Here is a 59,726-nt window from a genome sequence, read left to right as displayed (position 1 = left end):
GCTTGTGTTATAAAACATCATGGTGAAAGAATTTTGGGGTTTTGAACCATATCAGGAAGTGATCAGATGAAGTAAACTGTTGTCATTGGATACACGTGGATTTAACAAAATTCACATTTTTTCACCTTTTTGGCGATTTCCGAGACGTCTTTACATAATTGCTCCTAAAACGGATTGTATGCTCAAAATTCCAAACACTTAAAATCGTGTATCGCTTAATTTTGCTCACTTTTTGATGTTTACTTTCGAAAATAGGTTATAACTGGATTGAAATAGCTATTCAAAGTTTAAATAGTTTAAAAGTTTCTTTTGTACTAGTCAATATTATGAACAATATCAACAAGTAATTCTTCATGCTTGAAATGATCAGTTTTTGTATGTTATTTGATAGAACAATATTTGAACTTTGGACTTTCCATATTTTACATATCTAAAACAAAGTCAACCGCCCAAGATGAATCTTCTGTACACGCTAAGCATCACCTCTGCGTTTTGGTTAATTTCTTGATGCAAAGTCATTCGTTTTCTGTATAATGTTTTGTTGACTGGTATTTGTTTTCCAGTAACTTTCGTTCGGTAAATGTGATATCTGTTTACCTTTATTTGCGGGTTTGGAATGCTCTATGTTATATTCCCCTTAATTACTAACTCATATCGAAATATCTTCTGGTGCGATTCAGATCTTGACATTTGGAAACGACTCTATTCCTTCATTGAAAACTAAATAGTAATCATCAATATGTATCTTTTTATACAATTTGTTTGACGTGTTTATGAATTATACATAAAATCTTAAATTTTTTAAATAAAACTCTTATAAGGAAAACAAATCAGACAGCACAACCCTACTTGGAATTTATTCTATTAACAATGTATATACACCCGTTAGAAGCTAATGCTTCATATAAGAGATGTTTTCTAAGCTAATCGAAAGCGTATTTGTATATTAATGAAGTTTATATATAACTTTAATTATGGAAATTTCGTTAAAGATATGGCAGATACTGATGAGAAAGAAAAGGAGAACTACCTAAGGTTGCTGACATTTTTACTTGGACCTGCTACGAAAACACTGCATCTTTATTTTGAAATGAAAGTATTGAATTCTCTAGAATTTTACATGTTCTTGGACAAACATAAACATATTTTGTTTCATGAGTTATATCCAACCATACCGTGTTGCGAGTGCATGAATAAGTGTATCGAATCTCCGGGGAAACGAAGCCATCTTAATTTTACGCAGTTTGATTTATTATTCGAAATCGTCAAGGAACAAGAAAATTCAGAACATCAAAAGAAACAAGGAGAACGTATAACACAATACTGCTTATGCAACTTATCATCAAAGCGATAGGTAAAAGAAGATGACATGGATATAACACTTATTTATATTGTAGTAAGAACGTGTTGTCCACCTGGAACCGTTTCCGGTAATCCAAAATGGATAAAAGATATCAAAAATGCAAGAAATGAGCTTGCGCATTGTTCGAATCCAAAAGTCACAGAGACAGAATTCAAAAACATATTCGATCGTTCTGAACAGTGTGTTTTGAATATTGCAAATGTAGTGGGTCGTCAAGTCTTGAAGATGATAAAAGATCAAATATCCTTTTTTAAAAGAAGTGATATATCAACTGTTCAAGAGTTCATCAAAAGCAGCAACGATACGTTCATACAGGTATTTCAGTTTGAATGAAAAACGACAAAAAAAAACAATCAACAGTCCACAAAACACAAAAACATAAAGATTGATCAATGCGAACCTAAAAACCGAAGATGAACTAATTTGGTTCGGAAGAGTAAGCAGGTACTGCTTCGCCAGTAATATCCGTCCAGTTCTTTTTTTTTTTTACATTAAAAAGTTTATTTTATATTCTAGACCACTTTATAATTAAATTGGTCTTCTGAATTGTTTTCAGTTGTGCATTGTATCGATTTAACATAAGGAGAGAATAATTTTCTATTTTACAGTTAAAAACAATGTTATCTTTGATAACTTACTACTGTATATATACATACCGTTCCCAATTTATAATGGCCACGGGTCAATTAATTTCTTGAGAATTATTTAGAGTATTATTACGATTCATTGATATTGTTTGTATTTCTAGTGAGCCAAATAGTTTCACTTTTAATGAACCAGACAAGACAGCTATTTCTAAAAAAGGAATTTGTCGGTTTGAAAGGTGTTTTCAAATCAAGGATTGTCACTGTCGGAAATCTTTTAGCAGTGGCATCTCTCCAGTGGTTGTTAAAACTAATCAAAGATACCAGGCTTTTGTTCGCCAGATGCGCCTTTCGTCTACATAAAATTCATCAATGGCGCTCGAAGAAACAAAGTTGCACTGCCAAATCTCAAATATACGACGTTTAAGAGTATTTTATACTTGTGTGGTTTTGGATTGTAGTAATAACGCCTTGTGTGTGACCTTTTTAGAAAACCATCCTTAACAAATTAGAATATTTATTCACCCTAATTACCATTGTTGTACATTTTTATATGTATTATTTTAAATAGCTATTTTTGTATAGGACAAAGTATTTTTGTCGACATTATTTATTATAAATTGCATTTTGTTTATGTATTGAAGTTAACTGGTAATCTTAACGTTCCAATGTTTATTAAACAGCAAACTTAAAAAGCTGACTTAATTGTATCTATGGTATATTTTATTTCGAGTTCAATAGGATCGTTTCGATCAACATAGTTACTAAACATATATATTCAAATATTCAGTATGATGTACTCAATGGCGACAGGGTTTTGCGGTCTTAGATCTTCCAATACCTGAAAAGTCGTCTGATCTGTAAACATACCAATTCTGTCCTATAACCGATTAAGACATTTTTACTGCGTGTGGATTCGCACCGGCCTCGTTTTTTTAGGGTTCATATTTTTTTGTTTTATCCTTGATTATATTATTAATTTTAAAGTATCAAATAAATAAAACATTTTGGCAAAACGATGGGTTGTCTTCATCCGGTGCAATATTTCATAAGATAGAGAAAACCGTAGATTTTGTGTCATACCGTAGCATTAAAAATATATTTTTTTTGGCAACTGGTGATTGATTTATTGATTTATTGCTGTGGTTTGCATAACGTCCTTTGGCAGATATGACTGTGGATATAAGACTGAAAGTCATTTTGCGCATTTGATTTATGCCTCATGTGGCTATTAAATGTATTTTTCTATATGTCTTTATTTAATTTTAATTGCAACGAGTGTGTAATCTTTTTGAAATGTAAAGTGTGATAGAAGAAAATATTTATGACAACAAATTCATATAACGACTTTATTCAATTTATTGTAGATATTTTGACTTAAAAAATAAATGTTCAAATGTCTATTTTAGTCAATTTTAAGGAAAACGTCTTTCTTAAAATGCCACTTTTATATGTTTTTACAATAATAACAGCGCAAGTGCTATTTATATAAACTGATACTATAGTATATTTGGATTCTCTCAAGTGATTGACATGAGAAAAGGTCATGAAACAAATCAGTTTAATTGTAAATATTATGTTTTGCCACGGTTCTTAGGAAGAAAGAAAAAAGTTACCAGTATCCTCTCTAACTTTACTTTCCGCTATATAGATGATTTTCTCTCACTAAATAATTCAAAATTTGGTGACTATGTTGAACGCATCTATCTCATCGAACTTGAGATAAAGGATACAACAGATACAGTTAAGTCTGCCTCATATATTGACTTACATCTAGAAATTGACAATGATGATCAGTTGAAAACAAAACTTTACGACAAAAGAGATGATTTCAGCTCCCAATTGTGAACTTTCCATTTCTATTTAGCAACATTCCAGCATCGCCTGCACTCCGAGTTGATACGATATCCCAAGGCTTGTATTCCCTATCATGATTTCTTTGATAGAGGGTTGCTGCTCACAAGGATGCTATCAAACCAAGAGTTCCAAGTGGTGAAGTTGAAATCATCACTTCGTAAATTTTATCATGAGTTGGTTGACCGTTATGGAATATCCGTTTCACAGATGATAGCAGATATGTTCCAAATGTCTTAACTACAATCTCGTCCCCTTTCCCGAATGTGACCTACGGAATTAGACTTATTACCGGATTTGTACTAACAATAGCAACACGACGGGTGCCACATGTGAAGCAGGATCTGCTTACCCTCCGGAGCACCTGAGATCACCCCAGTGTTTAGTGTGGTTCGTGTTGCTCAGTCTTTAGTTTTCTATGTTGTGTTTTGTGTACTATTGTTTGTCTGTTGGTCTTTTTCTTTTTTAGTCCTGATGTTGTCAATAGAAATAAGAAGATGTGGTATGAGTGACAATGAGACAACTCTCTATCCAAGTCACAATGTGTAAAAAGGAAACAATTGTAGGTCAAAGTACGGCCTTCAACACGGAGCCTTAGCTAGGTCACATTACGGAGCTTTAGGTCAAAGTACGGCCTTCAACCTGGAGCCTTGGCTCAAACCGAACAGCAAGCTACAAAGGGCTCCAACATGACTAGTGTAAAACAATATAAACAGGAAAACCAACGGGCTAATCTATATAAAAAACGAGAAACGAGAAACAGTTCATTTTTTCCCCTTGAGTTTGAATGTCCCTTTGGTATCTTTCGCCTCTCTTTTTATTACCGTCTCAGTTCATCATAGTGAAAAATCTACTTTATCAAAGTATCGGACTTAACAGAGATCATGATAATGTATTCGTGCTAAACGATGCAACATACTTTAAATGAATTTTACTTCACTTTACAAGAAACAAATATGCTACATGTATGTCTTCTGTTTCCGTGCCTAGGAGCCCTTGATATTATTAGCTAAACAAATCATCGGACTGGTACGAACATGAAAATTGAAAAATGTTTTGACCAGTTCATTCTTTTATTTACATTTTTGTTTTGCCTAGCAAACTTATAAATTTTCTTTTCTTGTAGATTCTTGAAAATATCACGAAGGATCAAACACAAAATTTAACAGAAAATACCGACACAATGAAAAGTGAAATAATAGATCAACTTAAAAAACACAAAGGTAATTTTAAAAACAAGAAAGAAAGTCTGTATACAAGTCAATCAGGCAACATCCAAATGACAAATAACCGTTAAGACATCCTGCAGTTAAACATAATGTCTACAGAAATGAAAGAAGACTAGTCAATATGTCAACCTTTAAATCACAACATGTCTAAACAGAGGCTACCATAAATCAGCCATCAACATAAAATTCCACACCACGAACTACTGACAAAGTTCCTGAGTTGGCATAAACACATTTCACAACCGTAAAGAGTCTGATTTGACTGGTATAATTTTTATGTCTACTGTCATTAAATAAACTTTTCTGTCCTCCGTATTTTATAACGATAATAATTTTAAAAAATGAACGAATTATTCGAATGTGTTGTGAATTATCAGCTTGGTATCTTTGATGAATTTTAATAATTTGTCAAAATAAAAAAAAATAAAAAATGAATGCGGATACATATATAATAAATTGGTGATAATTTTAAATAACTTTTATCAAAAATATAGGGATTTATAGGGAGCGAGAAGAGGTGTGTCGACAAACTAAGGCCGACACGATATACCAAGTTAAAACTTAAGGGAAAATTGGTTAAATCAATTTTTCTGATAATAAAGGCAAATTGTTTAAAACAATGTTTAGGATAATAAGGGCAAATTTGTAGACATATGGATGCGGAATGCATTGTAAAAAAAAAGATAATGTTGGATTTCTGATTTTCGACTTCTTTGGTAAAGAACACTGCTATGGTTTAGCTTTAGATAACTCGTAAGTGAATGCATCTGTTTATTAAACTCAAATCAAATACTAAGTCAGACATGAACATTTTTTTTAAATCGTTTCACCAGGAGGTGGTATTTAAAGCTACCATTCAAATATTCTTATAATTATCTAAAAAATATTTTTTGTCTTGAAGAAGAATTTTGTGTAGACATAAGGAATATCATATTTGAGATCAAGACGGTAGTAAAGGGTGAACTAGCATCGGCTGCAACGATGTCGTCTAAAATACAATCACCTCAAGGTAAGTTTAATCATGTACAGGTAACTTAAGTCCAAATTCTGGAAAAATTATTACTTCTAATATTAATTTTTTGTTCTTTCTTTAAGGTTAATGAAAGCTGAATTCAGAAATTATTGCAAGCATTTATTCTTGCGATTTTGACGTGACCAACCAAATTCGAAATGAATTATTGCGATTTCATAAAAAAAAAAAACTGCAAACATATGTATGTATCATATTTTAGAATGCGAGTTGATATTATTGAGATAATCATCCACTCGCATTATTATCATTGATAAAACCTAAATAATTTCTGAATTTACAGTATATACGGCAGTACGTCACATTAGACCCAACTGTCCAGATTACTAGATGTAGAGCTAATAATCGTTTTGTTTATTTCACCACCTTAGATCGTAATTAAATGACATTTGATTCCATTTTCCACTTTTAACTTTTTAACCCGTTACTTCTTTCCACAATTACTGTGACTTGATTATAGGTGTTGATGTTTACCTTTAACTATTATTCGACTAGATTGTAAAATTGACAACACAATTGGGACATTTAAATTGACCAGTTGCCAGATTTAAATCTCACTGAACCAGTAAGTATCTACCTTGATGGATTTACCTATGAAAGGTCAATGAAGTGACTTCACCTGTTCAGTGGTTATATTTTGTTCAAACTTTAAACTGACTATTGTTTATTTATAGATGAAAACAGCAAATTTTCAGGAAAATATCATTTGATATTTTAAAAAAGATCCAGGATAATTAATCACCCAGTTCATTTATAAGATTTTAGATTGGGTCAACTAAATTTATACAATGTATTTGGTTTACACTTTGATTTAGAAGAAATACCGACATAGCTTGATAATACAATTAATTATCTAATTACTACCACACTTTCATATGAATAAGTATTGTAATTTTCATAGTTGTTAATACATGTTATATCAGTATTACAAACCTAATCTTGAATCAATCCTGTTTTTTGGAAATTTATAGAAATTTAAATGTGACGTCACATTCTGCGTCGATTTCTTCGGCTAACATATAATACGTTGTTCAGCTGTGCCTTTTTAATGCGCTGATTTAGGTTGTTTTATATATTCGTTTTTATTCTGTAGTTAGTCACCACATCGGTGTTAACATGTATATCTATTATATAGTCATTTTTATAAATTTGCTGTTTACAAAAGTATGAATTATTCTAAATACTAAGGATTTTCTTATCCCAGGCATATAACCTTAGCCGTATTTGGCACAACTTTTTGGAAATTTTGGTCCTCAATGCTCTTCAACTTTGTACTTGTTTTGGCTTTCGAACTTTTTTTTGTTCTGAGTGTCACTGATGGGTCTTATGTAGACGAAACGCGCGTCTGGCGTATTTAATTATAAGCCTTGTACATTTCGATAGCTATTATTTGTTGCCTTTATCTATTCCAATAACAATAATAATGATAACAACAATAATAATGTAAAGCTGTTATTAGGAAATGAAATTAAATAGTACATGATCAATTAAGAAATTTATTAATCTGACCCATTTGAAATTATAAGAACAGTGCTCATTTCAGTAAATAACATAGCATGCCTACAGTTTAAATTAGCATACACTGTATATGGTATGAAAAAAGCTTGAGTATGGCCACAATATGCAAATGATTCCATGTTCAAGTTTTTGCTAAAAACTGCTGATTTGTTTTTTTAATTTCATTTCCTAATGTTTTTCTTTAAAGAATCCAAAAATAAGTAAAGGAAATATACATTGAAATTACAGTCATTTTTTCAATGAAATGAATGTATCCGTAAATGGCCATACAATTGCCAAAGAAACAATTTTACATTTAGAAGATATACGAGAGATTTTTACTTTATGTCATTTTCAAATTTAAGGAGTAAGCAAGCCAGAACAAGAATATATAATTTTTTTTTTTCTAGAAGGGTATTTAATTGCATGTCATATAATGCACTACGTTTCCTCTTAATTTTTTCATAGCCAAATACTATGAGTGCTTGGATTTCTTTTATATCGTTGAAAAGTCCTCTTTCATCTCTTTGACTTTTTCAAATAGGAGATAACTCAAAATATTTTTTTTAGTTCTTGTGTAAATCTTAGTTATTTTTTAATTTCCATAATTTTCCAGGATTAATAAAAACCAGAACAAATGTGTACATTCTTTCATTTAAACATTTGTTTAATACTTATTGACATGAGCCTTGTACAAAGTGTTTATGCATAGTGAAATATAAAAAATAATAGTTATGAATAAACTGTTTATTTATTTATTTATTGACACAGATTTTTTATATTCCATCCAGTATTCCAGTTTCATTATTTGAAGTAATTTTGAAATATTTTCCTAAATCTATTAATTTTTTGGAATATTTTCTTACATTTTTCACTATATCACTAGATTTTTTTTCTTTATCCAAAGTATTCACTTTAATTTCCCATGATATATATCCCAATTAAACAGGTGCAGAGTCTTTATATTAGATCCAGAATTTTATTTTTGATTATTTCCAATATCACATTACAATTTTTTGGGATATTTTATTCATATTTTCCCCTAAATCACTTGATTTTACTATATCCACATTATTCAGTTTTTATTGTATTTTCCATGATATATATCCGAATTAAACAATATCAGATCCAGAGTTTTATAAAGATTATTTCCAATGTCACATTCAAATTTGTTATCCTCATGTTATGAATTTTTTGGGAATATTTTATTATTCACTTTATCACTAGATTTGACTATATCCACTGTTTTCACATTTTATTTCATTTCCATGATATATATCCAAAATTAAACAGGTGAATCATCTTCATATTAAATCCAGAATTTAATAATGATTATTTTTAAAATCACATTTAACATTTAAAGCCACAGAAACATGTTGGTTGAACTTATTTCTCCTACTTGCATTCCAGTTTTGATTTTTTTTTTACATTTTAGATTAACTAAATACCATCTTTTAAAAAGTGAATTCCCTTTAGTGAACACAGTAATTTTATGCACAAAAATCCTAATAGATTTCAAAGAAAAATACTGCAAGCTATACTCCAAAATTAGTTTGGCTTTTACATGTACATCATCATGTAAAACCCATACAAAACATTTTGAATGAATTATTTACTCCTTGATACATTTATGATAATCCAGTCAAAGTCACATTTTAAGAAGCAAAATTAAATGGCATCTAAGAAGTGAATTCAAATAAAATAAATCCCAATTTTTTATGCACATTAATTCAAATAGATTTCAAACACTGCGAATGATAATCCTAAATGAAAGATTTGAAGGGATATATGAAGAGATGCGAACTGTTCATCTGATAACTGAAACTGAAAACACCTGAATAGCTATTTCTTGTTTCACTGACAACTGGACAATACTATGTATAAGGGTTAACAATTTAAAGATTCGTTTATTATTTAAAAACAGTTTTAATTGTCACACATATTTTCATGCTGTAAAGAAAATCTTTGACTGATTTAAATTTTGGGTCAAAATTCGATTTATCATCCATATTGGAGACTTAAAACAATGAAAATTAATAATATTGTCTTCCCTATCAATTTTATAATAGAATAACCCAAGCTGAAGATAAAAATCCAGGAAAAATGCATGCTGTAAGGTTGGGTTAGGTGAATAAAAAACTGTACAGGTAGCATCAAGGTAGACTCAACTCTAACAATACCAACTGGTCAATTTAAATGTCCCAATTGTATTGTCAATTTTAAGATCTGGTTGAACAGTAGGTAAAGGTAAACAGCAACACCTATAGTCAAGTCACAGTAATTTGTTTGTAATCATCGATAAAGATTGCGTGTTATCTGTAATGATTGAAATACATCTGTTTACATTGATTTTCGTTGCTTCATACAAGTGTTGTTGTGTGGAACTCGCAGAAACGTTATACATGTAAGTTTTCATTCTTTTAACAATTTGATTTGATTTGGCTAGAAAAGCATTTTTGAGAAAACAAAACGAAAAAAAAACCAAAATAATAATGTCCAAATACAGCTTTGTAACATGTCGGCAAATTGTATACGAAGTACAAACTTACGTTGCATATTTTCTAACATTTTGTTCGATTAAATTTTCGATTAAGAGTTTATCATATTCTATGCATGTGAGCATATATGTAAAGCTCAAAGTGCATGCACAAAGTTCTAAAGTATATGGTATATGAAAAAAGCAATATAACTTTAACTTTTTAAGCATAATATAATATTATTACTAACTGGTTAAAAAAATGTTTTCCTTTAATTTACTAGCACTGGGTCCATACATACATCGAATATATAATATAATAGTATTACTTACTGGTTATTGATAATGCTTTCTTTCTTATTTACTAGCAGTGGGTCCATACATCGGATAGGGGACTGTTAGTCTTCGAGGGTTTCATGAGCTCAGTAGTCAGAGCTTCGGTATTGACATGATTTATAACATGCATTTCAAAAATTCACATGTTGATAAATTAAGTACCTAGTAACAAACTAAGGATCCAACTCCCTCATGCAATGTTGACCTAAGGTAAATTTGCTATTTTTTATAGGTCCCTTTTGGTCATATTGTTCCTAGCCTTTCTACGTATATTTTATATCATTGGTTTAGGTTTGAGCATTCCTGTTGAAGGCAAATCCAGAAATCACTTCGGACACACAAAATTTATAAAGTGTTATTTTCATGTGTTGTTAACCGATGGGTTTTGTTAAGGTTCAGCATAACACTTGGGTAAAATTATTCATCCTAACACAACAAAATTGACTCTATTTGACAGAACTCACCTGTACTTCGTTTTAAAACCTCTTAGAACCTAGTCATACAGGGGTTAATGTAATTTGTGTTTCATGAAACCTAAAAGATTCGCTGGATTTTGATGGGCAGTTTTTTTTTCTTCATTTCTATCCTTTGCCTATCTAGACAACTTGTCACACAAATAAAAAAAATACATAAAAAAAAACTGCAAAGTGCAGCAACCGATAGGATAGCCACTAACTTAAACAAGGAAATAAAAATAGACACAATGGTTGGAAAGCAGGGGCGATTACAGGAAGTAAGCTAAGGTAGCTATGACTATTAGTTTGTACTGTCGCTCAAAACAAAAACATCAGAAACAACACTCCTGACTGGTGTCATCAAATTTTTCATGGCAGTATTTGTGAGACCCAGTAAATATCTAAAATCGTCAGACAGTCGGAAGGAAGAAAATTTATATTTTGCTCAGAAATCATAACAAAATTCCGGCTATATTTGGTGGCCTCAAAGTGACTCTCACATCAGATGGTCTACTGTGTTAAACAATTATAAAATGCCCTTGAGATACATTACCATTGAATTTAGACATTACATAGTACTCAAGATACACAATGGTGTCATTAGCTGTAATTGAATATCCTACAGTAATGTGCTTCAATTAAGTGTTCGACGGGGTATATCTAACTGGACAATGCAAAATGATACTTTTGATAGTAGGTTGAAATGGTGACAATATGAAATCAAAAAGGGATATTTTGTGGCTTAAACTTTTACTTTAACAATCCCAATGCCGATCTTAAGCCTAAATAAAATGAAATAAACATGAAAAGAATAATCATAAAGGCTAAAAATAAGGTGTAGGTACTTTCCAATGTGTTAGCCAGCATGACGTAAAAGCGACGAATCAAAGAATTCAACTTTATAAATAACTAATATATATAGGACAATGATGTTGATCAAAATTACACTATATTACCAATAATTAACCAGTTCCGGGTTGACGAGTTCAAATAAAAAGATTTTGAAAGCAGAGAAAACTGTGCACCTTATAATCAGCATGACTTTATCAGATGACAATACGAATACTAAAAATCCAGACTATAAAAAAGACGTAGGTACTTTAACTCAGTGACGGACACGCGATATCGCGGGTGTGTTATAGTATTTAATTAAGAAAATGAAATATTACAACTATTATAACGATTAGACATAATCGTACTGAACAGTTACTAACAAAACAAGCTTGAATAATTGGCTTTATTACTAAAAGTTAAAAATTGAAAAAAAGTTTTATTTTCAGTCGATGATGTTTGTTATGTCGAATGGAAATTAGCAACACCAAGCAATTGGAACGTTGACTACATCACGAAAACATTGGAAAATGTTTCGTCACTGGTAGGACAGTGGTTCCGTATAGTGTTTGTCTATAAAGGATCATTGGTAATACAAACGTCAGCTTCAGAACGGATCATGCAAAATGACAAAGATTTCTGTCTTGCTGTTAAATTATTCTTCAAAGATGTGGTTGAAAAATGCCAGCTTGACACAAAGACCAACACAGTAATTAAAGTGGAACTTGTTGTAACCAATGAGATCTTCAGCCGGCGTAAGTATTATTCTTTGTAATAACATTAAATGCCTACGTTTATCATATTTTTAGTACATTCTAAATATAAAAAGAACTTTAGAAAAGTGCATCTTTTAGTCGAAATAAAAATAAAATAAAACGAGAATGGATATGTAAACATTACCTCAAAAATCCAACGACATCAAAATCCTAGTATGCCGATCATTGGAATCAATTTTAGTAAATGCATCACTTGGCTACCACGACGTCAATAAACGGGACTTCTGACCTAGTCATTCAAATGACCCACGTTGACGCCTCGTCGTCTATGGCGTAACGCTCGCTACATTGAGCGCCAAATTTGATCTATTCTAGTTTCTCTGTCCCTGGATTAAAACATCTTTATATGAATATATGTAGGATTCTCCAAAGATAGTACCCTACATCCCGTGAAAAATATGACAGATTTCCAAATTTCAATAAAACTTTTATCATGTTTATGAATAATAAAAACAAACGTTGCTCTAATGTTACACTTTATGCCTGAATTTTCCTAAATATTGCCCGATTCGTACTAAGACCGGGGATAAATTCTTAATATACGGACATGAACGTAGTTAACTTATAATAGCTAATTTTTCGGCCTTACTTATAATAGCTCATTTTTCGGCCTTTTGGTGTAAAAAGTGAAGCGATATATATATATTAAATTGCTATTATGAACAAAAATTAAAAAAACATCGAGAAAATAGTCAAATTTTAAGCATTATCATCAGAATTACACAAATGTTGAATATTATCTGCCAAAGAAAGGTTTCAATGACACGTTAGCATTAAATAATTGACGAAAAAAGGCGTGATTATCCGTAGTCAGAACGTTGGTACTGGCATGATTTATAACAAACCTTTCTAAAATCGTCCGTTTATAAATTTTGAAATTATAAAGAAACTAAGGTTTCAACTCCCTCAGGCAAAGATGACCTTAGATGAATTTGGATGATTTTTTAAGGTACTTTTTGGTCATATAGCTCTGCAACTGTTTCGGTTCTTATACATCCTCGGCTTTCAAATATTCTTTTTTGAGCATTCCTGGTGAAGATAAATTCAGAAAAGCGCCTCGAACGCATTAAATTAATAACGTGTTGTTTTCATTTTTTACAGCACTGGGTCGATACCTCTGCTGGTGGACTATCTGTCCCCGAGGGTATCATCAGCACAGTAGTCAGTACTTTGGTACTGACATGATTTATAACAAACCTTTCTGAAATTGTCCGTTTATAAATTTTGAAATTATATAGAGAATTTGGCTAATTTTTAGGTACTTTTTGGTCATATAGCTCTGCAACAGTTTCGGTTCTTATACATCCTCGGCTTTTGGCATTCCTAATGAAGGTAAATCCAGAAAAGCGCATCCTACGCATTAAATTAATAACGTGTTGTTTTAATTTTTTGACAGAATTCAATTATTTCTATCAACATTCAACCAATTAATCCGATCTACGAAAAATTGAAATGAAAATGTATGAAGCCTTTGAAGAATTTAGGATTTCTAGATTGATGAGGTGTATCTCTGGTTGATTTTTTTTGGTCAAATACGACGAAGACAATCTATGCATTGGGTTTATAATAACCTTAGTGTTTCGAGTGATTACTACATTTTATAAACGGTATGTTTACAATAAATGAACGTACCAATGATATGTCATGCACGTTAATGTTCTGACTACTGTACGTGTTGGTGTAACATTACGAGGACGAAAAGTCCACCAGCAGTGGCATCGACACAGTTGTTGTAAAACTCACCAGAGATACCAGGCTTACAATTTTGTACGCCAGACGCGCGTTTCGTCTACAAAAGACTCATCAGTGCCGCTTGAATCAAAACAGTTGGAATGATGTACAAAGGTGAAGAGATTATTGCCAATATGTATTTCATAAACATTCTTTCATTAATTCTAGAGATAAAAGATAAATCAACAATTCCATGAGACCTTTGTACCAGTAACAATATTTCAACAGAAGCTATCCTTTTCTGCAGTGAGTGTCAGGAAAATCTCTGCCAGCAATGTATCAGTGCTCATAGCTTGAATGAGTCTTTTTCCGGTCATTCTTTAAAAGCTTCACGATTATCAGACGGAGACACTTTCCAAACTACTTGTTCCATACACCTCGACTGGGCTTTCGATTTTTTTTGTGTCGATCACGATTGTTTAATCTGTCGTTATTGCAAAGCCGAGGAACATGTCTCAAATCTATTCCATTAGAAGATGCAGCAAAAGACGTGATACAGTCAACTATGTTTCAAGACCTTTCTGATGCTTTATCTAACATTAAAACGACACTAGGTAAAGCAATTACATGTCAGAATGAAAATATCAAACATATTGATGATGATGTAGAGATTGTAAACAAGCAGGTAAAAATCAATAAAGCTGGAATCATTAAACGATTGGACGAACTCCAAAACAAAATTAGAGAAGATGTATATGCCATAAGAACAAAAGAAAAAGCGGAATCAGAATCAAAGAAAAGCAAATTATTACAAATAGCAAGTCAAATACAAAACATGTCTGTGCAATGGTACCGAAACTCCAAGCATGGTTCAGATAAGCAAATATTTGTCTGGATGAATATATGCAAATGGAAATTTATGGACCATGAATCAAACCTACAATACATCATACCAACACTAGAGAAGAGACGAATTATATGCCGACCACCAGCAGGTGGGCAGATTCCGGTTAGGTCTATAGGATCAATTGAGATACAATCTTCACAATACCAGCTAGATTATAAGCCACAAAACGTTCTACAAGTTCAAGTTCCATTATTAGTTTCCCAAATGCCTACGAAGTTTACTTTAGGCCGTAAAATAGACATCGAAGGTTCAGACAATGTATGGAGTATTGGTATAACAGATGATAACCGTCTCCTATTTTGTAAAAACAACAGTACCTTCTTACTGGTTTACAATGAATGTGGTGATTACTTACAGCGTTGTAAGTTGTTTGGTCAACCGAGATATATGGCTGTAATACCTGGTGAACACAAAGCTGTCGTTACTATACCATATCATAAATTCTATACAATTCATCGATATTAAAACAATGACCCCTGGTTCTACACATTCTATACCAGATCATTGTTATAGTATCACTATTGTCAGTCAGAAGATTTGTCTTTGTGGTGTAGATAGTAGGTGCCTTTATATTCTTGATAAGCACGGGAACCATATAACCACAGTGAAGATACCAGGAACTGGTTATATACATTATCTACATCCCGGTCCTGATGATAGTGTCTACTATATAGATTTCACTTATAATGCTATAGGTTGTGTAACCTTGGAAGGAGAGGAACGATTAAGGTACACTTCAGAGCATCTCATAGAACCTCGGGATGTGATAACTGAAAAGAAAGGTAACCTGTACGTGGCCTGTAAAGGTTCAAATAATATCCAAAGACTGACATCAAATGGAAAATTCCTTGGTGTCATCCTGGACGAAGGTAATGATATTAATCATCCGTATGGAATGGCTTTCAGAAATGATTATCGAAAGCTTTTTGTACTCAATGAATTAGAAAACATATATTCAGTACTTGTATTTTCATGTTCCTAAAGACAATATGAAAACTACATTAAAAAATTAACATTCTTTTTATAAAAATCATGAAATAAATTCTAATTGTACAGCCTTCTTCTTTCACATATTGTTTTGCAGTGATTTTGAATACTTAGTATGTGACAGCGATGATATTCCATTAGTTTCTGGTGCCAAATTATAATATATCTTATATCTATTTATCTCATGTAATGCATTATTCAGACATTTTCTCTATTTTCATTCATTGCAGTCATTTTAATATAAAAAGGCTTTGACTATGAGTATGTGCTTATTACACGATTTTACATATGTATTTAAGAATCTGTTTGTCATTGTCTATTGTGAATTGTCTAATTACTCTTTAAAGGGGCATTAGCTACGATTTAGACAAAATTTAAAACGAATCTTTTTTTCAGTTTTAATAAAATCGAAATTTTAAATAATATTCCGTTATAAGCAGTCAGTTTGGCCCAAATTTGTCAAAATAGGATAAAAAATATTGCCGATGTATTATTGACTTGCAAGTCAATAATTTAACCTCATTGAATCCATATTCATGTGACCTTTAATATAACCAACCGCTTAGTTAGAGATGGGTTACGCATGTACTAGACGTGTTCAGCTATTAAAAGGAAAAGAATGTCAACATCGAAAGTGAAACAAGGGTGTACAATATGGTTGACTGATTCGATTCACAAAAAACCTTCCTTATACAGGTAAAAACGATCATTAATTTATTTTTTAAACGTATATGAGCCAAACAGATCTAGAGAAACTCAATTGCATGTGCTCTCTATCTATTTATATTTATGTTTATATCAGGTTATATGACCGTCGGCAGTCTTCGGAGGTAATCGCGATAGTTAATTAGATGGCGTCTAGGCAAAATTACACATGAAATGTTGGTATATATTATAGAGTCCATGCATTGTTAACTTTTATTATTCTATCATGTTTATTTTAGAATTTTTGTCATTTGGATATACGTTTAGGTATGTTATTAATCAAATATGAGAATTCGAGTCAAATCGGTGAACATGAATTTGACAGCTTATGCCCCTCTAACATTGAATTCATTATCTAAATACTTATATGTGCTTTTTATTTTGTTCGTTTCTGGTTAATTATGTGATAGTACATGCAGAGCCCTTGAATGGTGTATACTTTCCCATACAAGTATGGTGTAATGGTGTGTGGTGTAAGGTTCATAGTGATAGTGTGTGGTGCTCAAGAAAGGTTAATAGTTTTTTTAATTTAAGTTCGCTTTATAAAAGATATATCAAAATTTGCAATTCTCTCAAACATGTTACATTGTGAGTATTCTTGAATGATGCGAATCTTACAATTTAAATTGGAAAGCGGTAATGAACATTTTTGATAGTGTATGGTGCAATGGTGTATGGTTTAATGTTGTATCGTGCATGAGGTATTGGGGTAAGGTGTAAGTGAAAAGTTTACACCATTGAAGAACTGTAGTAGGTCATTCAAATAAGATCTGAAGCTATTTAGTTAGAAATCCGACAAACTGATGTTCTGACGTCGTATTTATAAATACGGAAACCGATAGTGAACAAAGTTTTTAACTGGACTTGGACGTATATTTAAATGTATGATTGGTATTATTTTACACAGTTAATGTTGATATATTTGAATTAAAGTTAATATAATATTTGGAATCACAATTGGTGCTTTTAAACTATGACTCAGTTATTCCCAAGAACATTTTTCATAGCAGGGTTGTCAAATATCCTTTAATATAGATGCATATGACCAAAAAAACCATCATATGGACATAATTATATTATTAGAACATATTATAGGTGCATGCACCTTGCACAATCTATGTAATTTTCTTGACAAGCATGGTTATACACATACGCATCATTTTGTAACTTGAATATCTGAGTGTATTTTTCTTTTATAGATTTCTTAAATGTTCATGGATAAGATATATAGAATATTGTAAACAATGCACTATGTTTTTTTTATCTCAAAAGTAGATTTGATGTCCGGAAAATTGATAGCCATTATGAATGCAATCTTAACACAAGGTACCGGCCATAGAGTACTCGCAGTTACTACAAGCTAGTTCAAAGCCAATTCCAACTGATACATAAACCGTGTTCTCCAGACTAAAATATAAATCAGTACACATCCAATGGATTCAGTGTAAAGATGTCATAAGCAGTCTGAGAAATGCATGATCTTGTACAATGCCAAAATATTTGTGTCCATAATGTAGGACCATAAGCTTCCTTACCGGTATAGCCTAACCTATTTAATTATGTTTTCATTTATCAAAAATAAAATCAATGTTAGTATTGATGGCGACAATGTTCATAGATTCATAAATTAAGCCCCTGTTTGCACAAGAGATGTTTAATACTTGCTAAGTATGAATCATTCAAACATTTCAAATTTTATTGACTCATACTGATGTTTTACGCCAGTCTCTTCACCAGGAGCATACATTTTTCAATATACATTAACTTGCATCCAAGTAATTCCTATTTGCAATTAACGAAAAATTCAATATTTCAGACTGGATGTTAATTTCCTTACTCTCTAGTATTTTAGGTTTCAGTAAAAGAAAGTTGTGTTGATAGTCATGCTGATTCAATTTTCTATGACAAAGAGAGATCAAGGCAACATTTCAGACTGCTCATAATTAGATAGTATAGAATGACAAAGTACTAATCATGAACGTTTTATTATATTCAAAATGAAAACAAAAAATGAACAATATGCTCAATTATCAAAATTTAATTCTATACTACCATTTGCCTGTATGAACTTTTTTACAGGTCTTATATAAAAGCTTAATCTATCACACTTTAAGCAACAACAAAAAACGTTTCATTTGCCAAAAACATATTGGTAAAAAAATGTCATTTAAGGGCAATAACTCCTATACATCATCAGTAAACTACTGTTGCCTAAATTTAATAGTGTCATTTACTATGTTTATCATTATATGCCTTCTATATGACCTATCTGTATATATATAATGTGTTAGACTTGCAATTTTTTATTGATAGACTTCAGTCCTGTGAAATTTTACCCAATATAACCCCTTTTTTATAAGCAAGCAAACCTTTAACCCTCACTCACTAAGCAAATGCTTTAGTTAAATGAAACACAAGGAGCTGAAGATTTTCAAGGCAGCACATGATGCGTATGCTAGTCCTACAAAAACTAGATGTTAGTCCAAAATGAAACAAGTAAAACATTTGCAGCTGAACATACACATTGCAACAAAGAAAAGAGTATACATCTCCCAGTTAATACTATATTCCAGAGTTTGCATTCCCTATCATGACTTCCTTGATAGAGGGTTGCTGCTCACAAGGGAGTTATTAAATCAAGAGTTCCAAATAGTGAAGTTGAAGTCATCCCTTCGAAAATTTTACTGACACCATCACAAGTTGGTTGATCATTATGGAATATCTGTTTCACAGATGACGACAGATATGTTCCAATTTTCATAACCACACTCCGTCCTCTATTCCTCAAATCTGTCCCACCAAATTAGACTTATCACCAGGTTTGTACTTACATGAGCAACACGACGGCTGTCAAATGTGGAGCAGGATCTGCTTATCCTTCCAGAGCACCTGAGATCACCCATGGTTTTGGTGAGGTTTCTGTTGCCCAGTCTTTAGTTTTCTATGTTGTGTTTTATATACTGCCGTTTGTCTTTTTGTCGTTTTTAGTTTTTTGCCCTTGTGTTGTCAGTTTGTTTTTCGACTTAAATGAGTTTGAATGTCACATTCATATCTTTTGAATCTCTTTTAGAACGGTAATGTTTGTAAAGAATTTAGGAAAAGGAATAACTTTGTGAAAAGGACACAGATTTGAAGCTGGATGAATATTTGACTCTTACATATTATCCTAATCTGACAAAACCAAAGAAGCTACATTCTGTTTGCTTTAAACTTATATGTATAACATTGAGGTACAGTTTACATAGATCAGCAGTCTTTAACATACACCACTAATCATGGACAATTTGTGGACCTTCAAATGCTGAAATACTTTATACTAAAATATAAATCCAATTATGTAAACACTTCATTTTAATGTTCAAATGTTTAAAAGGCAATCTTGAATTTATTATTTTTTGGGCTATAAGTAGTCTTTCCCCGAATTCAGTTATGATTTTCTAATATTTGTAGATCTTATCTATCTGAAAAAATTTGAAAACGCTAACAGCAGACTGACAATTGATGCCAAATGATGGTAATAGCTTACATGGACCTTTTCCTCCAAATGACTAAAAAAAGACCACAGATACATAGCTTTAATAGCTTATATTGCTCTTTTTATTCTTTCTTTGTTTTACCAGTTTATACAACTTGCAGATAACAGAAAAGGACAATAAATAATGTTTAGGACAATGTCAATAGACCACATTGTTTATATACCCTTGTCATTACCCAAAATCTGAGTTGATCAGTTGTACTTTTAAAGTTCTGAAAAGTCGAAATTAATGGATATAAATTGACAATATTGCTCCTTATAACAGAAACCTAGTAAACTGTCAATGTAAATCAATTTTAGCATATAATAACATTCAAATTTCCATCTGATAAAAACAGATGATAAATAATTATCAATAAATAGTATAGAATCAAAAGTTTGTTCTTCAAGCTTTAATAACTGAAATCATGATATATGTATCTATTCCTGAATTTCAGTTTTTATTTCACTGTCTTCACAGTCAGATTCTTCCACATAAGAAAACTCTTCATCATTTACTTCTCCAAGAGCAGATAACCCTTCTGTATCAAAACTATCCTCACTTGTAGCACTTATGATTTCATCATCATCCATTGGTGATAAGGGATCAACAATAATACCACCCTCTAGTCTTTTATCAAGGTCGCCTGTTTGGGATGTATCATCATTTTCCTTCTTGTCTGAAGATTCTATTTTGCTTTCATCCTGTTAAAATATCATTCGATACTAAATTCCATATTAGTACTTATGTAGGTTATTGTATATTGAAATATTACTAGTACTTTCTCCAGAGTCCTATATAAAAAAAATTTACTTCTCTTGCACTTATAATATTTATCTGTCAGAATGTTTTATCAGATACTTTGAATAGATGTTTTAGCCTTTGAAATGTTTGAAAACTTATCATATAAGCAGAATTCTGATAAATGAGTAAATCAAAAAAGTGTATATCTTCAATAATTTACAGGACATGCTTAACCTGTAAAGACATTAATTAACCAAGAATTTATAAACAAATTAATCCAACATTGTTCTTAATAAAAAATAATATGAGCACTGGTCATTAGATAAATCTTGAAGGCCTAAAAGACAAACCTGTAGAAAGTGTGTTCTCATGTGTTCTTTAACATGACATTTCCTTGTGAATGATTTTCCACACATAGGACATAAGAATGGTTTAATACCACCATGAGATCTCATATGGGCTTTTCTGTTCTCTTTTCCTATAAAATAAAGTGAATATCTATCATCTCTGACACTGATAAATATTCTTTTTTTTCCACATTTTTCACTTCTAATTTAAACAAGTGTAAAATTGATTAAAACATATAGCTCTTTAACTATTCAAGTATTTATACATCCTTGCCTTTCAATTTTTTGGGAATGAGCGTTCCTGATTAAGGTAAATTCAGGACCGCTGACTAAATTTTCTTGATTTTCAGTAAATCTTCAATGGTATTGTGTGCATTTCCTATTTTATTTTATTTTTTTGGTTCCTATTAGCATAAAATATGCAAAACCATATCTACAAAACTGATGAAAGTTGGCTAGACCAAACAATATTTTTTTTGGATTTGTATGGCCACACCAAATTAACAGCTTTATATTTGACGGAAATATTTTAATAAAATAATATTGTATATCTAATACAGTAAGAAGAAATTGGAAGAATTTCTCACAAACACTAGATTTTCTTAGACCAAAAATGTGCCTTAAGGTAGATGGGGTGTCTAAATTATAATCCATAGATTTTTTTAATAATTTGCCAAAATGTAGTTTATATCATGCTTTTTAAAAAAAAATAATAAAAAGAATGGGTCACGGGGCTTATTTTCACGCTACAGGTTGTTCAAAATTGACAGATTTTGTATAGATTATGTATGGAAAACCCAATTTTCAGCCATAAAACGAAAACTTCACCATAGAATTTTGAGATAAAATATGAGAAGGTAGCTTTAATAGTATGCTTTCAGATAAGAAAAAGAAAAAATGGGGTCACCGAACCCGTTTTCTTGCTACATAATAAAATAGGTAAATTCCTAACACATTCTATTATAAAAGTACCTTTATCTGAATTATCTGCCCTTTCATTTGAGTTGCCTCCCCTTATGTGGCAAAGTTGGAAAAAATTGAATCAAACGAAAGTTTTCTGTTTTTTGTAAAATACAACCATAAATATGATAAAACATGTCATTTTCTATATTGAAATGAAAATTCTTACACATGAATTACCTACTACTCTCAAAATTTGCACATTCTATTAAAGATCTAGACCGATTGCTTTCTGGTATTTCAAAATCCAAGATGGAGGAAGACACCCTATCTACCTTAATGGCCCTTTTCCTTTGATAAGCATAAAAGGAACATGTGTCTTCACACAGGTACTATTCAACAACAGCCAATAAATGTCATATTCAACATTGTTTTAATGTTATTGTCAAAACAGCACAGGCTCTGGTGACAATATTGGATGAATGGTGAGTTAGCAAAAAGAAACTTTGAAACTTCCCAAGATCAAAAATGTTCAGTTGCAATGGTCCTATTGGTTTTAAAGAAGAAAATTAAAATGTGAAATGATAACCATCAGTATGATCAGACAAAGCTATAAAGCAAATTAGCTGCAGTATAAAATGACTATCTGACAGTGATCCTCTGAATTGCCCGAGCTAAAACTCTTTATATATGCTTCTCAATGATTTGAATTTATGTCATGTGTGGTATTACATGACTAGTTGTTATCTCAAAAGTCACAAAACAAAATGCAAAAAGGATCAACAAGATTGATACTTACTTGCAAATCTTTTGTGGCATACTGGACACTCATAAGGTTTCTCTCCACTATGTGACCTCATGTGAATGTTTAAGTTCCTTGCCAAGGCAAACACCTTCTGACAGACTGGACATGGAAACTTTGACCCTGTAAAACGAGAATTTAGATTTTTCTTGAAAGATTTACGTGCATGTAATAACTTTATTGCAAAAAAGTAGAATTAAGGAGCTGGGAAAGTGCATTCAAAGCAATCTTTCATAATGCATTTAGTCAATGAATTAGGATGATGAATTGTGATATGGCTATGAAAGAACTTGAAATATAAGTACAATTTCAAAGTGTTAGAAAATAAGGTTTGAACAGTGCAATTCTTCGGTATTTGCAAAACAAATAGGAAATAATGACCCTTCAGCCAAAAAAAATACATCAAATCAAAACTGGCAAAAACATTACATGAAAAATTAACCTAAATCAGTTTCTTGACCAACTCTTCTCTCATACTTGTATCATTTTTTAGAACAAGAGTTATTTCCCTTTGAATAGCTTAAAGTCTTGATTTTTACAAGAAATTGAACTGACAATAGGTTTTTCATTCCTATAAATGCATAGCTATAATTTTCATTAATCTAAACACTTTTTACACTGTTGCATAATTTATACCCTGAATTTAAATCATAATATTCCAGGACTGTGACAAAATTCATTTAACATTGAGCAGTGATATAATCAAGAGGTCTATTCTCTAAACAATTACCAGGTTTGTGTATCCTCATGTGTCCCTGTAAACTACTGGTACAAGCAAATTCTTCTCCACACTCTGTGCACTTGTAAGTCTTCTTCTCAGTGTTCAAGTCTGCATTGGAATGACTGGAGAAGAAATGTTGTTGTAACCAAGCCATACTGTCAAATACTTCAGAACAAAGAGAACATTTGTAATTCTGCTCTCTTTTCTCATGGATTTTCTGGTGATTGTTTAAATTGATTTGACTGATAAATTCTTTGTCACATTTATCACATTTAAAGTTGAGAGATTTTACCACAGGGTTAGGAGATTTTGATGTTTTTGTGGAATGTTGATACAGGTGATTTTCAAGTTCAGCACTAAAGAAAAACTTCTTGCTGCACTCAGAACAATGATAAAGTCTTGCTTCTAAATCATGCTCAAAGGAATGTGCCTGAATTTCAGCTGCATTTTTATAAACCTTCAAACAAACAATGCAGGCATATTCTGAGTTTTGATATGTGTGTTCAATGAGATGACATTGTAATTTTGCTGGTGAATCAAAGGATGTGTTACAAAGCTTACATTCCTGTATATTTCCTTCATTTATCAAATGTTGTGTCACATGGGCCTGAATTTCTTCCTCACTGTTGAAGGATTCATGACATTTTATGCACTGGTATCTCTGTTTGTGAGTTTTTGAGTGACGATCCAATTCTTCATTAGATGAAAACATCAGATTGCAGTCTTTACACTGATAGGATGATCTGTCACCATGGTAGCATGTTTTACACACAAAGTATTGTCCTCCATTGCTGTAGATCTTTGATACTAAATTTTCCCTATTATCAAATGATTTGTAACAAACACAACAAGAGTTTGCTAATGACTTCATCTGAAAATGATGGTTGCCATGCATCTGGAGTTCTGTCATGGTAACCAAAGTCTGTCGGCAGATAATACACTGCATGTATGAACTCTGGAATCCATGTTCTTGTGAATGTAAATAAAACTGATCTTCTGTTGCTAAGGGAATTTTACACAATACACATTCATTCCCTTGCTGTATTTTACAGTGGGACAATTTGTGTTCAGCTAAATTACCGTTGGTTTCAAAAACTTCATCACAAATGTTACATTTCAAGTTACCATTATTCAGGTGTATTTTGGTATGTTTATCCAAGTCATTTCTGTTCTTAAATGTTTGACTACAGTATTTACAAGCTAAATGAAACTTATCATTCACAACAACAACAGGGAGTGACATAGAGGTCGATGCAAATGACATTGGAACATCAGCAGGTTCCTGTTTTGGAGCACTTATAAATTCATCACCATTAGCAATAGGACTCATACATCTACGCTTATTTGACAATCCATGATCGATAGCCTTATGTTTCATCAGACCAGATTGCTGGGCAAACTTCATATCGCATATATTACAAGTATGTAACATTTCTGTGTTCTTCCAAATCCCTGGCGCTGAACTAGGAGAATACTGTGGAATCTGAACTTCTGACCTTTCGGGTGTTGCCTGGTTTGGTTCTGCTTTAATTTTCAAGGGAGATAACTGCTTATCAGTAGAGTTACCATGTGCATTCTGCATATGAAGGTCCAGCAGGTATTCCACATGGAATGATTGTTCACACATTGGACAAGGATACAGTTTGTTATGTGTTGTTAAATGGCATTGTAGATCCATTTCACTTGTAAAACTTTCCTTACAAAACAAACACCTGCAAAAGACAAAATCTTTTTATTAAGTTTTTCTTACAATTTCAGATATTCTAGAACATGTAAAAATTTGTTTATTCGGCAAAGGAAAGGCCTAATATTTATCATTACTTTTTACCTCTCAGCTAGTGTTTTAGACTTTAAAAATTGTATTTGATGTTTTATAATTATATGCTACTTGAAAACTGAGTGGAAACATGGTCTTCCTTTTTAATGACAAATTAATCCAGCATGTTCTGAAATAATACATTTATCTTGTGTGTTTTCCTTAAAAAAATTTGAACAGAAATTTTAATCAACATAGTTTTTATTACATTTACATTAAGAATATATATATGAAAAAAAACAGTAGGAAAGTTAACAAACTTTCATAGGCAAAACAAATATTACTTTGAATTTGATAATTAAGGGTATATGTTTCCATTTTTACATGTTATTTTTTGTTGATCATTTGAGAAATTTTAGATACAAGTGATTGCACTTTTTGCTTTCTGTTTTTCTCTTAAAAAGGGTGCAATCATGACTGTAAAAATGAAACTATCAATAATAATTCAAATTCAATCACAGTTTGAAGATATTAAACTTCTTAAATTGGCACATATTAATTAAAGTCTATTGTACAGATCCATTTTAGGATTTCTGCAATTATTGTCTTCATGACCTTACAAAAAGCAGTATGTAAGGACACAATTAATTAGAAGGCTTGGTAAACTTCAGATGTCCTAGTAAACCTTACTGTTTTGTGTATAGTAATAAATGCACACAATAACTTCCTCTTTTTCAAGATCCCTATACCATTAGTTTTTTTGTTTGAATTGTTTCACATTTTGTCATGATGAGGCCTTTTATAGCTGAATAAACAGCATGGGTTTTGCTTATGGTTGGAGCCCTATGGTGACCTATAGTCGCATAAATCCACATCATTTGGACTCTGGTGGATAGTTGTCTCATTAATTTTCATACCATGTCTCCTTATATTCAAATGAATATTCAAAGAAAAAACTACATCCAATACATCACAGTAATGACCTTTGTTCCAAGTATCCTCATGGTACAGATATCTTAATAAACACTGAAGTAAAGTAATGACCTTTATTCCCTGTATCCTCATGGTACAGATATCTTAATAAACACTGAAGTAAAGTAATGACCTTTATTCCAAGTATCCTCATGGTACAGATATCTTAATAAACACTGAAGTAAAGTAATGACCTTCATTCCCTGTATCCTCATGGTACAGATATCTTAATAAACACTGAAGTAAAGTAATGACCTTTATTCCCTGTATCCTCATGGTACAGATATCTTAATAAACACTGAAGTAAAGTAATGACCTTTATTCCCTGTATCCTCATGGTACAGATATCTTAATAAACACTGAAGTAAAGTAATGACCTTTATTTCAAGTATCCTTATGGTACAGATATCTTAATAAACACTGAAGTAAAGTAATGACCTTTATTCCCTGTATCCTCATGGTACAGATATCTTAATAAACACTGAAGTAAAGTAATGACCTTTATTCCCTGTATCCTCATGGTACAGATATCTTAATAAACACTGAAGTAAAGTAATGACCTTTATTTCAAGTATCCTCATGGTACAGATATCTTAATAAACACTGAAGTAAAGTAATGACTTTTATTCCAAGTATCCTTATGGTACAGATATCTTAATAAACACTGAAGTAAAGTAATGACCTTTATTCCAAGTATCCTCATGGTACAGATATCTTAATAAACACTGAAGTAAAGTAATGACCTTTATTCCCTGTATCCTCATGGTACAGATATCTTAATAAACACTGAAGTAAAGTAATGACCTTTATTCCAAGTATCATCATGGTACAGATATCTTAATAAACACTGAAGTAAAGTAATGACCTTTATTCCAAGTATCCTCATGGTACAGATATCTTAATAAACACTGAAGTAAAGTAATGACCTTCATTCCCTGTATCCTCATGGTACAGATATCTTAATAAACACTGAAGTAAAGTAATGACCTTTATTCCCTGTATCCTCATGGTACAGATATCTTAATAAACACTGAAGTAAAGTAATGACCTTTATTCCCTGTATCCTCATGGTACAGATATCTTAATAAACACTGAAGTAAAGTAATGACCTTTATTTCAAGTATCCTCATGGTACAGATATCTTAATAAACACTGAAGTAAAGTAATGACTTTTATTCCAAGTATCCTTATGGTACAGATATCACACTGAAGTAAAGTATAACAAGAAAGTTAACAATGAAATGTAAAGCTTACCTGTAAGGTTTCGCTACATGTAGATGGTTGACTCGGACATGGACCTCCCATTCCATCTCAGATCGGAACACAGAGTCACATTTGGTACATTTATACAGCTTACACTCATTACTATGTTTTATAGCAAAGTGGACCTGGATGTTAACTTTGGAATCAAATATCTCTTTACATAGAGAACACCTGAAAACATATTTTTTTGTTTTATTGTTTACCAAAACATGTCTACACAAAGCAATGATAAATGGTTAACAAATAAAATAATTTTATTCAGCCCTGCGAAACAAACACACTTCTTTTTAATATGAATAGAAATTTGCTTTGTGAGATCCAACATACTAGTGTAAAAGTATAAATTGTTCAATTTTCTGAGGCGAGAGATTTTTTTTAGTAAAAGCTTCAAATTATTTTAGAGTTATTTCCCTTAGAATATTAAATAAATTCTACAAGCACAAATATTTCCACCAGATCTACAAATCTTTTTCTTTTTTGGCAAGAATGGAAAGTGTAGAACATCATTTCTAAAACAAACCTGAACAGATGATGAGCATGGATGTCCATCAAATGTTTCTGAAGCTCATCTGGTTTGGAGAATAACTTCATACAAGTAGTACATCCATACTCTGTGGTCATGCTGAGGAAATGTGTTGATGTATGTTTCTCTAATTGTTCCTCTGTTGGAAATTGATTTTTACACACTTTACACGTAAACTGCACCATTGCAGAGGAAATGTGTAAGTTAACATGAGCCTGGAAATTCTTAATGTCATAAAATGTGGCATTGCAGTGGTCACAGGTGATGGACTCTTGGTGTGATGACCTGTTGTGACTTGGACTCTTTGATAATTGGGAGTCTTTCATAGTTCGCTTGGCATCAGTTGGACTTGATAGATATATACTGCTCGGTGATGGTCTTCTGTCTGCCTGATTGCTAAAAGTTTGATTAGGAGTTCTTAGATGGCTTGCAGTATATGTTGGAACTTTAATTTCTACAAGTTCAGTGGGTTCCTTTTTTGGAAAGTTTAGAACGGTTTTATCAGGTGTTCTTCTTTCTGGCCTAATATCCTGCTTTACTTTTAAACTTTTATCTTTATCAGAACCTACGGAGCTTGATCTTGAACCTGAACTTCCGCTAGAGTTTTTTTCTTTGTAATGGGCAACTTTCTTGTGAATAGATAATGACTCTATACTTGAGAAATGTCTGGAGCAGAGTGTACATGGATATTTAATGTCCATGCATGGCTGGTTCTGGTGTACTGCTCTCATGTGTTCATGTAGACTGTACAAGTTATGGTACGGTGCATTACAGTAGTTACATGTGTACACTTCTGTGGAGCGTACATTGTGTATACTCTGCATGTGTAATTCCAAAACTTCAAGCGAGTCAAAATCACTACAGAAGCAGTACGGACAGACTAACATGTCTTTTGATTTCCCAGGACTCTGGTCAGGATTATATACAGGACTTTCTCTATGGCTTACACTCAGGTGATTACAAAGAGCATCATAACTGAAGAAATTTTTCTGACAGACTGGACACTGGTTCCTTCTGTCATTCATGTGACTGGTTTCAACATGCTGGTCTAAAGCTTTCTTCCCCATACATATTTCTCCACAGTAAGTGCACTGGAACACTTTTTCTGCAGGACTACCCTCACAACTATGAACAGACATGTGGGCTTGAAGTTCTGTAGCAGATAGAAAAAACTTGTCACATTTCATACAACGAACAGATTGTAGACTTTCCATGTCACTTTTGTGAATGGCCTGATGAGCTGTCAGTGCTGGACCTGATGTAAACCCTCTGTTACATAGGTGGCACTGGTACAGCTTTGCACTGTCATGTGTTTTCATGTGGCTCTTCAAGTGATCACTCCTAAAAGAACAAATCATGAAAATATTATACGCTGACCTGCCTTTCAGAAAAGGTCATACAACTTTACAACCAGTAGTAATTTGTACAGTTCAAGGGTGTTATTTGAAAATTAAAATTAGAGATTTGAGCTGGAGATGCAAGTACATTGGGGAATAACCAGACAGAAAAGGACAGGCATTGTTAATTTTCATCTTGAAGGTTGTTTTTTAATTCATATGAGAAAAATCTAAGTGCATAAGTGTGATAAAATGTGTCATTATTACTGAACAGCTAAAGACATTTTTGTGTTATCTCATTCTTGTTCTATTCACTTAGATATATAGGTATTGTGAAATAAGTAACAGGACCTTTTGGAAATTAGAGTAACCTATGTGTAAGTGAAACAATGCTACACTCATTTTATCAGCATATATCATTATTATCGTCATGTTTGTCACTTATTGGATAAGTAGTACAAACAATCAGATTAGATGTTTGGTAAAGTGTATCTAAAAGAGTCACAAAAAGAACAATAAGCATAAAGATAAAAGCATGATCCATCAGCTAGGTACATGGTTAAATAGTTCACTTACTACTTTATATGTCTACAATGCATGCTAATTTGATTATGATTAAGGTGGAATATTACTTGTAGTCAATGCATTTCATTCATAATTATTACTTCAACTCACTGAAGAGTTATAACCAAATGTATGAAAACTTGTTATTTTTATGCCCCACCTAGGGGCATTATGTTTTTCGGTCTGTGCGTTCGTTCGTTCGTCCGTCCATTCCTCCATTCGTCCGATCTTCCGTCTGTCCCACTTCAGGTTAAAGTTTTTGGTCAAGGTAGTTTTTGATGAAGTTGAAGTCTAATCAACTTGAAACTTAGTACACATGTTCCCTATGATATGATCTTTCTAATCTTAATGCCAAATTAAGAGTTTTAAACCCCAATTCACCGTCACGGTCCACTGAACATAGAAAATCCGTCTGTCCTACTTCAGGTTAAAGTTTTTGGTCAAGGTTGTTTTTGATGAAGTTGAAGTCCAATCAACTTGAAACTTAGTACACGTGTTCCCTATGATATGATCTTTCTAATTTTGATGCCAAATTAGAGTTTTGGCCCCAATTTCACGGTCCACTGAACATAGTAAATGATAGTGCAAGTGGGGCATCTGTGTACTATGGACACATTCTTGTTATATATGTTTGAGAGTCCGATTTTACGTGTATTTGTAGATTTTTTTGCTGTCTTCAGATAACAGAATCTTTTTTTTTTTCAAACAGCTTTTCCCTTGATCTAAATGCATTATTTAACAGTAACCTTGCAAATGCAGAAGAACACTGCATACACTTGTACTTCTTGTCTCCTGTGTGCATTTTTACGTGTCTGTCCCGGCTCCTTTTGTGTCGAAATAATCTTTTACAATAATCACATTTGAAGGGTAGTTTATCTTCGTGTATCTGAAATCAAATAAATTGTTCATTCACAATATCTATAAAAATAAAGTCATAAAATGAATGTATTTTTTTCAAAAAAAGAAAATTGAAGTTTAATATTTTTGGTCTCAGTGTCTCACTCTTTCTCTCTATTCCATAATTCTTGCACTCAAACATATTGCTACAAAGTAGTAAAACCCTAATTTGATGGAAAACTCTGATTGACTAGAACATCCTATTCACATGTACACCTGCATATAACATTGTATCAAACCTCTGTCCAATGTCCACAAGAGTAAAGTCAAATTCATCTGTGTTGTAGTGATTTTGATAACTATAGTAGGTAAAGAATGGAACTTTCCTTCAATTTATTCCTCTTTACTAACTTTATATCCCCCCAAATCCCAACCCACCCCACCCATACTGGTACCAACCGTTTTAAGGTTTAGGGGAGGAGCTGGATTTTTATGTTGATTGAAAAAAAAAATTTAAAAAATTGTGAATTAATTTACTTTAAAAACACAAACAGACTTTTTGAAACAATTTTTTCACCAAAATTTATGACCAAAAGTATTTTTCCCAAAACTTTCACTTATTAAATGATAGCTATAGGCTGTCTGTAACTTGCAGTGAGGTGTGAGCTTTTGTTCTGTTTTGAAGGCTTAAATATAATTTTGAGATGAGGAACAACAATGAAAAGTTTTTTTGAGACATGTTAGGGTAATTTCATTAATAAATACACCATACCCTTTATTTTCCATTGATGCCTTACAATTAATGTAATACAAAAGTGATTATTGGTAATTAGTCAACTACAATGTATTTATTTTATTATATTTTCATTTAGAATATTGTTTTTTTAAAGGTTAATATAAATTCCAGGTTTTGGTTGTTGTGAGAGGATAATTAAGGACATCAATCATTGCATATACGAGGGTCTGGATTGGGATCCTTCATTTCTGTATTCTTTAATTTTTTAGGCCATTTTTCCTACTCTTTAGACTTTTTGCCCATTGTTCTCCAATCTTTATATTTTAGCTCTCATTATTCTCTACTCTTTAATATTTTGGTCCACTTTTCTCTATTCTTTATATTTTTTGCCCATTATTCTCTATTCTGTAAATTTTTACCCCCATCCACACCCTCGATCTCATAAACAGCCTCTCCTTTTAACAAATTCAACTCTTTTCTGTAAATACATTTTTATTTTTAGCACATCTATTGGAATAGCTCAGATGTTTTATTACTTTATCAAATATGTATTTCTAATTAGATTTGTTTTTCAATTTCACCAATCAAATCCAATACTTACAGATTTCAATATCCAACAATCAATTTAAAAAATTCAAAATCCAATGTGTCTACAAAACTTACACCTTCAACACTTTTCAAAGTTCAATCATGTTTTTTCCAATATTATCATAAGAAAACATTTAATGTAAACTGCTAATTACACATGTGACACCATTGTGAACTTTTGGCTTTTATAATGAGTTTCTCTACTGAGTAACATATTGTTCGCATCAACATGTGTTAAAACATCACAAAATGGTGATTAAACTAATAAAGATAACATATACATTACTACATGAAAATGCTAAATTTAAAATGCCATAAAGAAAGACTTCTATTTTAGGAAAACTGAATAAATATATACATATTTTCTTGTAAGTGGTCAATTTGTATTGTCACAATTATTAGCTAAAATAAATGAATTCCAATCCATGTTTGACCGAAGCTGTATTTCTGACAATGAAATCTGATAGAATGTGATCTTACTCCAACAGTTACGTCAGAGTCAAAGTGAATTTAGTCTAAATAGTAAATATAAGGTGAGAGACCCAATAAATATTCAAAGTGCAACAGTTCCTGGGTCATAATATAGCTTAGAGATCAGAACATATGTTTATGTGATGTGAAAATGAACATGCTTTATACTTGAATATGGAATTCTATACACCTAGTTCACAATGTGTTCACAGGAAGACAGGTCCTAACATTGTATGTCCTTTGACTTCTTAATGTTGGGTGAAAAGAAGCAGAAAGGACAAATTTCCTTGATTAAAGTTGGCTTTAAACAACTAGAATATTTATTGATATTTGTAAATTGATGCAATCCATTTTTGACATCACTTGATTTTTTTAATATAAATGAAAAGAAACATGAGGTACAAATCAATGAGTAAGTTACCAAAACCACTAATTTGGGCATGGTCAGAAAAAACATACAAGAAAGTAGTAAATATATGAAACAAAATTGCTCCTATGGATAGCTGTAACTTTGTCAAAAAGTAAAAATTTGGGTAAAGAAAAAGGTCCAGTAAGGGCTAATTTTGCCCTAATATTATGAAGTAAATCTGATAAAAGATTTTTTACATTTTTTAAACACTTTTTAAAAGCGTCTACTTCAGTCGATTCAATTAGTTTATAATAAAGAATTTGAACTTATCTGATCATTTAAGATGCTCAAATCCAAGCTTAAATCTGAAAAATCTATCAAATATGCCATAAAAAGATCTTTTCAGATGGTTTTTTGTCTCATATGTAATAAATTTGTAGTTTTATTCCTAAAGGATCATCAAGTGCAGAGCAGATGTCATTTTAACCAATGTGTTGTCATTCACTGATGGTGACGAAATAAACTTTTTGGAGTCAGGTGTATCTAACCCTGCTGTCACATAACCATGACAACAAAATCTATAATCCCTGAAATCCCACTAATGTTTTTCATACAACTGATGTTGTAAAAATTCATCTGCCCTTTATATGAACTCTATCTTAGTATAGTATGGATAAGAATCAGTTTTTTTTAACATGCCAATACACTGTTCAACATATCCCACCAACCAAAAAAATGGATAATATCTTACCAAGGTAAATTCTAAAACAAACTAATCTGAGAGGTAAATTCTGTAACTAACTAATCTAAGGAAAGGTAAATTGTGATATTTCCTAATCTGAGGCAAGGTAAATTCTGATACTAACTTGTTTGAGGCAAGGTAAATTCTGTTACTAACTAATCTGAAGCAAGGTAAATTCTGATACAAACTAATTTGAGGCAAGGTAAATTCTGATATATCTACTAACTAATCCGGGACAAGAAAATTTCTGATACAAACTTATCTGATGCAAGGTGAATTCTGTTACTAACTAATCAGAGGCCAGGTAAATTCCGATACTAACTAATCAGAGACAAGGTAAATTCGGATACTAACTAATCTGAAGAAAGTTAAATTTTTATAATTATTAATCTAAGGCAAGGTAAATTCTGATACTAACTAATCTGAGGCAAGGTGAATTCTGATACTAACTAATCTGAGGCAAGGTAAATTCTAATCTTACAAGGTGCCTAGATTTCTTCCATGTATAAGTACTATTACCTGTTCATGTATTTTCAAGTATGAAAGTCTGGGGAAAGCTTTTGTACAGAACTGACAGCCATAGGGATTATTCTCTGATACAACATCTGCCCCTGGGACCTGTTCTGGGGTAAAGTCTTCTTCCATGGCCTCCTCCTCACCAGAGAGATCCTCTCCATTGTCAAGATCAGGAGAATCCACAGAGTCATGTTCCTGTTTGTTGTTTTCGTCAAAGCCATCTGTATGCCAGCTGTTCTTCTCTGACAGGTTACCTAAAACATAATTTCTGAATGGTTACCAACATGTAAATATTAATTTCTGAATGGTCACCAACATGTAAATATTAATTTCTGAATGGTTACCAACATGTAAATATTAATTTCTGAATGGTTACCAACATGTAAATATCAATTCCTGAATGGTTACCAACATGTAAGTATTAATTTCTGAATGGTTACCAACATGTAAATATCAATTTCTGAATGGTTACCAACATGTAAATATTAATTTCTGAATGGTTACCAACATGTAAGTATTAATTTCTGAATAGTTACCAACATGTAAATATTAATTTCTGAATGGTTACCAACATGTAAATATTAATTTCTGAATGGTTACCAACATGTAAATATTAATTTCTGAATGGTTACCAACATGTAAATATTAATTTCTGAATGGTTACCAACATGTAAGTATTAATTTCTGAATAGTTACCAACATGTAAATATTAATTTCTGAATGGTTACCAACATGTAAATATTAATTTCTGAATGGTTACCAACATGTAAATATTAATTTCTGAATGGTTACCAACATGTAAATATCAATTTCTGAATGGTTACCAACATGTAAGTATTAATTTCTGAATAGTTACCAACATCTAAATATTAATTTCTGAATGGTTATCTTAAAATTGTTGTCCTTAAATAAGCTTGAAATGGTCTTTTATACTTTTGTATAGAGTTCATGAATTTTTCCTTTCAGAAAGATAGGTTTTTCTTTGAAGAAACAACCCGGATAATACCAAGTTTTAATGAAATTTGCTTCAAAGCATAAAACAATGACCTGTGTAAAGTCATTATATTTACCTTGATTAAAAGGCAAATTACAGATTGTTAAAATATTTACATGTAATTCATTTGATAGCAAGCGTGTGTTGTTGACAATTTGGGTTTTACTGTACAATTTACCATCTTTAATATTTTTTAAAGGTTTTAGGCAGAAACAATCTTTTCCAGGTTTAATCAACCATTTTCTACATAAGGAAATGCCTGTACCAAGTCAGGAATATGACAGTTGTTTTCCATTCGTTTGATGTGTTTGAGCTTTTGATTTTGCCATTTGATAAGGGACTTTCCGTTTTGAATTTTCCCTTGGAGTTCAGTGTTTTTGTTATTTCACTTTTTTCCATTTATGAGATTGAAATACTATAGCTAATACCAGAAAAAGTCTTTAATAACAGTTTAACTTTCTACACAAATAATGTTACATTTTGTTAATTTATCGCTACATAAAGGTGTAATCAGAGAGCATGATTTGCCTTCCAAAATTCCTTATTGTACCAGCCGGGATTTGATCCTGTAACCCCTGCACAGTAAGCCAATGCTCTACCAACTGAGCTAAATCTAAATAAAATATTAATTCTTTAACATATTTATCCTTAAACTTAAACCTGGGAATGAACTAATTTCACAGTATCTTTGTTCAGAGAACCATAGAATCAAGGTCAAAACCATAATCTGGTATATAATTTAAAAACTACTATCATCATAATATATAAGTGTACTAAGAAAAACTTTTCAAATATACCAGGCTTATAATTTTGTAAGTTTCAAGTTGATGTGACTACATCTTTATGGTAAGCTATCTTAACCAAAAACTGTAACCTGATACAGGACAGATTAACAGACAGGTGGTTAAACAAACAATCAGACAGATAGAGGGATGGACACAAAGACCAGAAAACCAGAAATAATAAAGAAATAAATATTCTAATAAAAATCTGTGTCCATTAAGCTCTAGAACACCAAGCCTTCCCATGTTCAGTGAATCAAGTAACTGAGGTAAGATTTTATATTTTGCCATAAAATTTGAAGAGTTCATATGAAAATGAACATATGTACTAATTTTTAAGTTTATAAGACCACAACTTCATGGTAAAATATCTTTGCCAAACACTTTCACCTGATACAGGATGGACAAACAGAAGGATGAACACAGACTGAAACCACATTGACCCCTACTGTTGCACTGGCAAGGAATAAAAGTAGTTTTAATGTGTTCTTGCAATATTGTGTCAAATTTGTCTAAAACAGTAATATTCATGCAATGTGCAAATTTTGATTTTATGGAAAAATGTACAATTATTGAAAATGTTTAAGAATATCACATAGGCTTTTCGAAATATTCAAATTTATGAAATAAACAAGATTGTGTTCATAGTACACGGATGCCCCACTCGCACTATCACTTTCTATGTTCAGTGGACCGTGAAATTGGGGTAAAACTCTAATTTGGCATTAAAATTAGAAAGATCATATCATATGGAACATGTGTACAAAGTTTCAAGTTGATTGGACTTCAACTTCATAAAAAACTACCTTGACCAAAAACTTTAACCTGCCCACTTGCACCATCATTTTCTATGTTCAGTGGACTGTGAAATTGGGGTCAAAACTCTAATTTGGCATTAAAATTAGAAAGATCATATCATAGGGAACATGTGTTCTAAGTTTCATGTTGATTGGGCTTCAACTTCATCAAAAACTACCTTGACCAAAAACTTTAACCAGAAGTGAGACAGACAGACGGACGGACGGACGGACGGACGGACAAACGGACGAACAAACGGACGCACAGACCGAAAAACATAATGCCCCTAGGTGGGACATAAAAAGGGTAGATTTACTCTATCTCTTTGAAATTTCCAATTAGAATTAAGATTTACCTCTAATGTTGTTTTTCATCCAATTAAAATGAAATATAGAACTTGAACAATATTATCATTTGTATTTTTTTTCTAGGTTTCTTTTTGGTTTTGCCATTAAAATAAAAAACTTTTGGTTCAATATGTTTTAAGTAAGACATAGCTTTTGTTTATCTTCCGTCTATTTGAAACCTATCAATGATTTCTCTACTTTTCTCACAATTTATTTACAAAGATGTCCAAATGATTTTCATGGTTATATCATAAAATGCCTGCTAACAGTTTTACGTTCAAAATACCTACAATACAATTATAAACAATGAAAAACAGACTAAAAAGCAAATTTCCAACAATAAATTTAAAGTAAAACCCCTAGTGTCATAGAAACATTATCTAGTTTTTACTAATAGCCTTTGATATTCATACATCAATGTTCCAAAACTACCACAGGGATTTTAACATTCACAGATTTTACTTAACTAATCTCATCCAAATATTACACTTTCATAAAATAAGGAATAATGGTATTGGAATTCTAGGATATGATCAGCCCAGGATGAACTATTACTATCCAAGCGAGAATTCCAAATCTTGATTGATACATAGCGAAAGTAAGGTCTTGTTGTGGTAATTATTTTTGTATTCCTCTGAGAAATATAAAATTACTTGAAGAAATTTCAGCATCCTGTTTTTCTTGTACCACTGGGAATTTTAGAATGTATTGTTTTGTGATTCCTTCCTTTGACAGCATGCAGTTCGACTATTAAAGCATCTATTCCCAATGACAAGCTTACCATTAAGAGATACTGGCAAAAAAAAAAAATCTGAATTTGCCAGAGTCGTTATATCACAACTCCATATTGAATTTTTACCCAACACCACTTCTCATGATGACTACAGGCCCAGTTCCAGCATTTGATGTTAGGGTTCCCTCCCACTAAGAATTAGGAAATATTGGACCTTTTTTTTTGGAAACAAAATCAGCTGTAATAATACCTTTATTACATTTTTTCTTTATTTTATTTTTTTTTGGTGGGAGGATGCACAATTAACTAGTTTTGAGGTTTTTATTTAAGGAATCAAGATTTAAAGAAAGAAGAAAGACAGGTAACATACAACATATAATTGACAACTGAAATTACAAAAAAAAGTAACTCATCAAACAGTTTCATATTGATCAATAAACAAATAAACAATGAAAATGTGTTCAAGGTCAACCCTGTTAGATGGATGTATGTACCTTACAAAAACGCCAAATAAAAAAATCACCAATTCCTTACTGAAAGTAAACAAGATTTCACACCATGAAATGTCTCACCTGCTTTACCTTTTATGATTGAACTTGATGTTAAAAGTCTGTTATATGAAGATTTTTCTACAAGTATCACATAAACTTGACATTACGATTGATGCATGAAATTGAGTTCAAGGTCAGATGAACCCTGCCAGACAGATATGTACACCTAACAATTGTACTTCATGTACGGGTATACACCAAATATAGTTACCCTATTGCTTATAGTATTTGAGAAACAGACCTAATTACAAAACTTGAACATTGACCAATGAATCATTAAAATGAGGTCAAGGTCAGATGAATCCTGCCAGACAACATGTTCACCATGCAATCATTTCATATACCAAATAAATCTGCCCTATTGCTTATATAGTATCTGAGAAACAGACTTAACCATGAAAACTTAACATTGACAAATGAACCATGAAAATGAGGTCAAGGTCAGATGAACCCTGACAGACAGACATGTATACCTTACCATCATTCCATATACAAAATATCTTTCACCTATTGCTTACAGTATCCGATAAATGGACAAAGCCATGTAAACTTACCATTGACCAATGAACCATGATAATAAGGTCAAGGTCAGATAAAACCTGCCAGACAGACATGTACACCTTACAATAATGCCATACACCAAATATAGTGGCCCCATAATGGCATTGCTTATAGTATCTAAGAAATAGAACAAACCACAAAAACTTAACACTGAACAATGAACCATGAAAATGATGTCAAGGTCTGATGAAACCTTTCTGTCTAACATGTACACCTTACAATCATTCCATACACAAAATATAATTGATCATTGCTTATAGTATATCTGAGATACAGACTTGACTACAAGAACTTAACCTTGATCACTGATCAATGAAATGAGGTCGAGGTCAGCTAAACCCTGTCTGATGAACATGTAAACCTTGCAAGCATTCAATATACCAAACATAGTTATCCTATTACTCATAAATGAGTAATTCACACGAAAAAAAAAAACTAAACATTTTTATCAAGCAGTCACTGATGAAAATTAGATCAAGGACAATGGACATATGACAGACAGAAACTTTGTAACATAAGGCATCTGCATACAAGGTATGAAGCATCCAGGTCTTTTACCTCCTGAAATGTAAAGCTTTATTCAAATAGTAAATGCAGTAACCAATGTCAGATTGTAATCCCTTTGTCTGATTAGATTTTCGTTGCAGGCAAGACAAAAACATACCTTACCACCTAACTATCAGCATGATCAATGACCCTGAATATAAGTTTAAGGCTAATTGAATGTTTCACCTGATAGGGACATCTACAAATAAGGCGACATGGTATGATTGCCAATGAGAAAACTATCCACCAAAGACTATCTAGGCAGTTAAGGGATATTATAAAACATTCTTATACCACAACAACTTAGAGGTCAAGAAAGAAAACAAACGGTATCAATCAATATAAAAAATGGATTTGTAAAACCCAAATAAGGCAGCAACACAACAATTCTAGTTAACCAATACATATATCCAAAGTCCACCATACAGCCATAGGCAGTGATAATTTTGGCTGCACAATATGATTGTATGTTATCTCTATTACTAAGAGATTTTTTTTCTCTTTTGCAAAAAATCAGAAACTTTGTGGGCTAATACTGTGTGCATGAGAAAATCAACTACCTTACAACTGATTAATTTGAAGTATTCATGAAACTACTGCTATTGGATTTTAGGAATGTATATGTGTTATCTCCCTTTATACAATGATGAAATATTGGTTTGCTTTTGCAGAATTTCGATATTTTATTAATTATAACTCAGGTCTTTTTTTTTTCTCTTTTGCAAAAACACATTTAAAAAAAGTTATGTGTGGACACAGAAGAATGTTATTTCTGACATGGACAGTTTCTTGGAAACTTGTATGAGCAGAAATATGGTTGCAATTGCGTCTCTTAAGGAGCATGTCAAACAGATTTAGCTACTATATAACTACCTGCTGTATTTGCATTACGCTAAGCTTCAGATAATTCATAAGAAAATTATGTTTAAAAAATCTGACAATGATAACTCGGCACCATAAATTAAAATAGAGTTGCACATTTAAATATATTGCATCTGATCCTCTTTTCTTATGATACCAAATAGTATAGTTATAACAAAAACAGTCGTCTTCTATATAATAATATCATTTTATCTATCATTTCATTATCTGACAATCCTTGTTTTTTCATAATTCTCAAGAGAATTTTAAATTCTTCAATTTTACTTCCATAATTGCAATTATGCATTTAAATAAGAAGTTTACCTAGCCTTGTATTAAGATTAGTCTGCAATGAATTAAAAATAGTTGCGAGATTTTAGACTTCGATTTTAAGTAAGTGGAGTTCTGCCGAGGTAATTATTTCTACAGCTCTCAAGGGAAATATCGAATGACGAAAAGAAATTACTGCATCCCTGTTTACTGATACCCTTGTGATTTGAATAATGTATTCTACTTTAGTTGTTCTTCCTTTGACTTTAACTACAATATTCCCTGTAGGAAATAGAATGCCATTAAAATCTAGCTGAATCAGCCAAAGTCTAACGGGATTCTGCACTCAGACTTCTATCATTGTGATCAGGTTTAGTTTATGAGATCTGGAAAGAAAACTATGATATACAACAGTGGCTTTTTTTACAAAAAATCTTTTGACTAAAATAAATTGAAAGTTATACTGAAATATTCATGACTTACGAGTCTTTTTCTAGTAAAATTAAATGTGATAAAAGAGGCAGAGCTTTATATAGTTCAGCAACTCATTTCACAAATATCTTAAGAGAAAAAATGCTCATTAGTCATGAGCATTCTAGTATTTTTCTGAAAAGAGCTCCAGGACTATGCCAAAATACACTTGCTACACATATGATGCAGTAATTATTTTGAATTCTTTGGCCCATTTTGACCATTTGTGCCCCAAGGTTGCCTTTATAATTGAAAGAGAAAAGTAAAATCTAGATATTTTTTTTCTTAATTCCTACTCTGTGATTTTTAAGAAGTACACAAATGTATATGTAACTTTATATACTTATGCATAGAAACAGCAATTGGTTTCAGCTGACAGTTTTGTTAACCCTATTTAATTCATCATTATACAGGGATATGTACTTTAAATTTAAATCAATTTCATATAAAATTTACAAAAAAAGTTCAATAATTTAACTAATTTCATCAATGAAAGAATTCACTTGGATTTAAATGACACACCATGTTGTAAAATTTGATCGGTAAAATCTCTTTATCACACTGATAGATGTAACCTTTTCAGTCCATAATTTAAAACCACCCGTCGTCTTTCATTTCCCACTAGAAAACATTTTGTGGTATAGTGTAATTAAACCCACTGTGTTACGTTCTCAATGCTATTTTAGTATGAGAAACAGGATGCCCAAAAGTCGTATATTTTATTCCATAAAGCAACCTAATTGCATCGTGGTAGAGAATAGCTAAGATGACCCGCTGTTTCTTGAATGAGAATCCTACCAGGATTTTGAAAGTTATGTTCAGTCTAATTCTACCGCATGACAAAATACCGCCAGGAGATTTTTATGTCATGAAACATCCTGCCTCTGAGCTTTCAATGTTCATTTCTTTATATGACAATAAAAACATATTTCTATATATGGAAATAGATTTCACTGTAATGGTAATATTTCAAGTAAAGGTCTCAAGTTACAGCAACTAATTGACGAAGGTAATCTACAAAATCTTAGTATAAAAGATATTTAATGGTAGACATTTATCTTTTTTTCATGTTCAATTCATATTTTCAGTTTATTATAACTCTGAAGATTGTTTAAAAAAAAATTATTTGAAATCCAATTTTTTTTTAATATACATCTAAATTGTCTTCTATCTAAGTCAGAAAGGGAAGTAACTCTAAAAAACGAACAGACACCAGGCTTCTATTCATTATACAGACTAGTGCACTCACACTGAAAGATATACAGAGAAAAATTGAAATGAAATTTTAAAGTATGCAATTTCCAAAAAAATGATCTGAAGCAATTGCTGTTAAAATGGGAAAAATCCACTAAATTACTCAATAAAACAATAAGTCTGATGTTTCCCTGTACAATGTATAAACAGGCATGCAGTTAATTTATAATACTGCTAAGAAATAAGCATCTTGCATGTCATTTGCAAGACTGAAGCTCATAAATTGATACTATTAAACATCCTTTGAAGCCAATAACAAGAATGTGTCCATAGTACATGGATGACCCACTCACACTATCATTTTCTATGTTCATTGGACTGAAATTGGGGTCAAAACTCTAATTTGGCATTGAAATTAGAAAGATCATATCATAAGGAACATGTGTACTAAGTTTCAAGTTGATTGGACTTCAACTTCATCAAAAACTACCTTGACCAAAAACTTTAACCTGAAAAACTTAACCTGAAGCGGGACAGACGGACAGACGGAAGGACTAACAAACTAACGGACGATCGGATGCACAGACCGAAAAACATAATGCCCATAAATGGGGCATAAAAAAACCAAGTGCTGTGACTGTCAACTGATGCATCCTAAACTGCACATTTAATGCGACAAAATATTTAATTTTGAAGGATTTAAAAATACCGAAGTATGCTTGTGGGACAAATTAACATACTGTTATTGTTAATTTTTTACCACAATAAATGTGTTCATTTCATAGGGAATACCATCCCCAATATCAAAAAAAAAAAAATAATTCTATTTTTAGTTACAGTGACATTGACATTTGACCTAATATCAAAAGACTTCTTCCCCTTCCCTATATCTTTAATCTGTATAACTTTCATTCTAATCAAGAAAGAGAAACTCAAGTTACTATCTAGAAACCAGTTTTCAATTATTATTTCAAAAAACTATTTCAATTAACAGGTAACAGTTGACCTTTTGACCCCAAAATCACCATCTGGAAACCATTTTTCCTTTAAAAAAAATCTATTTTAAGTAAGTGACCTTGATCTTTGAACCTCAAAATCAATAGGCTTCTACACATAAGTCATATATACATAGTGCATCACAAAAAGCAAACAAATGTTTAAAAAATAATTCAAACAAAATCAAGATAACTTTGCCTTTTGCAAACCATGGTAAGACACAAGAAAACGAAGACAACATATGGAAAAAATTCAACATTCCAAACTTACAGCTAAGTGTTCAGATTTAAGAGCTCTGGAATTTTTAGGAAGAGGTAATTAAATAATAAACAGAATGTCATTATATTATTGAAGTTGGTCAAGTATCACATATTAACATGTCTTGTGGTTTTTGTCTGATAAATAAATTCATAATTTTTTGGGCCTTATTTCAGAAAAAAAGTATGTTTAAGGAAAATCATTTGACCTAAGTAATTATGTACAACATAGTAGCAGGATAAGTAGCAGAATAACATTATCTGATGAAGCTATGAATCCACAAAACTTGGCCTCACCTAAAAACAAAACCCAATTCTATATTGCTTCTTTTCAAATTAAAATTTCAAATTTTTCATTTTCTTTGTCTAATGACATATCTTATTAAAAAAAACTTTGTATCTTTTTGATGCAGTAAAGCACTATATTTTCATAAGAAATGTGATTTATAGGGCTGCCAGAATAATATCAAAACAAAAGTTCACTGCCAGACCTCATGTACATATTTCATAACCTATTGGGATCCCCATAACACTTGGAATTCTATTGATTCTACTGATCTCACTAGGGATTTTGAATGTTTTCACTGATGAACTTAAGGAACCCCTGGGGATTCATTTTCATTAGGATTGTATAGAGACGTGTCAATGGAACTTAAAACTTCCAAGATATAACTGCATTAATAATAACCATCCTAGAGGTTCTATACAGTAACATAAAAATGACATTTATTATTCAATTTTAAACCCTCATATGCTTAAATTTAATTGTATGTTTCTTATGAAACAATTGTTTTTATCATACATCTTACTTTTATATTTATTTAGCATGTGGATTAGTTGAAATTAGTATATATGTTTGTCTAGTCTTTTATAAATATTAATTTTAATCTAAGGGTTTGGGTCACTTCAATGTATAAAAATTACCCATGCTAATGAACCAATATTCAAAATTTGTACTGAATTTTATGATATTATAGCCTCAAACAAACTTAACTTCACTCCTTGATTGACAACAATTAAAATCATCTGTATCAATGGTTACAATAAAGAAAATGCATTTATTTAAAAAGTACCAAACACATAATAATATATATAATATAACTTGACCTTTACTTTTTAATAAATCATGGATAATAATTTCACAAAATGTTAAACTGATAAAAACCAACATGCATCAAAATTGATTATATCAGAAATTACCTATCATGGGGATTTGATTAAACCTTATGCTGACTTAGGTTTCCTAAGTTACCAAGGAATACAGCTGGGTATTGTTCTATTGGGTTTAACACTCCACTGGTACGCTAATTAAATAAACCAGCAGGAGTCCCCTGGTGGAAACATGCCAAACTATTTCCATTATCTTTATACCTGTTAGCCCTACACATCAAACTGTGAAATAGATCTAGGTAAAAATGACATCTTCACATTTTTTATCAATTTCATGCTAAGATCTATGGAAAATATTTCTTATTCTAAGTTTCAGTTCCGTAAAATATAGGACATGAAAAAACTTGTACCTGTAAAGGAAATTTCTAGTTATTTCTTTTCAAGATTAAGGAAAATGAAGGAAATTGGTGATTTTTTTTCTTTCAAAGAGAGGTGATAGGATGTCCTCAGTGATGTTGAAAAGCCAACTGTCTCTATTTCAGAGGTGGCCTCCCACTGATTTTTATAAAAACTAGCATTGCCAAAGCATAGGGGCCATATTATCAAAGATTATTCTTTTATAACATATTTTGAAATTACTTTGAACACATTGACTTTCTTTGCTTTGAACCATATGGAAAATGTTCAATCAAGAACAGTTTTGATAGACAGAGGTCAAATTCCCCCTTTTTCAGAATTTCATAAGCTTTCTGTATGTTTCATTATTTGACTAATAGGTAAAAATTTTAAAGAAGTATTGTTAAGTGATTCAAATCAAGCTCTGTATATTCAGTCAAAGTTGAAATGAATATTTTTTCAAAAATAGATTCCATAACAGTAATGCTCTGTTTGTGATCTGCAATCTATCTGTTCAAAACTAGCTAGATCATAGTACTATATAATTCCATAACAATATTTCACAAAAAAGACAAAACATCATGATTATAAACTTGCACTATCATTCATAGCTCAGAGGACATGATCTTTTTATCCCATGAGGAACTCAAATTTTAAACTTTTACATGAAACCCATTAGCAAAGTTATATTTATCTTTCATGACTTTAAACATCTAAACAATTGAATGCTTCATGTTTTCATAAATATTTCTATTCTTGAAGGAAATGGTATATTTAAATTTTTAAGAAGGTTTTAGTTCTGATTTTAAATATTGATCTGTGTTATTGATATACATATGGATGCATTTATTTCCCTCTGACAATGTCAAAGGAGTCAAATTTGTTCTTATTATTTCGGAAAACATACAAAACACCACCACTCCATATCTGCATGTTAAATCCTTATAACTAAACATTGTTTTAGTTGCAAGTTGATTAAAAACTATAAATTTTTCTGTGCTGATTTGTCCATATATGTGCTGATTTAAGGGGAGTTGATTATGTCTAAGAGGAGATAAACAATGTCTTTTTGTTTGAGTAAGGGTACAGAACTTCCAAACTACTCACCACTAAGACAATATGTGTTCCTGTGGTCCATGGCCAAATTACTCACCAGTAAGACAATATGTCTTCCTGTGGTTGGTCCATAGCCAAACTACTCATCAGTAAGCCAATACGTGTTCATGTGGTCCATGGTCCAATTACTCACCAGTAAGACAATATGTGTTCAGTTCATGTGGTCCATGACCAATTACTCACTAGCAAAACAATATGTTTCCTTGTAGTCAATGGCCCAATTACTTACCAGTAAGACAATACGTGTTCATGTGGTCCATGGACATATTAATCACCAGAAAGACAATATGTGTTCCTGTGGTCAATGGCCCAATTACTCACCAGTAAGACAATTTTTTGTTCCTGTGGTCCATGGACATATTACTCATCTGTGAGCCAATATATGTTCCGGTGTTCCATGGTCCAATTACTCACCAGTAAGACAATATATATTCCTGTGGTCCATGACCCAATTACTCATCAGGAAGACAATATGTGTTCCTGTGGTCAATGACCCAATTACTCACCAGTAAGACAATATGTGTTCCTGTGGTCCATAGACATATTACTCACCAGAAAAGACAATATATGTTCCTGTGGTCCATGGCTAAATTACTCACCAGTAAGACAATATGTGTTTCTGTGGTCAATGGCCCAATTACTCATCAGTAAGACAATATGTGTTCCTGTGGCTATGGTACAATAACTCACCAGTAAGACAATATGTGTTCCTGTGGTTCATGGCCCAATTACTGTAAATTCAGAAATTATTGCGTGCATTTATTATTGCGATTTTGTCATTTTAGACTAAAATGCGATTTTAATCTTTGCGATATTGAGAAAAATCCTGTTTAATTCATATAAAAAATTCCAAAATGCGAGTTTAAATTATTGCGATTATAACCCCATCGCATTTTTCGCAATAATAAAAACATCGCAATAATTTCTGAATTTACAGTACTCACCAGTAAGACAATATGTGTTCCTGTGGTCAATGGCCCAATTACTCACCAGTAAGACAATATGTGTTCCTGTGTTACACAGACATATTACTCACTAGAAAGACAATATATGTTCCTGTGGTCCACGGTCAAATTACTAACCAAATATTACTGACCAGTAAGACAATATGTGTTCCTGTGGTCCATGGACGTATTACTCACCAGTTAGACAATCTGTATTCCTGTGGTCCATGAACTGGTCCATGCTGTTAAAACTGTCACCACACAGATCACAATTATACTCGGATGGTGTGTCTCTAGAGACAATAACTTGGTCTGCCTCTTCGTCAAACATAACTTTCTTATCATCACATTCTTCTGTGGAAAAATATTTAAATAAGTTGACTGAGTGGGCGGTTCAGAAATGTTCACACATCTCTGACTTGACCATGCTTATCTTGTATAGCTGCTGAGATTGACCAATTGTATACAAAGACAGAAATTGAATTTTCAAACTTGTTAAATGTCTTTTATATTGATTAGTTATAAGAATGGAGAGGCCTCTGTGGCCGAGTGGTCTAAGTAGTTTGTATACAGTATCACCAATAGCCTGTTGACACAGAGTTTGTGAGTGTCATAAACAAGCATGTGTCAGGTATGTCAGTTTTCCTGTCAAAGGTTAGAGGGCACTCCATCTTCCTCCACCAATAAAAACTAGCTGCCAAGATATAGCCTAGTGCTGAAAGTGGTGTTTATCACCAACATTCAATCAATCAATATAAGAATGGAGTACAATAACAAATCATCCTTATGAAAATGAGATGTGCCATTGCTAATACAACAACATTTACATACCAAATACCAACGAATACCATAAGTGGTTCCTTATAAACTGATCTAATCACATTCTAAGACACATTGTTGATGCTGCAAACACAAACATCACAAACAGCATGCCTAAGTCTTGCCTCTACATCAAGACATGACATTAATAAAAGATAATTTAAATGTATATTTATAATAAAAAGTTTTCTGCTTGATTGATTGATTTCCAGTTTTACAAAAGGGTGATTAATCTTAAAAGTACCAATAACCATGGGTCATTAAGAGTTAACTTTAGAACAAGACATTTCAGTTTTTAATTCATATGAAACTGAAGATATCAAGAAACTTCTTAGAACCTGTTTTATCTACAAACTAAATATCTATTGCAAATACTTTGTCATGTCTGTCATTTTGTTTTTATAATCATAACTCTACTATTTCTTAAGATTTTGACAGTAAAATAATCTCTGCATAAAATATATGTAATTTTTCCGAACTTGATATAGCATACATTCTTTGTTTTGAAGGGGTAGGTGTAGGTAAGGACCTGGTTTTTGTCCAATTTCAATCTCATTATTTTAAGGCTAAAAGTTGTTAAAGGTTCACCAACAAACATTGAAGAAAGTGATCTTGCTAATATAGAGTGCAGGGTAAGACAAACTAAATATTCAAGTCATATTATAAACATAATGTTACAAGATCTTTTTGGTTGACACATGCATTATATAAATTATGTTTCCAGTCCTAAAAACCAATGGAAGTTGGCCTGTTTTCATTAAACTTAGTGGAAAATCAAAATTGATGGCAATTGTGACGTCATAATAAGAACACTTATACGTAAATTCTCAAAAATGAACATATTTTTTATGTTGACATGTCGGCTGTGGGTCAAACATTGTAGGTAATAAATTGAGGTGATACACTTATAAATATGCTGTGACATGTCAGGTGTGGATCTGAATTCTAGATGATCATTTGTCAAGAAACACTAAGCTTGTGGATCTGGCATTGTAGGTAATGATTGGAGGTGAAACCTTTAGCTGTGGCATGTCAACTGTGAATCTGACATTGAAACTAATGAAAAAAGGTGGTACATAAAGTTACAATAGAATTTACCTGTTTCTTGGTCTTCTTCATCTTCTCCTACAAAAAATAAAATGTTGGTAAAAATTGGTTCATTATTTCAAATAATTTATATTTCCCTTGGAAATGAACAAGGGCCATAACTCCTTTAAAAGCAGTTAATCAAATTTGACTTCTTAACTCTGGTTTTTAACATTTATTTGTGACATTGTTGAAATAAACCTGTGAATTAATTTTCATAAAAATCTGGCAAAAATTATACATGTGAAAGCAATTACGGTACAAAAAAGGACAGACAGATGCAAGGACAAAAAAGATGGATTATATCTATATCCCCTACAATATGTTGCACCAAAAGACAATAAAGTTCAAATCATGAAGGGTTGGCCAGGGTATAGATGAATGGTCACCAGAACTTTTTCCTCTGGTAGTAAACCCATGATTAGGGGTCATCAATTTGACTGAGTTGTACATCTACATTTGAAAATTCAGTCATGGGTCAATTAAGGTAGGGACTCTAAATCTGATGCCTCTTGTAGGGAGTGTGCCAGCTCTTTGGATGTTAAAGAACCTTGTTAAAAAACTCTCTTAGGGTTCAATGGGTGGCCTGTTGCAAGACAAAATGTCTGTCTCTATTCAACATACTCTAATCTTCCGGTGGCAGTCCAAATTTCCCACCATTTCCCTGGTAGATGATCTTTGCAGAACTTCTCTAATGATCATGATAATATATCCTTCCTGGATGATTATGAGCAAACAACAATCAATCAATCAATTCAGCTAAATAACTTGCATGAAATAAATGTACTCTTTAAAATTAATAAATCTTACATTTGTGAAAAAAGTAAATATATCAAAAGCATTCTTTATTGTCTTTAAAAAAATCTGCATACACATAAAAATTAAATCACTAAATATCTTTCTGATAAAAGAATTCATTCCATAAAATATTTCCTCTTCAATTATTTTCCAGACATAATGGTAACCATGGAAACTTTGATGGAAGTCATGTCATTAGAAAGTGTCGTGAGGGATTTGAATGAACACCACGGGACGTCAATCATATACAAGAATAGCTATGGGGTTTTTCTTTATGTTTACGCTGTGTTTTACTGACACAAGGGAGAGCTACTGCTTAAAATCAATATTCCACAATAATATCGCTGCAAAGTTTCTATAGCATATATACACAAACCAAATTTTTTTTCATAATTTTGTAATTAATGTTGAAAGTTGGGATAATATCGTACAATCCCCTGATACAGACCTGATTTGTTGGTTTACTATAATTTACATTTCCAAGTTAATAACCAAAACAAATTACTAATCATGCTTAAAAAGTTGAATTAGAACTAAACATACAAAAATGATTTGTCATATTTTCTGTCATGAACAATAAAAAAAACAGAAAGATAAGGTCAAAGTGTAATTAAGATTTGCTTATCATGCTTATCTTCTGAGATAAGATTCTGAGAGATTATAACTAGAGGTGCTCCTGTACCTATGAGACAATATTCAGAGAGATCACAAACTCACTAGAGGTGCTCCTGTACCTTTGATACCATACTCAGAGAGGTTATAACTAGAGATGCTCCTGCACCTGTGAAACTACCGGTAGTACTGTATTCAGAGAGATTACAACTTGAGGTACTCCTGAACATTTGAGACTACATCGAATACAGAGATTACAATTAGAGGTGCTCCTGTACCTGTAAGACTATATTCAGAGAGATTACAACTTAAGGTGCTCCAAAACCTGCAAGACTAGATTCAGAGAGATTTCAACTAGAGGTGCATATGTACGTGTGAGACTAATTTCAGATAGATTATAACTAGAGGTACCACTGTGAGATCAGATTCAGAGAGAGTACTGCAACTGTGAGACTAGATTCAGAGAGAGTATAACTAGAAGTGATCCTTTACCTATGAGACTAGATTCAGAGATATTATAACTAGAGGTACCACTATAAGACTAGATTCAGAAAGATTTTAACTAGAGGTACCACTGTGAGACTAGATTCAGAGAGATTTTAACTATAGAGGTATCACTGTGAGACTAGATTCAGAGAGAGTATTACTTGAGGTGATCCTGTACATGTGAGACTAGATTCAGAGATATAATAACTAGATGTGCTACTATACCTGTGAGACTATGTTCAGAGATTATAACTAGATGTGCTCATGTACATGTGAGACCAGTTTGGAGAGATTACAACTAGAAATGGTCCTGTACCTGTGAGACTATATTATGAGAGATAACATCCACAGGTGCCCCTGTATTTTCACTTATTACTTAACTGTCATGCTAATTAATGGATTAAACCACATGGACATTCTTTGTAGAGTGTATTAATAATGGACAAAAATATTTTACATATTGTTTAGGAATTGACATGACATGGACAGTCTTTGTATAGTGTTAAATGGAGAGAAAAAATTACATATTGATTAGGCATGACATGACATGGACATTCTTTGTATAGTGTATTAATAATGGACAAAAATATTTTACATATTGTTTAGGAATTGACATGACATGGACAGTCATTGTATAGTGTTAAATGGAGAGAAAAAAATTACATATTGATTAGGGATTGACATGAAAAAAGAAGTTTATCTTAAGATTAATGGTCAAGGTCAGAAATCATCTCCAATAATATGTAACCCATAGTCTTGAGGTTATGCACACACATGCCAGATATCAAAAGCCTATAGATTGTACATGTTGTACATTGTAGCTTACTGTCAAAGAACAAAAAAAAGTTTGAAATAAATAGGCAAACTAAAGGCTTATTATTTTGCTACTAAAAGTTTCTCTCTTATCTTTTATAGATTCTATTGTAGATTATAGGCAAAAATGAAAACAAAAATTGGTAAAATTCATCATTTAAGGGTGATAACTCTTATAAGAAGTCATCTGACAATTTTGATGTTAATGGACAGTAGGTGGATCTACACATTTTAAACCCTGTTAGATTTCCTCTTTCTATAGAGGTTTTCAAGATAATAATAAATGGAGAATGTGTCCATGGGACACAAATGATGCCCTCGCTTGCATATAACATTATAAATATAAAGGGACCTAACTCAAGAATGGTAAAAGTGACGCCACCCAAATTTTAAGTTGATCTGTGTTTTGTGGTACATGTAATAAGCATTGTGAATAAGTTTCATAAAATTTGGTTGTGGCAAATTAAAGTTAGAAAATGGAAACTAATTTTGGGACGTATGGAAGGACGTACTGACGGACAAGGGTAACACTTATATAATTAATGCCCCCTCTTGGTGGGTGCATAAAAAGTTACAATTTCAACCCCTATGTTCTATTTTTAGCAATGTTGGTTGGCACGCTGGTTCATCAGACACGAGGACAACAAGTGATGAGAAAAGCTCAAACTGGACCTAAAAGAAAGAGAGAGAAAATACTAAGGGGGAAATCAAAAACCAAAGGTCTTAAGAAAAATAGATAACAATTCTACGATGAAAAACAATAGAAATACAAACAACAGTCCAAAACACATTACACTGAAAACTAAAGATTGAGTACCAGGAATGCAACCAAAAAGTGAAGATGAACTCAGGTACTCTGGAAGGGTTAGCAGTTTCTGCATTATCAGTGACATGTCACATCAGTGTGTTACGCTGGTTGAAATAAGTTGATGAGTCATTATATCCTGTGATTAGGATTCATAATATACCAGATCAGTAAGGGGTCATCCTAATTGATAACCATTTTCAAAAGTGTGCAAAGCAGATGCTTAGAAGGGGGTAGAGGTAAAATCATTTAAAAAATTGTGAAAAATAAATAGCTGAAAATTCAACACTGACAACTAAAGAAACAGTAACCCATTAGAAACAAAATTAGTAGAAAAATCAGGGGTTCCAGATGGATAAGCAGTTTCTGCTCCACTAGGGGCACCTGTAATGTTGCCAAGGTCAGGCTACCTAAGTATTTACTACATTTGTGTAGCAGTGCTTTACTGTATAAAGAACCCAGGCCAATGCTAGTCAAAACTTGTTGATTGAAATTTTCTAACGTAGTCTTTACTATAAATTCTAGTAAAATTGAAAGAACAGAGTTCCAATGTCCACCACGTTGCAAATATTTTATCTACATGTATCCAAGGTACAAGGGCAATAACTAAAAAAAAGCACTTTTTTTGTTTTTTTTCAAAACTTTTTATTAATATCTTAGAGAAATGATGGCTTCAGAGCAAATGCAATGTGATTTCCATTATAATTAATGTTTCCATGGGGCATAACTCGTTAAAAATATTTGATCAGCACTTATTTTCGAAAGTGTCAAAGACATTGCTGATATAAACCTATGATATAAGTTTCATAAAGTTCTGGTTATAATTGTACACATGAGAGCGCTGACAATGCAATTTTCCATATAATCAATATTTCCAATGGACATCTTTTAAAATTTTTTGATCGGTACTAATTTTTGAACTCATCAAAGACATTGATGATATAAACCTATAATATAAATTTCATAAAAATCTGGCAGGAATTGTACACGTGAGAGTGCTAACAAGACCGGACATACAGACGGGATGGACGCCTGGTATTTCTATGTCCCCCGCATCGCTTTGCCCGGGGGACAGTAATTTTATTTAATTTAAACTCTTCTCATTTTGCATGATTGATATTATAGAGATAAATGATATTAGTCCATGTGTGTTATATTGCCGGTACTAATTAACATTAATAATTACTTATTCAGTCCTTTAAGGGTTGTTACATTGCAAACTAAGATATATTAAATATATTAAACATGACTATATTTATAAATTATTTCAACATGTTTAAATCAAGAAATTTTTCTTGAAAATGTATGATTTTTACAGGTACATGTACATGAAAAATAATTACTAGTACAGGTGACTGAATTACCTATCACCTGGCTCTTATCCATAATTTTACAGTAACAGTAAATTAAATATGATGCTCCTCTATCAATTCTTCTTTGAAAATAGTTGACAAATAAGAATAGAGGGGCATTATATATATAATTCATAGTTATTGTAATATCCTATGGATAAGAGCAAGAACACATAAATAAGTTAAAATATTAAGGAATATTTACTTAATAAAATTAAAACACAAAAAATATAAAGAAAAAGGGAGGTCAATTCCCCAAATGCCTGTAGAAAGACTTCAATTTATAATTTGGAACCTTCAGTTCACTACGTGTAGCTTCCTTCGACATTTAAGAGTAACCATCCATCAAGAAAATTATGATAGGAAAAGCAAACTAGGGAATATCATTTCAACTTTCAACAAGATATTTGTTCTCAATATACAGGTGCTTCTGGAATGTTGCTTCACAGAAATGGAAAGTTCACAATTTGATAATTAAAATCATCTCTTTTGTTGTAAATTTAGTTCATAACCAACCCTTATTGTCAACTTCTAGATGTACATTTGGACACGTAAGTCACAATATGAATCAGACTTAAATGTATCTGTGGTATCTGTTCTTTCGACGCTAAGTTGGATAGATGTGATCAATATAGTCCCTTGAGGTAAAAGGCCAAATTCATGTAATGGTACTGATGATACAATGTACCTGTATGTCAAAAGATAAAAACTTTTGGCCTCGTATTGAGACAATGTCTAGATGAAGAACAAGAAGAAATCATTTACACAATATGAGGTAGGATACAATTTGTAGCTATACATGTAGCATTTGCCATTTTCTGTCCGAAATCATGACGGATCAGTAATTTATAACCCATAAAGCTTATCATGGGCAAAAAAAAAAAAATCAGCAGATCAGCTGGTAAATAAAATTTTGTTCATTTTACTTTGGTTTATCAGTGCTGGGTTCTGAAAAAAGTTTTGGTCACTACATGTAAATGCAATTCCATAGGAGCTTCTTCAAACCCCAAAAAAGACATCTTTCTTTATACTAATAAGTGCTGAAAAGACCAAAATGTTACCACTACATGTACAATTGACAGCAAGATTGCTACACCATAGCCAAATATCCCCCGCTCTGTATAAAATTTTAAATTAGGAATTAAATTGTGTGTCACAATATGTCATTATGATACAATAGTCAAAATATAGTAAAAAGTTTCATCACTCCCAATAAATTAATCACATCAAAATGAATGTTAAATAGTCAATTAAACAGGATGGCAAACAATCCTACCAAGTATGAGAGCTTTCTGTCAAATGTTCTTAAAGGAGTTTCATTTACATTGTGTTATTGTCATAATACTCCAAAAAATAGATAAAGTCCCATAACTCCCATTAAACTATTCATATCAAAATGACAGTATAATATGGTTATTCAAACATGATGTCAAACAATGCTCCCAAACATAAGAGCTTTCTATAAAAGTCTTAGAGAAGTTGCGTTCACAAGGTGGTATTGTCACTAAAGTGAACAAAATGGTTAAGTCCCAAATTACTCCTGTAAAACTGGTCAAATTAATCAAAATGGTTGAATAACACAGTCAACTAAACATGATGGTACACAAAAGTACCAAGAATGAGAGCTTTCAGTTAATTTGTCTCAGAGGAGTTTTATCTGCAAGGTGTTATTGGTCCAATATTTGAAAAATAGTCACAAGTCCTGTAACTCCCTATAAAATGTCAGATCAAAATGACAGTATAATATGGTCAACTACACATGATGTTGAACAATCCTACCAAATATGAGAGCTTTCTATAAAAAGCTCTCATATTTGGTAGGATTGTTTGAGATTGTTTAAATGGTCTCAAAGACATTGCTTTCATAAGGTGTTTATGTCACAATACACCAAAAAAAGGTCAAAGTCCCATAACTCCTGCAACAGTGGTTGGATCAAAATGGTGGTACAATATAGTCAACTACTCATGATTGCAAACAATCCTTCTAAGTATGGGAGCTTTCCTTAAAACAGACTTACAGGAGCTGAGTTCACAAGGTGTAAATGTTAAATTGCTATAAAAAAAATGGTCAAAGTCCCATAACTCCCTTAAAAATGTCAAATAATAATGATAATACAGCATGGTCAAGAGAATATGATGACAAATAATCATACTTAATATGAAAGCTGTATGTCAAATGGTCTCTGTGTATTGATGTGTTTCTAATAGACAGAGGGATGGACAGAGACCATAATCATGTCCCCCACAACCCGACATGGGGGGAATAATTAGCATTTGCAAGATCAAATTAACATTAAAAAGAGGTTCAAAATTTTTGAAATATTTCTTTTAAATTGAACAGTCAAAATAGTCAAATCCATTAGATATTTTAGGATGGTCCATATATAAAACCCCTTTCTACCTACATTCTGTATGTGTCACTTCATTCCATCAGGTATAACATAGATGTATAAACCCATAGATATGGGTTTATACATCTATGGGTATAATAAGACTGGTATCTCTCCTTTCATCCCCATCCCTTAATTGAACATCAAGAATTTTTAGAAAAAAAATGTACAAATTATTATATCAAAACTAATGTGCAAAAGAAATTGACTCTAAACAACTTGATAAACTTGTGAAGACATGCAACACTTTTTTTTATGAAATTTGAATATCTGATACAGATGCCCTCAGTGTCTTACAAATGTATATTTCTGATCAATTTCAATTTTGTATATATGTACATCAGTTTGGCACATGTAATGCTTATTCATGCTGATATACATCACACACCTTAAATTGCACTGAAAACTCACTTACTTTTAAAAGATCTTGGTCTTGCTTGCTTTCTTCTCGACATCTCTGGAATGTAGAAAACAGTATGTCTTGACAGCTTTTTTTCTAAGACCTTTTTTATATCCTCCGTGTGTTAAAAAATCTAGTATTATATGTTCAGAGGCTGAGATCACATTTTATTTCTCTTTATTATCTTGTCCTAGGAAAGGTTCATAAATAGTTTCTCATCACAATAATATCCTGTCAACTTTTAAATGCATCATAAAATTTCCTTATTGAAAAATCAAACTTTCAACATTTTATAATCTCATCTCTCTAAACCTAAAATTATACACAACTGAGTTATAAATGTTATTTCAGTAAGTTAAAAGCATGCCATGTGGAGATTGGCTACGTCAGTGTATAAATATTGAATTGCTTTGTAGCAGAGAGATCCCCAGGGGTGCTCCCCGCTGAGAGTTTCTTTTTAGATTCGTGTTCAATAAACAGCTGTGCCAAGCTGCCTCTGATATCGACCAATGGTTTGCGCCAGGTAAATTATTGTTGAGAAGGGTGTATTCATTAATAACACTTAAGTATTGAACGTTTTCCTCAGGGAGACGTTTCATGCTGTTTTGTCGATGAACAATTCCCAGTGGGACTTCCAGTCAGGTTTCAAATAATCTGTCTTGTATTGTTTGTCTGTACTACATGACTTCGCCTATTCGACGACACGGTCAGAGGAGAGAGGTTACGAATGGTTTCCGCGGGAACAAGAGAGTTCCTCCCCTTGCATTTTATCATGTATACCATACTTTTACGGCGGCTTCTTTTCACTTTTATTTTATGGGCAGTAATCATATTCCTTTGATTTATACAAAACGTTAGCTGTTTATTTACCAAAAGAGGTCACACTTAAGGTGGAAATGAGAATCCTTACAAAATTTTAAAACAGGTTATTGATGATATATATCTGCCTTTAAGATCAGTAAGTACTGTAGAACAAGCGCACAGACTTGTCTCTGGCAAAAATTTACCTATAGATATAGGAATAGAAGTTCCTTCATAATATAAGTTCCAAATGGAAACAATATTCTGGAATATTATATCCACTGGAATAAATATTACAGTAAATGTTCCTAACGGAATAAATGGTATAGAATATTTGTTCCAACAGGAACAGATATTATGACATTGTTTATAACAAAGTTTCCAGTGGAACTTCTGTTAGGCAGAACAAATATACGTTGACACCCTTAGCCTGCGTTATATTAAAAGTACATATGTAAATGTAATTATTTTTCAGAGACAACGAAGTGCCTGCTGGGACTATTATAGTATAATAGTCCCAGGTGCCTGTGAACAATAGTATCAAATGTGATAAATCAGTTCGAACTAAACTGAAATTGAGTGGGGAGGCAAATTTTGGAATGTGATAAACAAAAAACAACCATTTATAGTGTTTTAATCTAGTAGTGTCCTCTATTATTTTCATCATTTTTTATTTGCAATATTTTTTTTACCCCAGAAAGCATTTCCCCCCTGCCCTATCCCAGTCACGGTCTAATTAATTAATTGTAAATAATTTTCTTATAATTTGATTGTTAATGTTACCTCAAATACTTTGGGTATGTCTAAACACTGCTCAGGACCTCCTGGGTGCACTCAGGACTTTTTATAGTTATCGTATATGCACAAAAATGTTTATTTTAGTGGTGAATTTTGAAAACGAACTTAGATAGATATTTGTTATTTTCATAAATAAATATATATGTTTACATATAAATAAGGAGGACATGTGTCACTGATTACACAACTAGCCCCCCCCCCCCCCCCCCCCCCGACTCAGCCGTTTTGAATAAAATTTAATTATACATGTTTATACGATGTTTTTAAGTTGTTTCGGAATTGTTTCATGTAATTAAATTGACTTTATGCGAAGTGCATTTTTACGATTATAGAGAAAAAATAAAACTCCCATTCAGTGTATTTTAATACAGTTTCTCTGTATCTATTTTTGCATGAAGAGATATTTCTCGTATCATACTGCACGGAGTGTGATACGAAAACTGTTAATTTTGATTATTAGAAAAATACCCAAATATGGTAAATGACAGAAACTGAAAGGAAAACGGAGATGAATTCATTTTTCAGAATTTATTTTCACATTGAAATTCCTTCAAGGCTTGTAATACTGGACAAGAACAATTCTAATAAGAAATTAAAATCTTACTATATGAGATTTGATTATTTGAAGTATGGAAACAAATACATGTACAGATAAGAACGGGTCGATACAAAACCAAATCTTGCTTCATGAAAATTAAGGGGAAATGTTGGTGACAAATTCCTTCTTCAAATTTTATTTTCCTTTTCAAACTCATTCGAGGAATTTATTACTGGACAAAAAACGAGTTGATTTTAAATGGGGGAATAAATCTTACTTAATGAAATTAGATCGTACCTTTTTTTCACAAATAGGCCATCGCAATAAAGATAAAAACTTTAATAAATAATTATTTCAGAATTTCACTCAATCAAGAAATGTATTACTGGACAAGAATGAGTTTGAATGGCGAAATATAATTTTTTTTTAATAAAAATTGCATATGTAAGCTGTCTATGAATAATTTTAAACTCTATCAGGAGTTTCAAAAAATTTAGGGAAAAACTCTGGAAAAAAACGAACGATTATAGACTATGCAGTCTAAATTTCGAAGCATACTTTGATATTCTATATGATAAAAATACTTAAAGTGATTCTTTTTGTAGATTTAGAACTTTGAACACGAAAATTCCTATTGAAATTGAGAGATGGCAAAATATTCAGAGAGAAAATTGCATTTGTACTTTATGTAATTCCGGTGATATTGGCGACGAGTTT

The 59,726-nt window shown here is 31.9% G+C and overlaps 2 protein-coding genes across 2 annotated transcripts; one reads left to right on the top strand and one right to left on the bottom strand.

Moving 5' to 3' along the window:
* The first annotated feature begins 997 nt into the window (after nucleotides 1-997).
* LOC127702279 (uncharacterized) lies at nucleotides 998-14,817 on the top strand. Its single transcript, XM_052206411.1, has 5 exons — nucleotides 998-1,678; nucleotides 4,928-5,024; nucleotides 5,932-6,039; nucleotides 12,105-12,410; nucleotides 14,331-14,817. The coding sequence occupies exons 1-5, from the start codon at nucleotides 1,370-1,372 to the stop codon at nucleotides 14,357-14,359; spliced, it is 849 nt and encodes a 282-aa protein (XP_052062371.1). The 5' UTR covers nucleotides 998-1,369; the 3' UTR covers nucleotides 14,360-14,817.
* A 3,852-nt stretch (nucleotides 14,818-18,669) lies between these two features.
* LOC127702277 (zinc finger protein 423-like) lies at nucleotides 18,670-57,558 on the bottom strand. Its single transcript, XM_052206408.1, has 11 exons — nucleotides 56,888-57,558; nucleotides 49,229-49,255; nucleotides 47,510-47,665; nucleotides 34,388-34,638; nucleotides 30,892-31,031; nucleotides 28,242-29,585; nucleotides 27,713-27,892; nucleotides 23,740-25,442; nucleotides 23,007-23,132; nucleotides 21,311-21,438; nucleotides 18,670-20,920 (listed from the first exon to the last, which is right to left on the bottom strand). The coding sequence occupies exons 1-11, from the start codon at nucleotides 56,925-56,927 to the stop codon at nucleotides 20,657-20,659; spliced, it is 4,359 nt and encodes a 1,452-aa protein (XP_052062368.1). The 5' UTR covers nucleotides 56,928-57,558; the 3' UTR covers nucleotides 18,670-20,656.
* Nucleotides 57,559-59,726: the final 2,168 nt, after the last annotated feature.

The sequence above is a fragment of the Mytilus californianus genome, unplaced genomic scaffold, assembly GCF_021869535.1.
Source record: "Mytilus californianus isolate M0D057914Y unplaced genomic scaffold, xbMytCali1.0.p SCAF_5, whole genome shotgun sequence".
Lineage (NCBI taxonomy): Eukaryota > Metazoa > Mollusca > Bivalvia > Mytilida > Mytilidae > Mytilus > Mytilus californianus.
The sequence above is the reverse complement of the archived record's forward strand: the minus strand, read 5'-3'. Positions and strand labels throughout refer to the sequence as shown.

Coding starts and splice junctions, on each gene's coding strand:
- LOC127702277 (XM_052206408.1), bottom strand. CDS start 56,927: ATGTCGAGAAGAAAGCAAGCAAGACCAAGATCTTTTAAAA. Junction 34,639..47,509: donor GAATACAGATTGTCTAACTG/GTGAGTAATACG, acceptor ATTATGTTTTAG/GTAACCTGTCAGAGAAGAAC. Junction 27,893..28,241: donor CATGCTCATCATCTGTTCAG/GTTTGTTTTAGA, acceptor ATATGTTTTCAG/GTGTTCTCTATGTAAAGAGA.
- LOC127702279 (XM_052206411.1), top strand. CDS start 1,370: ATGGATATAACACTTATTTATATTGTAGTAAGAACGTGTTGTCCACCT. Junction 5,025..5,931: donor TCAACTTAAAAAACACAAAG/GTAATTTTAAAA, acceptor TTTGTCTTGAAG/AAGAATTTTGTGTAGACATA. Junction 6,040..12,104: donor TAAAATACAATCACCTCAAG/GTAAGTTTAATC, acceptor TTTTATTTTCAG/TCGATGATGTTTGTTATGTC.